Source organism: Cnephaeus nilssonii (genome assembly GCF_951640355.1).
Source record: "Cnephaeus nilssonii genome assembly, chromosome: 12".
Lineage (NCBI taxonomy): Eukaryota > Metazoa > Chordata > Mammalia > Chiroptera > Vespertilionidae > Cnephaeus > Cnephaeus nilssonii.
In genome coordinates, this window is record NC_137083.1 from 47,157,473 (window position 1) to 47,229,189 (window position 71,717).

General features: G+C 46.7%; 1 protein-coding gene across 1 annotated transcript; it reads left to right on the top strand.

The window, feature by feature from the left end:
* The first annotated feature begins 2,712 nt into the window (after positions 1-2,712).
* PDIA4 (protein disulfide isomerase family A member 4) lies at positions 2,713-22,660 on the top strand. The gene is made up of 10 exons (XM_079785768.1): positions 2,713-3,069; positions 8,212-8,383; positions 10,013-10,218; positions 12,101-12,239; positions 13,413-13,618; positions 13,737-13,895; positions 16,848-16,999; positions 20,142-20,298; positions 20,570-20,803; positions 21,444-22,660. The coding sequence occupies exons 1-10, from the start codon at positions 2,982-2,984 to the stop codon at positions 21,857-21,859; spliced, it is 1,929 nt and encodes a 642-aa protein (XP_079641894.1). The 5' UTR covers positions 2,713-2,981; the 3' UTR covers positions 21,860-22,660.
* The last annotated feature ends 49,057 nt before the right edge of the window (positions 22,661-71,717 follow it).

Genomic DNA, 71,717 nt, shown 5'->3' on the forward strand with positions numbered 1-71,717 from the left:
TGCCCTTTGAGGATGTGTCTGGCCATCTGTTTCTGAGCACAAGAGTACAAGAATCTGATGAGCATGAGAATGTACCTTACAATACCCCTGGCTGGTTAGCTCATTGGTTAAAGCATCATCCTGATACACCAAGGTTTTAGGTTCAATCCCCAGCATGGCACATACAAATATGAACCAGTGAATGCCTAAATAAGAGATATTTCTCTCTCTAGGCATGATGTTTTTATTGAAAAATTGAGAGTAATTCCTGAAGTCACAAATCTCTGCAGGACATTTGTTCTTTCTGTTTGCTGCTTGGCTGGCCTTTCATGGACAGCAATTTCCTTTATCAGCAGGATCTCCTGCCCTACCCATCTTTATTTTTTGTTAATCCTCACCTGATATTTTTTCCATTGATTTTTAGAGAGTGGAAGGGAGGGGAAGAGAGAGAAACATCGATGTGAGAGAGACACACATTGATTGGTTGCCTCCCACACGCACTCCAATCTGGACCAGGGATCAAGTCTGCAACCAAGGTCGGTGCCCTTGAAGGGAATCGAAACCAAGACCCTTCAGTCCGAGGTCTGATCCTCTACCCATTGCACAAAACCAGCTAGGGCATAGCCAATGAGTTTTAAAATCGTGGATATGTATTTTCACGTCTCTTTTGCAGTTGAAGATGCAGCAGTGGCTCAGTGAGTGATTCACACAGTGGTGAAAGAGTATAAAATTATCCTCTTTCACCATTCTCCTTCAGTTTTCATGCAGGGAGAAGAAAAACTACCTGTAATTTTACTATTTAAAATCATGTCATAACTTCCTTATTCTATTCAACTTACATGGGGAAAAACACCTTCTTTCCTGCTGGATATGAATGAGGAAGGATGTAGCCCTAAGAACTGCCAAAACATGGCAATGGAACTGAGTGCCAGGGAAACCTTGTTCTGTTAACATTATTTGAGCTATACGTGAACTTACACTATCCCTGGACTGTCCAGTTATGTGAGTCAGTAACATTCCCTTAATGTTGGAGTTGAGTTTTCTCTGGTCTGAAAAGTTGACAGCCTTTATTAGATAGTAACTGTCACCTGTTGTATCTTGGGACTCAGACCTGGATGAAGCACCGGGGACTTAGCAGGTAGTTTTAAAAGTATAGGTTTTACAGCATGCTAGCTTCAGCCCTCAGTAAGCTTCTAGAAAAACAGAGACTGGCCTTGGGCTGTCAGGACCTTGATACTTTTCAGGAACATGGGGCAGTTATTTTGTAACATGTCCCCCACTATGTGCCTTCATTATTTGGCTCAGGTTACTTATCTTTGGCGGGGGGCGGGGAGGGGTTAGCTGAAAAAGTGATGCTCTGTTCTCATTGTATCTTATTTAGGTAGCACATGATTTGTTTATTCCACAATTGATGATGTTCACGTTGATCACGTAATGAAGGTCATGTCTACCAGACCTCCCCACTATGACAGCTACTAGTCATGTTTTCTCCCCTCTTTGTCGTTACTGTTTTGTGCCTTGGCCAGTGTAGCTCAGTTGGTTGGAGCACTGTCCAGTGCACCCAGGGGTCCTAGGTTTGATTCCTGGTCAAGTCACATACTCAGGTTTCAGGTTTGATCCCTGGATAGTATGGGAAGCAACTGATCAATGTTTCTCTCTCTCTTCCTCCCCCCCTTCTCTCTAAAATCAATAAGCATGTCCTTGGATGAAGGTTTTAAAAAAAAGATGTTTAACTGTTTTACATTCTATATTCATAGCATTCTAATAAATCACTTAGTGTAAACTCGGTGTTAAAGTCTTTCTGCCCTACAAAAATTAGGGGAAACCATCAGGTCCACAGGAGCTCAATAAGAATATATTAAATTTAAAAACTCTAATTGTTGCCCTGGCCAGCGTTGCTCAGTGGTTAGAACATCGGCCCTGGCACAAGAGGGTCTTGGGTTCGATTTCCATAGGTCAATGTCTCTCTCTCTCTCTCTCTCTCTCACTCCCTCCCCCTCCCTTCCACTTTCTCTAAAAAAAAAAAAAAATCAATGGAAAAAATATTCTTGGGTGAGGATTAACAAAACAAACCAAAAAAACTCTAATTACTTAAGCCTGTGAAAGGCCGGCTTTCTTTTTTCCTCACTTAATAATCTGTATACACAGAAAAATACTCTTGCACTCTTGTGTTTTACTTTTTCTCCTGTTTTCTATAACTCTGCAGGCATACTAAAACTCGGGCATTAAAGAAACCTGCTCATCCCCTCTCCAAGCCCAGGAAAGAAATGCAAGCTTTTATTTGCTCAAGGAGAAGAAAAAACACAAGAAGACCTTGAGCATGAGACCGACTCGGGAGTCTCGTTTTCTTCTTCCCAGGAACAGACTGGTTCGGACCCCTCCGCCGAACAGATCCCTAGCCTCCGGGGACCGCAGCAGGTCGCGCAGACAGCCTCAACGCTCGCCGCTCTTCTAAGGACACGTGTTCCTCCAGCGTAGCACAACAGCCTTCCCGGAGCTCCGCCCCGCCTGCATATACGGCCCCGCCCACCTCACCGATGCCCAATCGTGCCACGATGCGTAGTACGGCCACGCCCCTCAGGCTCCTGCCGGCCGCCTTTGTTCTCCCCCGCTCCCTCTCTAAGCCTGTGCGCTCCCAGCAAACCGAGTGGCAGCTGCTGATTGGTGGTCTCGGCGCAGCCAATCAGAAGGGGGCACCTCACGTTAGGGCTCAGAGCTTTAAACGCAGGAGCCTCCCGGCGCGCGGAGGAGGCTGGGGAGGAGCGCGGGCGTGGAGGGCGGTGCCGGGAGCTGGGACGCGCAGCGAGGCGCCCGCGGCCCGCGCCCCTGGTCGGGCTGGGATTGGCCGGCTCTCGCCCCCAGCCAATCTCCCGCGAGGACTTCGTGGGAGGGGAGGGGGCAGTTTCTTTTCGACCCTCGCGTTTCGCCCGCCAGGCCAGAGCCCCAGGTCCGGGATCGCTCAGCTGCTCCCTGTGCTAGGAGCCCGCGCTCACGCCGCCGTGATGAGGCTCCGGAAAGGCTGCCTGCTGGTCCTACTCCTGGCGCTGGCGCAACTGCTGGCCGTGGCGAGCGCCGGGGGGCCGGACGCAGGTGAGCCGGGCCTGCGGGCTGAAGAGCGTCTCGCGCGACCCGGGGTGGGTGCGACCCGGAACCGGCGGGTTCCGCGCGGTGCCCCTCCAAGACTGACGCCGGCGCCGCCGTTCTGGAGTTTAAGGGAAGGTTGCGGGTGGCCAGCATCGCGTAGATCCCGGGATGGCAGCGCGGGGAAGGGGTCGGGGCTGCCGCCGAGGCTTGGACCGGAGGGGGTGCAAAGTGCCTTCTTGGCAATTGGTTTCTTCGTCCCGATTCTGCTCAGACTTTCCTCAGGTCCATGCTCCCGTGAAGGGGAGTTTGAGAATTGCTTAAAATGTCCAGGCGAACACGCCCAGGGAGTGTGAAGGAGAGGGGGCCAGTGTTTTCCAAACAGGATTCAGAGAAGGCCGGGGCGTGAAGGCCCAAGCGGGAGCCCCGAGGAGTCGTGGGCAGCAAGCATTTTACTTTTTTTAAATGTCTTTAAATTTGGAAACAAGTAACCTGAGGGTTCTGGTTGGTGGGAGAAATGGATAGCTTGGTTTGCATCTTTTTAAAACCGGAGATACTAGTCCCTCAGCGAACGTTTATTCAGCACCTACTATGTGCCAGTCACCGCGCTGGGTCAGGGAGTCAGGGATGAGGCCCGTGCCCATGAAACACCTTCTCCGCAGGAACGATAGACAGCTACTAGTCATCGGCCCTGCATTTTGCTTTGAAATCAGCGAGCTCAGAACACATGGCTGAGAGAACTTTGAAAATTAGAAAGTACAATGCCAGAAAAGGGAGCTACTCCTAGAGAACAGGGCATCCTGTTACTGGTCTCAGCTTTCTTCCTCTCGTCTTTCTCCCCACGACTAGTTTTTTTCTTTTCCTAGTGAGTTCGTTCCAATATAAATAACCCCCTTTTCTAAGATTAGTGTGTAGGGAAGTGTGAACTTTAGACTCTTTCAAACAGATTGAGTAACTTCTCTGGGGTCACCGAATCAAGAATCTTTACCCAAATAGAAAAAGGAAGTAAAAGCCAGCACCTAGTGAAAAACACCTACCGAAAGGAGCTCTATAGCAGCGTGGCCTTACAAGTGTGACTTGGGACCTTTATCCAAATCACCAGGTACTTATTTAAATACAGAGCCCCAAAAATACACCAAAGCAGAAGTTGGGGTGAGGGCTGGGATCTGCATTATAAACACATTCTTCATGGACTCCTAGAATAAACTTTGGGAGGTACGTTAAAGTTTGAGGACCAGTGGGGACGGAGGGTACTTTTTGGAATGTATGTAGCTAAAAAGCAAATCGTTTGGACACCAAGGGCTACTAATAACCAGTACGTTTATCATGTGGGTCACAGGTCACTGATGCAGTGGAGGCCTGGGAAGCAGTTGCCTTTGGGGTGAGCCAGGGAACTGGAGTTGTCATGGCCAAGGCAGCTTTCCCAGGGCATCCTCTGGGGTGGAGTGGAGCTTCTAGCCCTTATCTGGACTCTTGCCCATCCCTGTGGGGATCCCTGGCCCTTCACTATCACAGATATCTTGTCCTGGGGATTTATTTTGGGGCCACACTTTCCTCCTCCCCAGATATTCCAAGTCTGCAGGGTTTTCAGTTTTGTGTGCTTTTCTTACATTTTAGATTCAAACAGCACAGTGGTGTCTGGGTTCTAGATCCCCCCCCCACCCCCCCGCCAAAATACAGTCACTAATAGAGCTTGAGCTCTGATGACTTAAGCCTCAGTTTGCGGCTCATGTCTCAAATTAGACGTAACTTCTACTTTTCATGTCTTTCCAGCTATCAGAATGAAGATGTTTTGATGCCTGCTTTTATTTGGGATGGATTTAGATTTTAAGTGGAAAATCACTAGCATTAAATAACTCTTCAGCTGCCTCTCTCTTTTCATTCCTGAGAAGTAATCGTAAACCTTTGGGCATGTTGAGAAGAAAATCTAATATAACAATATAGTACAGTAGTGGACTGGTCAGGAGCCATCACTGAGTAGCTTTGTGATCCTTGGGCAGGTGACCTAGGCTTTCTGTGCCTCAGTTTCTTCGTCTGTGAGTGCATGGAATGTGTTTCCCTCAAGGAGTGAGGGAATGTTTAAGAGCTCAGCACAGTCCTCTCAACCATATCAGCTAGAATGTTACATCTGATAAGTTTCTCTTTTCCATATTTCATATAAACCACTCAGTATTGACCTAATGGCAGAGTTTATCCAACTGTTACAGGGACATCTGTAGTGGGGATTGGAAGCGACCAGCTGAGAAAGTTGATGAGGACATCCTGCAAGGAGCTGCTAGCATCCCGGCTGGGCAGGGATCCATTCTTTTTTTTTCTTCTTTTTTTTAAAATATATTTTATTGATTTTTTACAGAGAGGAAGAGAGAGGGATAGAGAGTTAGAAACATCGATCAGCTGCCTCTTGCACACCCCCTGCTGGGGATGTGCCCGCAACCAAGGTACATGCCCTTGACCGGAATCGAACCTGGGACCCTTGAGTCCGCAGGCCGACGCTCTATCCACTGAGCCAAACCGGTTTCGGCAAGGGATCCATTCTTATCACCACAAGTACTGGTGGGAGTGGACAGGTACTGCAGTGACCTGGCTAGAGGAGGGGCCCCGTTGTAGGAGTGGCCTTCCCACCTGGGCTCAGCACTATTGAGGCTGCATCGGCCCCAGGCCTGAGGATGGCATGCTTCCAGAGGTGCCGCAAGACTTTGGGTATCTTTTTATCCATTGGGCTTAAAAGTGAAGCCCAATGAAGAGTGGTCTCCCCACTAAAAAGTAGGTGCTTTCTTTGCGGGGAAATGTGGGTTTCTAGTTGGTGGGAATATAGAGCCAGCACCTTCTCAAATTGCAGGGGAATTTAATCACGAGAGCCCCATCACTAGTGCTCACAGACCACTTCAGGCCCAGCATAGATAAGGAGCATCTTTGCTTTTCCTTTTTGTAAAATTCACCTTATCCCTGTGTGTTGAGCAGATTACCAAGTCCCTCTTTCTCCCTTAGCTGTATTTCCTAGCTTGAAGAGCAGACTAGGTTCCCCAGTGCTTTCTTTCAACCTTCCTCCAGTCTTTCCATTTGCCTGCAAGTAAATTTGATGCTCTGCAAGTGCATCTGACTGGGCAGAGCAGCCAGGCAGTGAGAGTGTATATGCACGGCCCACAAGCCCTACCTCACTGCCCACAGCAGGTCATCCAGCCCAAGTGAGCTCCCAGATCCTGGCCAGGGTGTGTGGTGCCTCCTAGGCAGGCACCCCTGCTGAAGCAGAGCACCCCGCATCAAGCCCCCTCCTGCAGGTCATTTTGGGTCGGACTTGGCAAAAGATGTCTTCCCCTGTGTTCTGGTCCCCTTCACATCCAGGAAGCCTCGTTCTTCTTGGTGCCTGATGACAGTGCTGGGGGTCTGTCCACCCCACAGAGCTCCTGCCGGGGAGGAGGGAGGTGATAAGGTGGCCAGGGGAAGGGATGTTGCAGAACTCTGGTCCAAAGTGCAAGGTGTAGGCTAGGAGGAAAGCTGAAGGCATGGGAGGGAACTTGTCCCAAGAAACAGGGGAGTCTGCTTGGTTTGTATTTTCAAATTGGTGGGTTTTGGGGGATTTTAGAGCTGTTTCTCCCTCTCCTGACAAAGGAATGTGGAAGTCAGGAAAAAGCAGTGAGGTGTTTAAAGGGACATGTTTGAGGAAAGTGGCTTGTGGGGTGGGGGGTGGTTTTGGTTTGCTTTTTATTGAATTAGGGTGACATTGGTTAATAAAATTATATAGGTTCAGGTGTACGATTCTATAATGCATCATCTGTATATTGTATTGTGTATTCAACATCCCAACTGGTTTGCTTTTTGTAATTAGTTTGTGGATTGGTAAATTTTAACAATAATGGACAAAGCTGCCCGCTCCACCCAGACCAGTGCCCTGGTTCGCCTGAGCAGCTGCAGGGCCAGCACTGGAGAAGTTGGGGGGGTGGGGGGGGATTAGTTAGGGACGGGGCTCAGACTCTGTAAGTCCCAGGAGTTCCAGGATCCCACAGGCAAGTTTTCATGCTTTGATCTCATCCTCGGCCCCAAACTTGGAAACTGTCCATCTTGGTTTATCTCCTGGGAAGCATCTCCAAACACGAATAATTGGCCCCTTGAAATGTTATAGCTTCAGAGTTAATGAAGCCCTCGATCTTGATTCAAATGCACTTGCTGATGTGACCAAAGCTGGAGAACCTGGATAATAAGAACTGCAATTGGTCCCACAATGCCTTGTATCTGTAGTTTGGCAAAAAAATTAACTGGACCTTGATAATGAGATGTACTTGGATTCTGTGTTCTGGGAAGAGAGGTTTGCTTCTAGGCTGGAAGCACGTAGGTGAAAGTTAACGCCCTGGAGCACAAACTAGTGGGAAACCTAAAATGAGGTGTTCCTAAAAGGCAAAGCATGGGCTGTGCAGAGGAGCCATGGGCTAGAGAGACTGCGGGGGGGGGGGGGGGGGGGGGGCGTTGCTGAGGGATAGTGAGTTAGAGCTCAGTGCAGAGCAGGAGGGGGCTGATGTTGGGGTCTCTGTATTTAGGCGGGAGGCATGCAGAGCAGGGGGTGCTACCTCTGGGGATGGGGGCGGTCCAGCTGGGGTATTTAGACTTTAACTTCTAGGTCTGGTTTTCAGACATCTTATTTAACCACTAGAGGCCCGATGCACAAAATTCGTGCAAGAGTAGACCTTCCTTCCCCCGGCTGCCAGCACTGGCTTCCCTCCAGCACCTGGGACCCGGGCTTCCCTCTGTCCTGGGCCTGGGCCTCTCTCTGCGGGGCAATCATGGGGCGATGGCCAGGCCCCAACCAATCGCATCGCACCCGCCTGGGCTGGCCTGGCGCCAGTAGGTGTCATAGCGTGGTCCCAGATGGTCGTCCGGATGGTCATTCTGTTGTTCGGCTGTTTGGTCGATTTGCATGTTATGTTTTTATTATATAGGATGGCCTCCCTTTAAATTAAATCTTAAGTGGCCACCCAGTATGCAAACTTAGAGCAGAATTTCTGGGGTGGAAAGTCATGATGTCACCACCCCATCTGGTGGGGGTTCCCAGAGACTACTCCAGACTCATGACACATTTTGAAGGATTTGGGTTTCTAGGAAAATTTTTAAAGAGGAGAGTCACCAGTTTTCTAACCATTCTGGATATTTCCTGCTCAGATTCTAATAAAGAAGAGGCCATTGAAGAGGAAGATGAGGAGGAGGAGGAGGAAGAGGAGGAAGATGACTTGGAAGTTAAGGAAGAAAATGGTGTCTTAGTCCTAAAGGACGTAAACTTTGATAACTTTGTGGCTGACAAAGACACGGTGCTGCTGGAGTTCTACGCTCCATGGTAAGGACCCACATTCTGGTTTCTTCAGGGTGGGTGCGAGATTCCTCTGCTCCCATGCTTGACCCTGGCAGGGCAGGAGTGGCTGGGTGCAGGAATGCCAGCCCTTGGTTCAGGATACCGGGACCTCCGAATTCTGCCGATTTGCACCGCACATCCCATGAGCCAGCCCTTACAGAATGTGGTCCTCAGTGGTTTCAGACATGAACCTGTTCCCTGATAGTTACAGCCAGGGAAGGCGGGAGGGGTGGGTGTTTAACAAACTGATGATATGGAAACCCGTGTTGGTGACAGACATCTGACCCATCTCAAGGCCACCTACCTCACTCCTGCCCGTGGTCAGGCCGGCTCCCGTGTATAGGCCTGACACAGCCCCTGGGAAGGCAGAGAAGGTGCCCACTCCCTTTCCTGTCTTTCACCCTCACAGTGCAGTATGTTACCAATCTTGTATTCCTCCACCCATCGCTCTTCTGTTATCTCGTAATCTCTCCTTTCCTCTTTTACCCACCCTCCTCAGTTCACTTTGAAAACGTAATAGTCAAGATGTACGTATGTGTCCGGTGCTTGATGTTCGAGTATAGTACTAGGTATTTTGTATAAAAAATTTCAACAGTTCTATGAACAGGTTTGTGAGGTTTTATTCCTATTTTATAGATCAGCAGTTCTCAAACTAATTTTTAAATTTTTATTTATTGATTTGAGAGAGTAAGAAAAAACCCCACATTGATTTGTTGTTTCACTTATTTATGCATTCATCTGTTGATTCTTGCATGTGCCCTGATGGAGAATCAAACCCGAAGGCAACCTTGGTGTATCGGGATGATGCTCTAACCAGCTGACCTACCCGGCCAGGGCAGTGCTCAAACTTTAGTCTTGGGAATGAATCCCTTAACACTTAAAATTTGAGGACCCCAAATAGTTTTCATGTGGGTCATGTTTATCATATTTACCATATTAGGAATTAAAACAGAAATTTAAAAGTTACTCATTTTTACCCAGCCGATGTAGCTCAGTGGTTGAGCATAGACCCAAGAACCCAAGAGGGCACGGTTCGATTCCCGGTCAGGGCACATGCCCGGGTTGTAGGCTTGATCACCAGTGGGAGGCGTGCAGGGTATTTCTTTCTCATCGATGTTTTTATTTCTCTATTCCTCTCCCACTCTCTCTAAAAGTTAATGAAAGCATATTTTAAAATAAATAAAAAGTACTCATTTTTAAATAACAGTAACCCATTACATGATAACATCCAAATGCTGACACCATTGTCAGTCAGTGTAGCCTCTGGAAAATTTCCCTATATACTTCTGAGGAATGAGTGAAAAAGACAAAAAATGTTTATGTAAAGAGTTTCACTCATAGGCCCCTTTGCAAGGGGTCTCTGGACCAAATTTTGAGACCCTTATAAATGAAAATATAAGGTTTAGAGACATTGAAAGTCTGTGCCCAAAGCAGAGCTGGAAGCTGAAAATTGATCTGTTTGACTTCCAGCCAGCTTGGCCTCCCCATGATACTCTGTGTGTCTCCTCTTGACTGCAGATTTCCCGGCCCTGATGCCCCATTTTTGTGTGCATTGCTGGAGTTAAGCCTCCAGAGGTACAATCAACTTGCTCATTTTTCCCCAAACCTTCTTAGGTGTGGACATTGCAAGCAGTTTGCTCCAGAATATGAAAAAATTGCCAGTACCTTGAAGGAGAACGACCCTCCTATTCCTGTCGCTAAGATTGACGCAACCTCAGAGTCAGCGCTGGCCAGCAGGTTTGATGTGAGCGGATACCCCACTATCAAGATCCTCAAGAAGGGGCAGGCTGTTGACTACGAAGGTTCCAGGACTCAGGATGGTAAGTGGTACCTGAGCTGCAGGAGGAAGCCGGGGAGAAGATTTTGAGTAATAGAAAGGAAGACAAGCCCTAGCTGGTTTGACTCACTGGATAGTGTCAGCCTGTGAACTGCAGGGTCCCAGGTTCAATTCCAGTCAAGGGCACATGCCTGGTTTGCGAGCTCGATCCCAATAGGGGCCGTGCAGGAGGCAAACAATCAGTGATTCTCATAATTGCTGTTTCTATCTCTCCCTCTCCCTTCCTCTCTGAAATCAATTAAAAAAAAAAAAAAGTAAGGAAGACAAGTTGTGAGGACTGGGAGTGACCCCTCAGAGCACCAGCTTCTGGGAGTGATCCTTTCTGGTATATTTGAGCTAACCAAGATCAAAATAAGCTTGTCCTTGGGTGAAACAAGATCTGGGGTAGATGTGTTAAGAAATGACATAAAATTAACTGTAATTGAAAATATTTTGTTTTGTTAATCCTCACCCACGGATATTTTTCCCATTGATTTTTTGAGAGAGTGGAAGGGAGGGGTAGAGACAGAGAGAAACATTGATTGAGAGAGACACATCGATTGGTTGCCTCCTGCATGTGCCCTGACCAGTGCCGGAGATTGAACCTGCAACCAAGGTACATGCCCTTGACCAAAATTGAACTGGGACATTCTATCCACTGAGCCAAACCAGCTAGGGCAGAAATTTTTTTTTACAAGAGATAGAGATGACAACAGGCAACACAACAATAGCTGTCCTGTGTAAATGAATCAAAATTATGCCTTTTTTTTTTTATCAGAGCAGTAAAAAATATATTTTTTGGTGTGCTGCAGCATTTTAGTAATTAGTCTATGTGTGCCATGAGGTGACAGAGGTTGGAAATCACTGTCCTAGAGCAGTGGTTCTCAGTGTTCATCTTGTATCAGAATCACCGAAACGGGAGGGGCGGTCATTTAAGACAGACACGGAGCCCCATCTCCAGAGTTCCCTGACTCAGTAAGTTTCAGGTCAGGCTTAATAATTTGCATTTCTTACGAGCACCCAGGGGTTGCTGAGGCCTCAGGCCCAGACCGCACATTGGGAACCATGGTGGGGAGCCAGGCGGGTCTCTTAAATCAGGCCTGTGGATCCCTGCCGGCTCACATTAGGCACTGAATAAATTTTATTACATGATAAAATTGTGGTATCCTTTAGGAAGAACATATCTCTTTATTTATTTATTTATTTATTTTTTAAATATATTTTATTGATTTTTACAGGGAGGAAGGGAGAGGGATAGAGAGCTAGAAATGTCGATGAGAGAGAAACATCGACCAGCTGCCTCCTGCACACCCCCTACTAGGGATGTGCCCGCAACCGAGGTACATGCCCTTGACCGGAATCGAACCTGGGACCTTCCAGTCCGCAGGCCGACGCTCTATCCACTGAGCCAAACCGGTTTCGGCGGAAGAACATATCTCTTAATCGCTTTAATAAAAACCCATGCTCATTGTCCATTCCCGGGGCTAATAGCACTGGATAAGGTTTGGGTCTTAGCCATGCAATAGCCCTGTGTCCTAGACAAGTGCCTTCCCCTCGTCAGACCTGGATTCTACATCAGGATAGGAAGTCACTTGGACTGGGTCTCAAAGTTCCCTTCATAACAGGTGATGCCAATGCAGCCTGAGTGTTTGGGAGCCGCTGCTCTCCATTTTCCTCAACGTTTTGTGATGCTGTAATGTGTTAGTGCTAGGTGTGTACATGTTAAGGGGATGCCCCCAAAACTGTTGATCAGCCCTGGGAGGTGACGTCTCAGTGTTCACTTGCAGTTAGTACTGTAGTCTGGCAAGGATAGAGTCTCATTTGTCAGGCTGGCCTTGGGCTGTTGAGAAGTCTGCCTGTGCTCAGTCTTGTTGGGTTTCTTTTAGAAATTATTGCCAAGGTCAAAGAGATCTCCCAGCCCAATTGGACGCCTCCACCGGAAGTCACACTTGTGCTGACCAAAGATAACTTCGATGAAGTGGTGAACGATGCAGACATCATTCTGGTGGAGTTTTATGCCCCCTGGTAAGATAATGTTGGCCTCATGTTATTCAGAGATTCATTAGGCCCATCCTGTGTTGGGTACCCTGCCAGCACTGGGCGGGGTGGCAGAGATGGCCTGGGTGCAGCATCCCCACCTTGCACAGAGGGCGACGTGGAGCTGCTAAGTGTTCCTGAAAGGGGTGGCCTTTTACAGTCTTTTCCTGGGGGCTATGATGAGGCTGAACATCAGCCTAGGGTATGGGGATAGCCCACATGACCCACATGAAAGGGCTTCTGGGTCCCTCAAGGCTGGAAGACATGGCTGAGCACCTGGCCTATGCTTACGTTCGTCACCGCACACCTACCCTGGCCAGGGAGCATCTCTGAGGAAGCACGTGTGAAAGCACTTTGATCGCGTGTGGCTCTCTAGGCACTGAGAGCCGTGACATCTCTCACCTCTGGTAGGGGGATGGAGTGCTGTGTATGGAAGTTCACCAGCTGGGGGAGAGGAAAGCAGAGATGAAGGTGGGGTGGCATCTGGTGGCCTTGCTCTGCCTATCGCAGGTTGTCATCCCTGCCTCGCTGTCTCCCTCCTGAGGGTTGTATCTGTCTTGGTCTCTGCTCATGGCTGTTTGTTCCAGAGTGAATCTTGGAAGATGACCCTCAGCCTTGCTACACACTCAACATGTGTCCCCTTCTCATGCTAGAGCCTCAGGGTTCCCACAGCTTTCCTGCCTGGTGTCCCCTCCCCTCACCCACCTTTTTCGGCTCCTGTCCACTTCCTATTCGTCCCTCATGTCCCAGCTCCACTGTCACATCCTATAAGAAGCAGTCCCTGACTTGTGTTCCTACCTGACCCAAATCTCCCTTCTTATGACATTGTCTTGGCCTTTCCCACATCTTAACTCCATGTCATACATAGTTGCACTCTGGTCTGTGTCTGTGCCTGTGCGCGCGCATGCGTATTTGTGTGCATCTGTGTGTTTGTATGTGTGCATGCGTGTGCGTGTGCTCGTGTGTGTATGCCACGGGAGGAAGCCATGTCGAGCTGGCTCCTGAGGGGCCTGGCTCAGCGCCCTCGCCCATAGACATTCGGAGGTCGGCTGGATGTCACTGAGTTGCTCAGGAATGCAGGCCGGGTTTTGCACATAGTGTAACTGGGAGGCTGTGTCCATACTGGAACAGGCCCCTGACCGAACTGGCTTGCTCTGGCAGGTGTGGGCACTGCAAGAAGCTGGCCCCTGAGTACGAGAAGGCCGCCAAGGAGCTGAGCAAGCGCTCTCCCCCAATCCCTCTGGCAAAGGTCGATGCCACCGCGGAAACAGACCTGGCCAAGAGGTTCGGTGTCTCCGGCTATCCCACCCTGAAGATCTTCCGCAAAGGAAAGCCTTTTGAATACAATGGCCCAAGGGAGAAATACGGTAGGGGCCACTTCCTTCTCCAAGCTCATCGGGGTGGGGAAGCTCCCTGGTGAATGTGGGCGGTGGGCAGAGCGCCCTGGAGCCCCAGCCCCTCCTCAGGCAGGTGCTCTGCTCCCAGGGATCGTCGACTACATGATTGAGCAGTCCGGGCCACCCTCCAAGGAGATTTTGGCCCTGAAGCAGGTCCAAGAGTTCCTGAAGGATGGAGATGATGTCATCATCATTGGCGTCTTCAAGGCAGAGAGTGACCCGGCCTACCAGCTGTACCAGGATGCTGGTGAGTAGTGGCCCTCTGCACTGGACAGACCGCTACCGGGGAGCCTGCTGCCTTTGCGTAACAGCCTTGGGCGTCGATCTAGGGCAGTGATGGCGAACCTATGACACGCGTAGCCATTTCTGATGACATGCGACCACATGCCAAGGATGAAACATTTGCGACTAGAGTCTTGGAGTTAGTTTTTTCCTCAAAGTGACACACTACCCGAGTTATGCTCAGTTTTTTGGCGAAGTTTGACACACCAAGCTCAAAAGGTTGCCCATCACTGATCTAGGGGATGGCTTGATGGATTGCATAGCATCTATGGGAACAGGCTTAGCTTTCCCACAGGTCAACTTTGGAGGTTAGTTCTCTATTGCCTTTTTTTTTTTTTAATTTCTTTATTGATTAAGGTGTCACATATTTGTCCTCATCCCCCCATTCCCATCCCCCACCCCTCCCCACGGATGCCCCCACACCCCTGTTGTCCTTAACCATTGGTTAGGCTCGTATGCATGCACACAAGTCCCTTGGTTGATCTTCTCTGTTGCCTTTAATTGTGCATGGAGAGTGGGTTGGGGCACAGTGAAGTTCATCCAAGTTCATTGTCTATCTCCCTTGCGTTCCAGGACCCCCTTCCCAAAGCCAGCCTCTCTGTAAGGGGAGGCTTCACCAGAAAGTGAGGGAATCAGACCTGGATTTGAGTCCTGGCTCTGCCCGTTGTTAGCACTTGACTGACTGCAGGCAGTGACCTGATCAACCTGGTGTTCTCCTGTCCACCATGGTGACCTTTCCTACTTCGAAGGTTGTTGCGTTAACTGTGATAATGTAGACGGAATGCCAGCAAGTGCCTGGTAATACTAATAAGTACTAGTCTTGCTAATGTGAGAAGTGAAATTATTATGACCAGCTGTCAGTAGTAGTGTTTTGTGGGAGTGGGCACAGTTGTCTGCCCACGTCTGGCTCCCTTAGGTTGTGAATGAAAGTTGGTTTATTCAGGGACACTCAGGATCTTCTCCATCCCCATCACTTCCTTCTGAATACCCTCTACCCTCTCACTGCACTCACAACAAAAATGGCTCGTTTTTCTACTGATTATCATCTTTTAAATGCACTGCTTGCAATGTGCTGACTTCTGTAACAGCCATGCACATGTCAAATGCAGATTAATGTAGTACAACTTACAGTAGAGCTAAATTCCCCTCATGCTCCTTGGTCTTCGTTGATTAGGTAACCCTGTCATCCACTCCTAAGCAATCAGGAAGAAACTTGCACAGGGAACCCTAGACCCAAGTCACATTTGTGTGTGCACATGCTGGGAGAGAGGGGTGTGGTGTGGTGTGGTGTGGTGTCTGCGATCATTCAGCCTGGGGCAGTAGGCTGGCTGGTGGTGGGCTAGGTGCTGCCCACGCTGCCAGTCCAGGCACCACACTTCAGGTCAGATGTGCCTCACGGGCTCGGTCTGGTTAGGCTGCAGGCAGAGGTGAGAGTCACTGGGCCTTCTGTGCTGGCCCATTCCTGTTCACTGGGCTGCGTGGAAGGAGCTAGACAGCCCTAGGGGTTCAGGGCAGTCTGTGGATAATGGGAGAAGGGGGTCTGAGTATGGGGGGCGGCTAACCAAATTCTTGAGGCAATTTTGTCTCTTTGCCTACGGCCAGCTGCTAATATCTGGGGCACCTGGAGGCTTAGAACAGGGTGGGAGACTAGCCTGCGAGTGGCTTCTGGGTGGGCTGCCTCACTGATGCTCACAGCGATCTACGAGGTGGACTCCGGTTTCTACAGAGGATGGACTGAGGCTTGGGCAGGTGCATAATGAGCAGGTCTGGCGTCACACCTTTAGCAGGTTGCAGAATTGTGATTTGAATCTGGCTTTGTCTGATTCTGACAGCCATGGCATCTCCAGGCTGCCTCCCTGCCTCCCCCAAGTCATGTGATGTGCTAGGTGCCTTAGGGGTGGGGGAGGGGTCTAGGTGCCTCAGCCAGGACAGAGCAGAGGGACTGAGGTCTGGTCACCCCAGATTGAGGGCAGGGTTGACAAAGAGGCCTCGCCTGGATTTGTGGTTTTATTGGAACACAGCTGCACTCACTTGTTCACACATTGTCTAGCTGTTTTCACACGTGAGCCCAGAATTGAGTGGTTGTGGCAATGTGGCCCACAAGGCACAGGCGTTCACTGTCTGGTCCTTTCTGGGAAAAGTTGGCCAGCCCCTGTTCTTAAGTATTCAGACAGCAGGGTTTAATCTTGTGAGTTTGACAAGATTTAAATACAATATATATATATATATATATAGTTAGGGAACCACATTTAGGACCCCAGCCCACCAACAGGGCGCCCCCCCACACACACGTTGAGGAGAGATTAGGCCCCCGGAAGGTGCTGCGTGTGCAAGCTCACCATATGCACACAGCAGTGTGCGATGCTCACCGTCACCTCTCTGTGATCAGTTGGAGACGGCAGTCAACCAGAGCACCTGACAGATTAGCTCTAAGTTTTTCTGTTAACATTCAGTTTGTTAAATTTTTTAAAATAAATTCTGAGATACAAGTTTTAAGGTATTAGGCCTGTACCAAGTTTCAAAATCCAACCTTTAAGCTTGAGGTGCTGTCCACACAGAACTCAGGTGGTCATTACACTATTTTCAGGGCATTTGCTTTGGTTGATGATGTGGGTCATGAGTTAAAACTTGATTGTTTGTTTTTTAATATATTTTATTGATTTTTTACAGAGAGGAAGGGAGAGGGAGAGAGAGTTAGAAACATTGATGAGAGAGAAACATCAATTGGCTGCCTCCTGCACACCCCCTACTGAGGATGTGCTCGCAACCAAGGTACATGCCCTTGACTGGAATTGAACTTTGGACCCTTGAGTCCGCAGGCCGACGCTCTATCCACTGAGCCAAACTGGTTAGGGCAAAACTTGATTGTTCAAGCAATTTAATGAATTGTGTATTTATCATTTGGTTCATTTTTCAGCTAACAACCTGAGAGAAGATTACAAATTCCACCACACTTTCAACACAGAAATTGCAAAGTTCTTGAAAGTCTCCCCAGGGAAGTTGGTCATGATGCAGCCTGAGAAATTCCAGTCCAAATACGAGCCCAAGAGCAACATGATGGACATCCAGGTGGGTGAGGGCGCTCAGGCCTCGATGGCCCCTCTGAAGTGCCAGCCCCTGGGCATGCTGTTGGCATGAGGATCCTGGTGGTGCCACCGCGGGGTTTTGGAGGATGGAGATTTCCCTCCACCGAAGGCTCTGGGCCAGGAGCACAGCCAGCAGGAAGGTTCCTGGTCAGGAGTTACCCGAGGGACCCAGGCAGCTCTCTCACCCGGCAGGTGCAGAGCCCTGGCCCCTGGCAGAGCTCCACCTCTCACACCGCTCGGACCTCCTGGCACCAGCCTCCCATAGGCGCCCCCCACTGAGGGTCTGGCCTGTGTGTCTGCCTTGCTCCAGGCCAGGACATGCTGCCTGGGGGCAATGGCAGGCCTCTCTGTTCACTTTGTGAAACTGCAGCGTGGCTCGTGGATTTGGCCTTTCTTTCCACTACTATCCCCACCCCCGCCTTCCTAAGGATGTGACATTCACCTCTAGAAGGAGAGGGAGGTCCCAGCTCAGCGTGCTGAGTGCTTCAGTGAGCAGATCTTCAGGCTTAGAAGAGACCTTAGATCTTGAACCCGAAGCTTTTATTTTCCTAGAGAGAGACTGGATGCAGCTAAGTGAGCTGTCTCACCCAGGGTCCCACGGCCAGTTAGAAGCAACTGAGGGAGAATGCAGGTGTTCTTCCGGGGCCAGGCTGCGCCCTGGGGGCCGTGGCCCTCAGCACTTGGGCTGAGGGCTCCGCTGGGACCTGCAGGATGTGGTGTGGGACCGAGTCCCCTGGACGTGTACTGCAGGGGGCAGCCGTGCCCTTCTGGTCTTTTTATGAACTGAGAGCATGACCTTGGAGACAGCCCTGATTCTGACTCCCATTGCTCCTTCTGGAAGTCTCACGTCCAAAGAGGGGCCCTGATGACCGTGGAGCAGTGACCTCTGGGAGTTGGGCACAGCCTGTGTGGTGTCCGTGTTCCCAGGAAAGGAGTCTGTAGCTTTTTTTTTTTAATATATGTTATTGATTTTTTTTTACAGAGAGGAAGGGAGAGGGATAGAGAGTTAGAAACATCGATGAGATAGAAACATCGATCAGCTGCCTCCTGCACACCCCCACTGGGGATGTGCCTGCAACCAAGGTACATGCCCTTGACCGGAATTGAACCTGGGACCCTTCAGTCCACAGGCCAACGCTCTATCCACTGAGCCAAGTTTCGGCAAGTCTGTAGCTTTTGGCAGATTCCTGAAGAGGCCCTTGACCTCAGAGGGGTTAAGATCCTCGCAGTCCAGTCTGGTATATGTATCACTGCCACTTGACTTTTGTCTTTTGCCTGCGTTTTTAAATTTTAAATGGATTGGTATTATTCATATACCACTTTGTTCCAAAAGTTACGTAAGGCTACTTTGTAAAAATTCACACAATATAATGAAAAGCAATGTTTTTTAAAAGTGGATTTAGAAATCAGGACAAAGGAAAGACAAGGGCAGGACAGATAAGGTGAAGCGAAGTGTAAAGTCAGCACCAGGAGCTGCTGAGAGAGGACAGCTTGTCTGTCTGCTCTGAAAAGAGTTCACATTGAGGCTCAGCTCCGGGTGTGTGCTCAACTCCGGCGAGTTCGCCTGCTGTCACTGCCGCTTTACTCCCTCTCTCTCTCTCTCTCTCTTTTTTTTTTAATCAAGGTGGTGTTTTTAAAATATATTTTTATTGATTTCAGAGAGGAAAGAGAGGGAGAAAGAGAGAAACATCTATGATGAGAGAGAATCATTGATTGGCTGCCTCCTACACGCTCTCTACTGGGGGTCGAGTCTGTGCCCTTGACCAGAATTGAACCCGGGACCCTTCAGTCCACAAGCCAATGCTCTATCCACTGAGCCAAACCTTCTAGGGCTTTTAAAAAAATTTTTTTAAATTATTTTTAGAGAAGGGGATGGAGAGAGAAACATTGATCTGAGAGAGAAACATCGATTGGTTGCCTCCCATACATACCCCAACCGGGAACCAAACCCACAACCTAAGTATGTGCCCTGACGGGGAATCGAACCTGTGAGCTTCTCGTGCATGGGATGATGCGCCAACCAACAGAGCCCCACTGGCCAGGGCACTGCCACTTTACTTTGAGATTGCCTTCTGGGTGACCCCCTGCCGCCCTCCTCACTGCTTTTCTGTCACTTCCTCTCACCCTCCTGGTACCCTAGGACCAGAGCCTCGTTGCCTTGTCCCTTGCTCCTTCCTGCTCTTCCCTCACTTGGCAAGTTCTGCCCATCCTCAGGGCTGCACGGGGCCACCGCCCTGACTGACCTGTCCAGGTGGGACTCAGGCTGTGGGGGAAGCTATGGTGTTCGTCCACCACTTCCAGCTGTACAACCTTCGGCAAGCAGCTTAACCTCCCTGCCCCTCGGTGTCTTCATCTATAACGTGAAGTGGCTCTTCCCACCCTCGGGGTGCCTGTGAGTCTGGTGTCCAGAGCACCTGGCTCTGATCCTCACTTAGTGTGAGCCCCTGTGTCAGGACACGCTGCCCGTCCCTCAGGGCAGTCATTTCACCTCTGACAGACAGCCTGGGCTCAGTGTCCCTAAGCGACTACCGCTGTGCCCAGCCCATCACAGGTTCTGTGTAATGCCACTGCCTCACACTGCTCCATCTTCCTGGGAGTTACCTGGGTGCCAGTCTGAGCTGAGTCTCCACACTGCTGCATCTCAGGGCAGCCACAGCTGTGGCTCCATGCTCTTGCCCGAGACCACGCTGTCCTTTGGAGTGGGCAGTCACGGGGGTGATTTCTCCAGGCAGAACACAAAGCCCATCACGGCCACTCACCAGCTGGGTGTGCTTGGGCCTCTCTGCACCTCCATGCTGTGTCCTGTCGTTTGCAATGTCCTGATAGGGCAGTCGTGAGGATCAGATGGGGAAGACGGACCCTCCGCTCAGTTGGCTGTGTTAACAACTGTCCTCCGGAGGACAGGGCCAGGGCCTCTGCGGTGGCCCCACAGCTCCCTCAAGGTTCACTGGAGAAAGAGAATTACTGGGGTGTGCTTGGGTGAGGCCAGAGCATCTCACCTTCAATGATCCCCTCTCCCCGTGCTCCTTCCCATCTTTGCTCATTAACAGGGGCAGCAAGTGGTGGGAGTGTTAGGTAAGCCCCACTTTGTCAGGCCGACGCTCACCTGTCCTCACTTTTTGCAGGGCTCCCCGGAGGGCTCTGCCGTCAAGGACTTTGTGCTGAAGCACTCCTTGCCCCTGGTGGGTCACCGCAAGCCCTCCAACGACGCCAAGCGGTACACGCGCCGCCCTCTGGTGGTCGTCTACTACAGCGTGGACTTCAGCTTTGACTACAGAGCGGGTGAGGGACCCAGGCCCTTGTGGGTGGGTGGTCAGGAGTGTGTTTGCTTTATGGCTTCAGGTCATTGTCCTTCTGTGCTCCAGGCAGCGGCTTATGCCACCAGGCACAGGCCTCCTGGGCTGGTTGAGCTTTTGACCAAGGTCCCTTGTGCACAGAGGTGGCTTTTTCAGAAATGCTTTTCTCTCCAATTGAAGCCTAAGCCTTGTTAGAATCCAAGAGGCAGAATCTTAACCTTCATCTCTGAGGCTCATGGTCCTTCGTGCTGTTTCAGCCACTCAGTTTTGGCGGAGCAAGGTGCTGGAGGTGGCCAAGGACTTCCCGGAGTACACGTTCGTCGTGGCTGACGAGGACGACTTTGCCTCGGAGGTGAAGGACCTGGGGCTCAGCGAGAGCGGGGAGGACGTCAATGCTGCCATCCTGGACGAGGGTGGGCGGAAGTTTGCCATGGAGCCTGATGAGTTTGACTCTGACACCCTCCGAGAGTTCGTCAAAGCTTTCAAAAAAGGTGAGCTACGTGTGGCCGGGCTTCCCCTGCGTGAGCCTCAGTGGGCTGCGGACGCACCTGGCGTCCAGGCCGGGGCACTCTTCAATCCCGTCGCTTGTTCTGAGCCCAAACCTGCTTTGTTCCCTGGGTGCCTCAGGGAGGATGGAGACGGAGAGACCCCATTCTTTCTTTTTTTTTGAAATAGGAAAAAGGGCAGGAAATGTCAAGAAGTCTTACTTAATTAAAACAGGCTTTTGGTGTTTGTGGAAAGTTGTGTTTGTGGAACTTTCTTTGAGGCGTTACATGCATGTCTTTATTGGTCTGGGTGAGCCCATGGCCCAGTCCCCAGCGCCAGCCTGTCATGGGCAGACCTCCTAGCTCCCTGTCTGCCGCTCTGCTCAGTGCTTTTCCTCACATGGCTTCGCAGCCCCAGGCACCGGCTCTCCTTTTGTGATAGCCTCCCTGGACAGGACCCAGTGGCCCAGGAGGCCTGGGTGGGACCACCTGCCCCCTCTCTGGCCTCTGCAGGGACTGGAAAGTAGAAGATTTGAGGAGACCAGGAAACTGAAGGATGGGCTTTGGAGACAAGGCCCTACCCAGTCCAGGCAGAGCCGGGCCTTTTCATCGCTCACATCCCTCCCCTGCTTTCTTTCCTCGGCAGGAAAACTGAAGCCGGTTATCAAATCCCAGCCTGTGCCCAAGAACAACAAGGGGCCCGTCAAGGTCGTGGTGGGCAAGACCTTCGACTCCATCGTGATGGACCCCAAGAAGGACGTCCTCATCGAGTTCTATGCGCCCTGGTGCGGGCACTGCAAGCAGCTGGAGCCCGTGTACACCTCCCTGGGCAAGAAGTACAAGAGCCACAAGAACCTGGTCATCGCCAAGATGGACGCCACCGCCAATGACATCACCAATGACCGCTACAAGGTCGAGGGCTTCCCCACCATCTACTTCGCGCCCAGTGGGGACAAAAAGAACCCAATTAAGTTTGAGGATGGAAACAGAGACCTAGAACACTTGAGCAAGTTTATAGATGAACATGCCACAAAGCCAAGCAGGACCAGGGAAGACCTTTAAAGCTCTGAGGGCAGGAAGGCAGCAGGGACCCGACACTGTGGCTTCCAGGGGCCGGAGCCGAGCGAGCCGCCGGCCCCCGCTCAGCGCAAGGGCAGTGTCTTGAGTTTTTTGCTGTTTTTGTTTTGTTTTTTTTTAAATTTTTATACTCGGGTATTTCACCTCATGCTCTGAATACTGAATAGATATGAATGATTCAGTAGATTTGCCCAGATTTTTACAGAGGATACATCTATTTTTATCCTTATTTGGGGTTTGATATATTTTTTTTAACTTTCCACTTTCTTTAATATATTTCTTCAAAGCAGACAAGTTAAATCTCTTCAGTGTGAATGTTTTTTCTTTTTTTAATTTAAAATTTTAAAAACTTTTGCCAAATCATGTTGATTTTTGCCCTTAATTTTGTTGTCGTCTGAGGAATTACTAGTTGGAATGCTTTCATTTTTTGTTTCTTCCTGTTATGGTGCAAAGTGAGAGCCATCGCCAAGCAACCTGCCAAGGACCATGCTCCAGCCTGACCTCTGAGCTGCGCAGTCCAGACAAGCAGCGCCGAGCCTTGTTGCAGTCAAAAGGGGACTGGGTGTCGCCGAGCCTTCTCCCAGGACCGCAGGACGAGGCGCTTTTCCCAGGTCCCCAGGCCCCTTGAGCTAGGAACTGAGGTGCCTCCTAGAGAGAGAGGCCACCCACTCTTCAGAATGGCCGTGGCCAGAGGAGAGGTGACCTAGGGCACAGGCGGGTACTTTAGGGGGATAGTAAGGATTGGGTAGGCTGTTGTGATGGAATAAAAGAAATATTGAAAATTAACTGCATGACTATGTCAGGGGCACCAGCTCCACCCAGAGCCTTCGTGGAGTTGAAGGTGGAGAGACTCGACCTGGGTGGACTGGGGAGCGCTTTCCCACCTAACACCTGAACATCGGCGAGCGGGGGGGGGGGGGGGGGGGGGCGGTCATGGAGACCCAGGGGTGGGGCTTCGGTGGCCTCAGCTCTAGGCTGTGTGGAGATGAGCAGTGACACATTCCGTCAGGATGGGGGACGAGGATGGAGGACGAGGAACCTGCCGAGCACTTGTGCGGCTGGGCTGGGGGGTAGGACCGGGCTGGATGTTGGACAAGCCCTTCCAAAGATGGTGGGGTCTGCGTGTGATGTGAGCCCCGTTCAGAAGCTGTGCCCCAGGATGTTTCATCTCCCTGCCCTGCCACCTGCTCCTGGTGTTGACTGCAGCAGAGGTGGTGAGGTGGAAGTTGCTTGAGCTGGTGGCAGCTCTCGGCTGTGACTGGCGTGATCATTGCAGGGTTGGGGCGGGGGGCGGGGGGGGCAGCCAGCAGGTCTCCTGGAAGGGGCAGCCTAGGTGGGCCTTTCCAAGTGATCTGCTCTAAAGTTGAGTCTGGCTGAGATTGAGTCTGGCTGAGATGGACGGGACTGTGGGAACTGGTGTCTGGTAAGCTCTCAGAATCTCCAGTGTGACAGGATGTCTGTACCCTCCTCGGCGTCCTCTTTCCTCCTCTATCAGGAGAATGAGCACCCCCACCCTGGGACTTGGTGCCAGAAGCTCATAGGAGGAAATGTGGGTGTGGTGCTCATGGCCTTTTCTTTAACTGAGAGGCTTGTTTATCCAGCACCCGCAGGAGAACAGTAGCCCCTCTCCTCGGGGGCTCTGGGTCTGGTTGGGGAAACATCCGCAACGTGTGCACGAAGCCGTGAGGAGACTGACTCTAGGAGGGAAGCACAGCATGGCCTCGTGGAATTGAGGCCTCAGGAAAGCCCCTCTGTCTGAGGTGACGTTTGAGCTGAGACCCAGGGATGAGCAAGGCTTGAGCTCAGGAAAGCAGAGGAGTGAGGCTTGCTTCTCAGTGGCCCAGGGACCTGTGACATCGCACTCCCTGATGTCTGTCTGAAATGCAGAATCTCAAGGTTGGGCCGCAGACCTGCTAAACCGAATCTGCATTTTAAGTAGATCCCAAGAGAATTATTTCATGGGCACGTTGGCAGAAATCAAAATATATCCTCTTCTGAAATACAGTCTGGAGACCGGGTTCTCTGGGAAAGTCTTTGAGTAAGCGATCCCTATATTGACTGCAGAATGTAGGCCTTCTGTGAACGAGTCCACCTGACTGGTTAGGGACCAGGGAAGGGGATGGACAAGTAAGTTAGTTACAGTCGGGTTTGTGCAGTGGAGAAGGTCTGTGCAGGGTCCAGAGGGGACTGTCACAGCCTAGAGCCTAGAGCAGCCTTTAAGGGGGCTGATGCAGGAGCCAGAAGGAGGAGGACGTGGACTTTTTCACGTGGAGGCATAGCCGAGGCATCAACCTGCAAGGTGTTTAAAAAACCCCAAGGAGAGGGAAGAATGGGTGAGGGTGGGAATTGAGGCTGGAAGAGGTAGGGCCAGAGGCCAGGGGTCTTTTTGCTCTAAGGAGTCTGGCCTTATCCTAGAACTTGGTGGGGAAGTGATATCAGTGAGATTTTAATCATGAAAGTGACAGTTCACATTTATTGGCCATTTAGCAAAAGCCAGACCCTGTGTGAGCAGTTTGCTAGTTTATCCCATTTAAGTGATCTGTGAGGTGGTTTCTAAGTGTGTTCATGTTACAGTTGAAGGGGGCGGGGGGCAGGTAGCCCCAGGTCTCATGTCTATCAGGGAGTTCTCAGCAGCTCCAGAGACCACTGCGTTTCTGTTAGAAGGTGGGTGGGCTCTAGCAGGGTGAGCAGTGGGGTCTCCAGGACTCCAGCTGATTGGAAGTTGAGGGTGGATGAGTCCACCAAAGAAGGTGGCATCCAGATTTCTGATTTGTTATTTAATCTGGGTGGCATCCAGATTTCCGATTTGTTATTTAATTATGAAACGTTTCCATACACAAAACCAAGGACATAATATAACCAACACCCACCTGAGACAGTTACCAAATTTTGCTACATTTTCTTTATTTGTCCATCCCCCTTTTTCTTTAATCACACAGCCAAGACATATCATGTCATCCCTACATTTTCTTTTTAATTTTTTTAGAGAAAGGGAGAGGGATAGAGAGAAGCATCAATGAAAGAGAATCATCGATTGGCTGCCTCCTGCACACCCCTTACTGGGGATCTAGCCCACAATCAAGGTACATGCCCCTGACCGGAATCGAACCCAGGGCCACACTCTATCCACTGAGCCAAACTGGTTAGGGCGCCCCTACATTCTTAAGCGCATTTTCCTACAGAGCCACAGTGCCTTATCACAGCTAAGAATAAACAAGAATTCATCCAGTACCCAGTCTATAATAGGATTTCCCCCATTTCCTCAAAAACATCTTTTTACAATTGGTCCGTTTGAATCATCGGCAGACAGTGTCAGCACTTTGTCTCTTAAGTCTTGTTCTAGAGCATTCCTGTCCCCACAACTTGAACTCATTGCAGAAATAAAGGGGGTCAATTGGGTAGGTTCAGTTGTGTTTTGTATAACTTGGTGGAATGTTCAATTGTCACTGTCATTGGTGTGTCTGGAGATATATTGACACCTGGAGAGATCTAAGGATAGATCTGGTACCAGATCTTACAAAACTGATCATAGGTGCCATTGACCAGGTAGGGATCTGGCGTGTTTTGTTAAAGCCTCAGTCCAAGCTGACTCCACAGTGAGCAGGTTACTTAACTCCTCTGAGAGCTTGCTTTCTCATGTGTAAGGGAAAGACACAGCCCTCGTCACACAGGTACTTGTAAGGGTTCCGTGTGATGATGTGGGCACGGGCTTAGCTTTGTTCCTGGCATGTGGTCATCACAGGAGGAGGGTGGGTATTGCTCCAGGTCACACAGAGCAGCTGAGTCCCAAGGTTGGAGTTACAGCTAAAGAAGCACAGCCATCTCCTGAGAGGTTGCTTCTAGCCTAGTGAGTGCTGAGTCAGGGACGTGATTCCCAGGGTGGGACAGGAAATTGGTGTGCAGATCCTCAGACACCGACTCCAAGCTCTGCAGAGCCTGAAATGCTAATTTTGAGGCCTTTTCCCTTTACATTGGGCCTCAGCTCTGCCTCTCCTGCCTGTTCTGATGGGCCAGGATGGGGCTATTGACCAAGCGTTGTGCAGATATAAGGTAGACCCTAATGGAGGGTGTGGGTCTAGAGTCCTGAACCCCAGTTCTGGTCTAAATCAGATGCGGCAGGGTTGGAGTCTGGTATCTGTTTCAGACGCTCCCATATCTGACCACATGTCAGCCCTGGAATATAAGTAGGACACATATGATGACCCCCATCCTATCTAATAAAAGAGTAATATGTTTGGATGTGGAGAGAGCAGAGCGCCTGAAGAATGGCTCCTTTGTAATAAACACATCCAACAGCAAGTTGGGCTTACACCTCACGGGTGGCAGGATACCGTGACCTTCCTGTGATATTACGCCCTATATATATATTTTTTAAAAAGTAATATGCAAATTGACCATCACCCCAACACACAAGATGGCTGCCCCCATGTGGACACAAGATGGCTGCCACAAGATGGCCAGCAGGGGAGGGCAGTTGGGGGAGACCAGGCCTGCAGGGAAGGGCAGTTGGGAGGGACCAGGCCTGCAGGGGAGGGTAGTTGGGAGGGACCAGGCCTGCAGGGGAGGGCAGTTAGGGGTGACCAGGCCTGCAGGGGAGTGGTTAGGGGGTGATCAGGCTAGCAGGCAGAAGCGGTTAGGGACAATCAGGAAGGCAGGCAGGCGAGCAGTTGGGAGTCATCAGTCCTGGATTGTGAAAGGGATCCCAGATTGGAGAGGGTGCAGGCTGGGCTGAGGGACAACCCCACCCCCCCGTCCTGCATGAATTTCATGCACCGGGCCTCTAGTCATATAATAAAAGAAATGGAAGTTTGAGAGGCTAACAATTTGCCCAAAGCCACGTGGCCAGTAAATCAGGAAACCAGAAGTGGAAAGACCCAGTGTTTTCCGTAGCTCCAGCCTTTCCCAAAATGTGTTGGCAGAACACTTCTGAAGGAGGTTAATAAATGCTCCATTAAGGTCGAATTCTGTTAGTAATTTGGCTTGGGAAATACCGAACTCTAAAAAGTGCTTCTTTGGAAGAAGCTCTCAGAGCCTGTAAGGCTTCAGTGGGCCAGGGGCTCTGGGAAAAGATGGGGCTTGACCTGGCTTCCTGGCTTCTTTGACCCCAAACCGCACAGATCCAGGGGGCTCCTTGGCAATCCGCGCCCCCAGTGCCAAGCCTTGCTAGCGTGAGGGTATTTTCTGAGAACACCTCTGCCCTTAGCTCCTTCCCCTGGCCCTGAGGAAGCACGGATGCCTTTCCCACCCCGCCTATGATCCCTGACCAGCCCTGGGGTGGGAATGTGGGCCAGGAGCCCATGGACAAACCTGACCCTGCAGCCCATCGCAGTGCACGTCAATAGCAAGTTACAGGGGTATCTTACCCCGTCTTCTGATGCTGTCAGGTGGGACGAAGAGATGAAACCCTGAGAGGGTATGGCTACTATAATTTAAACTAGAGGTCCGATGCATGAAATTCGTGCAAGAGTAGGCCTTCCTTCCCCCGGCTGCCGGCACCAGCTTCCCTCTGGCACCCGGGACCCGGGCTTCCCTCACAGCCCCGGCTTCGTCTGGAAGGACGTCCAGAAGGATGTCTGGTCTAATTAGCATATTACACTTTTATTATTATAGATCAGAGGTATTTAAAGTACATCTGTGGGGCCCTAGCCACTCTGGCTCAGTGGATAGAACGTCAGCCTGTGGACTGAAGGGTCCCAGGTTCAATTCTCGTCAAGGGCATATGCCCGGGTTGCAGGCTCAATCCCCAGTAGGAGGCTTGCAGGAGGCAGCCCATCAATGATTCTCTTCATTGATGTTTCTATCTCTCCCTCTCCCTTCCTCTCTGAAGTCAATAAAAATATATTAAAAAATAAAATACATCTGTGGGACCGGTACTAAGGTAAAGAACCCTCCTTCTTAGAGTCTGCCTTGTTACCCACGTGACAAGGGGAGGGCTGGGAAAGCGAAAGCCATGGGGAGCCCCAGGGGGCCATGCACATGGTAACAAAACACCGTGTGGACGACCCAGTGGAGAACTGGAGATCTTGGGTCCACCCAGTGTGAGGGCCTCCCCTGATGCAGGTCCCCCTTACCACAACTCACCCTGCATGGAGCACAGTTCTCTAATTCAACATCTTCCCATGTTAGATTGTGGGATACTGTGGCAGAGAGAGGACAAAGGACCACTTGTTACAAAGACTGAGAAGGGGGCCTTTTAGAAAGAGGTGGCAATGGCTTGGAGGAGGAATTGTGTGAGAAAGGAGCCCTCCAGTCTTCCTGGATTTTCTCATGAAAAGAAAGTGGGCTCAGCTCTGATTGGATTGAAAACTGATGCCTCAGCCATGGGTGCGATGGGAATCAAATCCTCTCTCTTCCCACCTGCTACAAAGGTGTTCTCAGAAATCATAGCTGTTTGGGGGAATGGAGCCTTCGAGAGACCTTTGGGGTCCAGGTTGAAAACTCCAGTGTTAAAGGAACCCAGCAGGCAAGTTAATCACACAGCTGGATGTGGGCAATAGGGAGTGATGGTGACCGGGCATACTTTGAGATTCTGCATTCCACCTGAGGAGGGTACTTCTTGTCCATGGGAATCTGGTCCTGCTGTTGCTGTTCAGATTTTTAAAGAAAAGCCAGACATTGTGTGAAATCCCCCAATTAAAAAAAAATTATTGGTTGATTTCAGAGAGGAAGGGAGAGAAAGAGAAACACCAATTTGTTGTTTCACGTATTTATGCATTCATTGGCCAATTCTTGTGTGTGTCCTGACCGGGGACTGAACCCACAACCTTGGTGTATAACCACCTCAGCTACCTGGCCAGGGCTGAAATCCCCCAATTTTTAAATGCCAGATCTCGTTCAAATTGTTTTACCTATTATGTAGGTCACAGAAAAGACATCTGAGGGCAGATACAGTTAGAAATTATAGACCTAGCCCTGGCCAGTTTGGCTCAGTGGATAGAGTGTCAGTCCTGGGATTGAAGAGTTGTGGGTTTTCCGGTCAAGGGCATGTACCTCGTTTGCAGGCTCAATCTACACCCTGAGCAACCAAATCTGTGTGTGTGTGTGTCTGTCTCCCCCGCCCCTTCCATTCCCTTCTACTCTATATATAAAAAAAAAACCAACAATGGAAAAATATCCTCAGGTGAGGATTAACAAAAACAAAACTGTAGACTTAAGTGAAACCCACTTTTGCATCACAGATTTGACTACATAACCCTCGTGCCCAAAGAAGTCCTGGCTGCAGGAGGCCACTCAGACCCCCAGGGCTCTCGTCAGCTGGTGTTGAAGGCAGACCTCCCTTCCTCCCATGAGACTGTGGAAACCCCAGGGTATCTTTTATTTTGTTTGCGGGTTTCTGTTAGTTTTATTTTCACAATTCAAAAGCAGGAGGCTCTAGCCCTAGCCGGTTTGGCTCAGTGGATAGAGCATCGGCCTGTAGACCGAAGGATCCAGGGTTTGATTCCGGTCAAGGGTATGTACAGTGGTTTCAGGCTCTTCCCCTGCCCGTTCTCTGGTCAGGGCGTGTGCAGGAGGCAACCAATCGATGTGCTTCTCTCACATCGATGTTTCTCTCTGTCTTTCCCTCTGTCTTCCACTCTCTCTAAAAGATCAATGGAAAAATATCCTCGGGTGAGGCTCCACAAGAGTGATGATTGATTTCTGGCCAGTTCTCCAGGTGGATGTTGGTGAGTCATAAGAAAAGCACATGGGGAAAAAAAGAAAAAGAAAAGGACATGGCTTCTCTGTGCCCTACTTTTTGGTATTCACACAATTTTAAGTATTTCCACAGGGTTTTTTGTTGGTTTATTTTGATTCCCCTATTTCCCTAGAATCCGGGGCAGGACCACGAAGAGGCTGAGAGCAGCTGAGATACAGGAGGGTCCTTGTTCTTTAAGACCCAGGGAGTGAGCCAGTGCCCCAAGCACCTCACTCACCTATCCTGGGCCCAGCCCCAGCCCCAGGGACACCTACAGTTAGGACTTTGAGAAACCAGCTCGATTCTGGAGGAACAGTGGGGAAGTGTGTAAACTCCTGACTTTGCATATGAGGACAAATAATCTTGTCAGATTGTAGGTCCCCCATCTTGGAAAGGGGGGGCGGGGAAGATGTGGCAAAAATGGGGCCCGCCACAGGTGGGCTTTGAAAGAAGGGAGGGAAGTAAAGCTTGAAAGAATGCCACTTGGCCTGGGAGAATACATAGATGGGCAGTGGGAGGAAAATCCTCATAAAGCACTTTGGGAGTGTTTTGGAGAAAAATCAAGGAAAACTCCGTCCTTTTTGCTTTAAATTAATAGATTAGAACTTTAAGACACACATAGTAAAAAAAGTTTTCAATAAAGTACCTATATTGTCTGCTTAAGATAACTTTAGGAAACTGCATCAGCCACAGGGACCTCCCCCTGCAGGTGTGACACACACATGCACACACTGTGTTCAGTGCACACACATGGCCTTCTGAGAAGGAAGAGCTCACCCTGCCTTCGCTGCACACTTCATGTGGTTGACCAGGTCCACAGGTCAAGGGAGCATAAACCTTGGCAGAGCCCTAGCAGATTTGACTCAGTGGATAGAGCGTGGGCCTGTGGACTGAAGGGTCCTGGGTTTGATTCTGGTCAAGGGCACATGCCGGGGTTGCCGGCTCGATCCCTAGTAGGGGGGTGTGCAGGAGGCAGCCGATCAATGATTCTCTTTCATCATTGATGTCTCTTTCCCTCTCCCTTCATCTCTGATATTAAAACAAACAAACAAAAAACAACAAACAAACAAACCTTGGCAGAAGCTCCCTTGGCTGCTCGTAAGAGCTGTAGGACTCCCACCTCACCTCTGAGCCGTCAGGGCAAGGTGGCAGGTGGGCACACCTCCATCCTCCTGTGACAGCAAGCAGGGTGGATTGGATGGTGGGCACCGGGGACTGCACTGGGCCTGCTATCACAGTCTAACTGATCAAAACCCAGTGTGCCACCACTTCACTTACTAGCAGGGCAAACCCTGAACCACTCCCAGCCTCCTAGTCTCCCCCATAAAATCAGACAAAATACTGCCAATCCTCCCCCCACTCTTACAATTGGGGCAGCTCTTTTGGTTGCTGAGAAGTCGGCTGCCCCATCCACCAGCTGCCCCCAGAATAGATAGTCCTGCCCTTATTCTCTCTCTCTCTCTCTCTCTCTCTCTCTCTCTCTCTCTCTCTCTCTCACACACACACACACACACACACACACACACACACACACACACAGCTCTCCTTCCCTGTTCTTTGCCAGGACAATCTTCAGTTCTTTCTGAGCTTTGCTTCTCTGATGCTTTTACAAATATATGTTCCACTGGCCTTCATTTAGGCACCTTTGCTTCTGTCTCTTGTCCCTGTAAAATCTGTGGTCCTCATGCTGGTGGTTTCTGGTTTTCATCAGATAGGTTTTATTTATCTTTAAATTGTATTGATTTTTAGAGAGAGAGGAAGGGGGAGGGAGAGAAACAAGATGCCAGAGCAAAACAGCCATCGCTACCACTGGGGATCGAACCCACAATCGCACATATGCTCTGGGAATCCAACCAGAGACCTTTCGGAGAACCAAGAAATCGTTCGGAGTGCGGGACGACACCCACCCAACTGAACCACGCAGGTCAGGGCTCATCAGTTAGGTTTTAATGAGGAGGCCGGTGATCTTGGGCCACGGGCGGTACCTCTGCCCTTCCGTAGGGGACAGACTCCGAGGCGGGGAGCGGCTGCTTCCAGGTGGAGCGCTGCGGAGGTTTACAGATGTGGGGAAGCAGAGGCTCGATCTGCTCCAGCTTAGAGTTTTCTCCAGATTTCACAGAGCCGTCCCGAGCGGGTCGCACGTGGTAAATGGACAAAGGAGGTCAGCGCTGATTGGGCGGCTCTCCGGGTCCCTGAGCCTGCGGAGCCACTCCAGGCAAACTGCGCGAGAAAAAGGAGGCCCTAGTGGCGAGATGCTAATTTGTATGTCTTTTCCCAGGATGCCCAGCAGTGCTTCTGATTCTTGTTAAAGACAAATATTTAACACTATCTATTGATAAGTAGATGCTCTTGGGAGGTCCTTAGAGGAAACATATAATTGATACTGTGAATGTAATTATTTACTAAAACTGAAAATATCACTGTAACTTAAAAATGAAGAAATTCTAGGGATTTAAATAGCTCGAGCAGCAGCCCAGGCCTTGAGCTGGTCCGGAGGTAGTGAGTTATCACAATTGATTGTACACAGTCAGTTACAGATTGAAGTCCTCCTTCCATATGCCTCCCTTCTCACTACTGCATTTGACTAGCCATTTTGCAGAGTGGCCCCTCTCTCCATGTGAAATACGACGTTATTCCCTGCTTCCTTTTTTTAACCTTACTTAAAATGTTTTTACATCAACAAAACATAAAGGGAGTCCACTGTATGGGAGAACATATTTGGCAACGATACATCTGGTAAAGTGTTAATATTCAAAATATATAAGGAACTCATACAATTTAACAAAAGGAAGACAAACAATCCAATTAAAAAATGGACAAAGAACTTAAATAGACACTTCTCCAAAGTGGACATACAGAAAGCCAAGAGACATATGAAAACGTACTCAAACTCACTGATCATCAGAGAGATGCAAATTAAAATGACAATGAGGGAACCCTAATACACTGCTGGTGGGAATGCAGACTGGTACAACCATTATGGAAAACAGTATGAAATTTCCTCAAAAAATTAAATATGGAATTGCCATTTGACCCAGTGATCCCACTTCTAGAAATATATCCTAAGAAACCTAAAACACCAATCAGAAAGAGTGTATGCACTCCTATGTTCATAGCAGCACATTTTACAATAGCCAAGATCTGGAAACAGACCAAGTGCCCATCAGTAGATTAGTGGATTAAAAAACCGTGGTACACTTATACTATAGAATACTATGCAGCAGTAAAAAACAAGAATCGCTTACCCTTTGAGACAGCATGGAGGAACCTGGAGAGTATCACTTAGCCGCTAAGTGAAATAAGTCAGCTGGAGAAAGACAGGTATCACATGATCTCACTCACATGTGGAATCAAATTAACAAAATACCCCTCCCATCAACCCAGGCATTTGCCCTGACTGGGAATTGAACCCTCAACTTTTCCATGTTCCCAACTCCAACTGAGCCACTGGGCCAGGATGAAAGACTAATATTTGATGATACAACACAGACAAAATTAGGAGAAATTTCAAAGTTGGCAATCCTGTTAAAATTTGAAGATAGAGAAGTGGACATTCTCAAAGAGAAAACATTTTGCAGGAAGAAAAACCAAGTCCAAGAGTCTGAAACTGGAGGAGAAGGCGGAGAAGGTCAGAGTATATCTTGGGATGCCCAGATCAGGCCTCCAAGCCACTTCCTCCTCTTGGTTCTTCACTTAGCTTTTTGTCTAACCTTAAGAAAGCCATTCAGCTGCCTCCTCACTTGAAACTGAGGTCAGAACAATGATCCTCTTTCCTCGTTTGTGAGATGGAAGTGCAGTCCCCTAACAGCATCAGAACCTAAGAGTAGCACTGTGGGACAGATGCCACAAATATGTATATATCGAATAAAGGAAACGATTTGAGTTGTCTCTACATGTGCAGACAACCCAAGGCACCCTGAGATCATTGGATTTCCCTAGCACTTCCACGAGTATCATCCTATTTAGTCTGGCAGCAACCTGACCCAGAGGTACTGCGGTATTGGGACCACCACCCAGGGCTTAGAGAGACCAAGGGCTCCCTGTGGGTGTTCTCAATCTCGATCTCTCCCCCTTTCTGGTACACCTCACTGTTTCCTCGGTAAAGGGCTTACACTGAGACGGTGAACCACCTTAGTTACAGTGGATTGTTCAAGCCAATTAATGATGCTATAATCACACACTAGCAACAGGACTCTCTGAGGACTGGCCATAAGTGGTACTGTGAGAAAATAACAGTCCAGTTGCACAGCCAGTGTTCTGTATTTGACAAAGAAAACCCTTATGTTTGTGTTGTGTTTCATAAGATGCAAAGTATTTTTATATTATTTATTTAACTTAATATTTTTTACAACCCAATTAGGTTGGTATGGAAAACTCATTTTACAATGAAAAGACCGAGCTTCTGAGAGATCAAATGGGCAGCTCAAGGCCAGCCAGAGATCATTCCTTGCAGGGCCAGAATAATCTTCCTTCTTTAAGAGTTCTCTCTGCTACTCCATAATGAAAAACCCACCATGAAAGAGTGGCAACAAATAAAACCAATTGCTGTGGTGTCCCAGGCAGTAGAAACATTGCCAAAAAAAAGGAAGGAAGGAAGGAAAGAAGAAAGGGAGGAAAGAAGGGTTGGGGGGGAAGCATAGATAATAAAATGTGTGGGGAGTGGGATAGGTGGGGTTAGTTATTTTCTAAAACTTGTGTGACCAGATAAAATACAAGATGCTTCGTCAGATTTGAATTTCAAGTAAGTCATTTTTAGTATGAATATATCCTAAATATTGCATGGAATGTCCTGCAATCATTGCATACACCATAATTTGAAGCCAAAAGAATCTTGGTTTGCAAAAGCCTGCATTTGAGAAGAGAATGGAAATTTTTTTTAACCCCAAATCTTTACGTTTTACTAGAAAAGCAAAGATTGGTGGACCCATGGTGTCAGCTAATGCCATGAGCCTCCTTCCTATTCCTACTATTTCACGTCTGACACTGGATAGAAAGGTGCATGAGACATGGTTCATTTCTTAGGCCACTTAAAACCTCTTCTCAAAGAGCACTCCAGAGACAAGGGGACCTCCCTTTTCAGTATGGTCCATGCAGACTCAGCCCTCTACGCAGCAAAAGGCTAGTCAAGTGAAGCAGTGGGAGTGGAGAAGGAACAAAGAAATCTGTAACTGGCTGTGATCAATTAATTGTGGGCACCACTGCACTCGGACCAGCCAAAAAGAGCACTACAGTGTTGCTAATATAAAGCTCTAAAGATTCATCAATTTTATAGTTATGGTGATTATTTATAGCAGGTTATTTTTCAAAGCATGAACCTACCGATCATAAATAAACCATATATTTTTTAATGAAAGCATTACATATAGGAACTTTCTCAGGAAAAGAGCCTTTTCCTCTCTAGTGGAGGTAAAAAAGCACCAGGCAGCCCTCCTGAAGCATTGTGGGATATTTGCATGTGAAACAACCCCCGGTCACATCCACTAGAATCAAAACGGTGGGTCCCGGCGGTTCTCAGAGTGCGAGGAAGCCACACGGTCAGCGGTAAATCTCAGAGGGGCAGGGCGTTTTCTGGCGAAGGGTGTAGGCAGAGTCACCCCTGGAGGAAGATGGGGGTCCCCCATCTACACAGAAAGGGAGGCGAGTGAATTTCGTCCACAGAGGCTAAAATAAGAACATAATTAGTAGTAAGATTTAAAATGAGCCCATGGAAGAAAGGCGCACAGCAACCGCAGCCAGAGGTACCGCGACCGGGAACTTGCCTGGTTTTTCCCGGAAGAGCGGCCCCAACACCAGAGAGGCGCCTCTCTCAGCGCAGTACCTTGTATTTCCCTGTAGGTTAGCCAGGGCGGGGCGCGCTTTGGACCCAGAAAAGGGACCAGAGACCGGTGGGCACGCAGCGCAGCTTTCGGCCTTTTTCTTTTCAGGGTCAGTAGCAGGTACCAACTACTTGACACCCCCCACCCCCGCCCCAGAGCGGGTCATTTTGAACTTTTCCGTAGGACAAAATTATTTTCAGTAATATTCATGTAATAATCAGTAATATTCACTGCTTCCTTCATTCGTCCTTTAGTTTTAAAACAAACAATTAACAAGTTAAAAAGGAAGAAATTTCCATTTGAAAAAATATATATATGTTTTAGAAGTGGGGGGCGGGGAGAGAGACATACATGGATTGCTTAACTCAAGGATCTGGAGGGGATGGGGACCGAACCTCTAATCTAGGTACGTGCCTTTGCCCAGGAATTGAACCCCTACCCTTTGATGCGTGGGCTGATGCTCTAACCTCTGAGTCATCCAGGCTGGGCCTATGGTGTTTTTTTAATTGATTCTAGAGAGAGGAAGGGGGAGAGAGAGAAACATTGATTGTCTCCCACACTGCCCAGACAGGAATCCAGACCGCAACTTGGGTGTGTGCCCTGCCCCGGAATCAAACCCAGCACCCCTTTGTGTACAGGAGGGTGCTCCAACCAATTGAACCACACCCCCCAGGGACTATGGTGTTTTGTTTTGTTTTGCTTTGTTGTTTTCTTAATACACTTTATTTTTAGGACAGTTTTAGGTTCAAGGAAAAATTGTAAGAGCAGAATATGGAGATTTCCAAGGTGCCTACCCCCTGCTGCCACATGCACAGCCTTGCTCACTATCAGCATCCTGAACTGGAGAGGCACGTTTGTTATAATCCACAAATTACACATCACTTATCTCCCCAAGTCCCTAGTTTATGCTGGCATTTGCTATTGGTGTTCATTCTACGGGTTTGGACAAATGTATGATGACAGGTATCCACTATTAGAGTTTCATATACTAGTAGAGTGGTTTCACTGCCCTAAAAATCTTTGCTCCACCTGTTCATCCCTCCCTCCCACCTAACTCATAGCAATCACTAATCCTTTCTATCTCCATAATATTGCCTTTTCCAATATATGACTACTGTCATATACTGTAGTTGGAGTCATACAGAATGTAGACTTTCATGTTGGCCTTTTCCACTTAGTAATATGTCTTTAAGTTTCTTCCATGCCTTTCCATTTCTTTTTAGCACTGAGCGAGTAATATTCCATTGTCTCAATGTACCACAGTTTATCCATTCACCTACTGAGGGACATTTTCCAAGTTTTGGTGATTATGAATAAAGCTGCTGTAAGTAGCCATATGCAGGTTTCTGTGTGGACATGGTTTTTCGCTCCTTTGGGTAAATACCAAGGAGCATGATGATGTTGGATCATATGGTAAGAATACTAGTATGTTTAGTTTGGTAAAAAAAAACAACTGCCAAACTGTCTTCCAGAGTGGCTGTGCCATTTTGCATTCCCACCAGCACTGAATGAGGGTTCCTGTTGCTCCACATCCTCCTCAGCATTCGGTGTTGTCAGTGTTTTGGATTTAGACTCATGAAGGTGCTCTGAGCTGCTTCTGATTGGAGTGGGGTCAGGAGAGGAGCCTTACTAACACACATCTGGTCCCTCCAGCCCTGGGCCAGGGGAGACAACGCTGTCTTCTGCACTGTCACTGCATTCTGTCCTTCTTTCCTCCCACCCCTTCAATCCCGTCATTTACCGCCACCTTGCAGCTCGCAGAGGGGCCCGTGGCTTAGCCCATTCATCAGGAATAACCAGACTCGACCAAGGCCTGGAAAACTTTGTATATTAAAGTCCGTGAATTTTTTGAAATGTTTATTCACTCAGTTGTTCATTTATTCTAAAAACACTTTTTGAGTATCTGTGAAGTCGGGGTTTGGGTGCTGGGCGCAGGGATGCATGGATGAAAGAACTTGGGAAACGCTTGCTCTATAGTTGAGGGGGGCGGGCAGAAAAAAGGGTGGATGATGAGAATATGAGGCATTAGGTAGCAGGATAAAGTCAGCCCAGAGACTCTGCCCGGATGGGGTAGGGTGTTTTTGCTAAAGGCAGTGACTGGGATCTCAGAGATGGGGTGGGGATCAGAGAGGCGGGCCCTAGAAGCATGCATCTCTGCAAGGGATCAGTTCCCATTCTGGCCCCTGGAGAGCACGACATTTGATATCCGGATCAATGCAATTATTGGTCCTTAAGGGGCCCCACAGAGAAGCAGTGCAGGTCCCTGAGGTGTGCACACTGTTCTTGCTGTGCTGGTGTCTGGAACACTCATCCTACACACGCTCACAGACACGCACACACATACACATATGCGCACACACATATGCACATGCTGGGGGAGCAGAGGTCACAATCTAGGCAACTGAGAAAACACTATTCAGATATAAGAGGCAAAGGGGTTTGGGGAGCAGTGGGCAGTCAGCCTTAATGACCCCGGTATTTGCTCTAATTCTTCATTTCCTGTGACCAGGTCTATCAGTTGAAATCATGATGGAATTTGGTCTAGAGGTCATCTAAAGCGGTGTTTATAGGATTCGGACTCTTTCCACTGCAGAAAAATGAAAAAGAAACATATATTATGTATTATTTCCTCCATAATTAGGGGCTGTTGAGAGTGGTATCACTCTTGTTGTCTTCTATGCTTTGCTCCGATGGACGGCCAGCCTCATTCTTAAGGAAAGAAAGATGATTCTGGCTTTATTATCATTTTTATTGTCATTGCTATTTTAAACTAAAGCAAATATAATAGAACAGGGCTGAGGAAAGACTTGTGGGTTTTCCCCTCGTGGCCCCACACTTTAGCTCTCAACCCTAAACTCCTCTGAACAAAGTGGTGAGGCCTGAGATGCTGAGAGATGCTTACAGAGATGGACAGCTGACAAGTACTGGCAGCTCGACATTAGATGACCGTGACCACAAGGAGACCCTCGACCCTCAAAAGAGACAGCGTGACTGTCCCTGGTCCTCTGAACACTGCTCCTCCCTTCCGAGCAGTCACCCCGGACAGCCCTCCCCTTCCCCAGGTTGTCACCTCAGGGCTTCCCCGGTGACAGTGACACTGTCCTGGCCCCCTCTTAGAGGCCAGTACTGCAGGGGAGGTATGCTCCAACCCCAAAAGCCATAGGAAACTGGCATTTAGGCTAAGTGCAGGTGAAAGGATAAGATCTACCTGCAAAAGCCCATTTCTGGTAAAAACAAATAAACAAAATGGAAAGATCATGTAGTTGCTATTAAACTTAGACAAAGAATGATTCTGTTCTCAGTTGTTATAAGTGCATTCACGTTCCCCCCCCCCCCCAAAGTAAATATTTTGCTTTGTATTTTAATTGAATACAAAATCAAATGGTAAAAGCCAGTCAAGTTTAGCAGTGGGGGGTTAGTGACACTAACTTTAGTTAAGTTCTGATAACCCACTACCATCGGACCAGCCAAAAAACCTGTTTTCACTTTCAATATATAAATCTCTTAAGTAGCTACTCTAAATAACTTAGGATGAGTTGTTTTAAGAATTTTCAAAAAAAATGATGTAATGTTATATGGACCATACAATATAATGCTACAGAAAGCAATACATGTCCGATGATTTTCCTTGGATTTTAAACAGGTTAACACAAACTGATATTCAAGATGAATGTAGTTGCATGATGGGAAATAGAAGCAAATTACCAAATGGAAGCATCTCATCACCCACCAATGAGGTGAGACACTCAGGGAGGATCACAGAAAGAAAAAAAAAAGAACGTGCTTGGGTCAAATGTTTAGCAATAAAAATATAAGATCTTTCGTGTCAACAAAATGAGCGTTGGTTTTTCTTTTTTAATCGTCTTCCTATGATTTGTAAAATGCCTTCCTGATTCAAAGCAGCAGGTGGCAGTAATACACAGAAGATTCGCTCTCCATCCACTTTGTACATAGAGCTTTGGCTAGAGAGCTTCTCAGCCAAGAATACATCCAGTGTTCATGCATACTTGTTATTTCCTAGACTTTTTCCTCTAGTAATTCCTAGTAGTTATAATCAGTCAAATAGTTGTGTCAAATTTGATACAGCCGGGCCCTTCACCTTTGAGAAAGACTGCTGCTGCTTTGTAGAGGTGGTCACAAAGTGCTGAGAATAGTCTCTCCCCGATGGCTTTGTTACTGGAGGTAAAGCCCCCTCCGAGATTAGCTGTAAGCTAAGGTGACCAGATCGTCCCGCTTTTGGCGGGACAGTCCCGATTTTTAACAATTTGTCCCGTGTCCCATGGTGTTTTAAAAAAGTCCCTATTATTCTTTCAAAAAATAGGGACTTTTTAAAACGCCGTGGGATGCGGGACAAATTGTTAAAAATCGGTTTTGTCCCGCCAAAAGCGGGACAATCTGGTCACCTTACTATAAGCACCCTCACCAAGTTCCAGGTAAGAAATCCCACATCAACCAGAAGAAAAGGATTAGAAAATGATCAATAAATAAGTATGACCTTTGCCTGTCAAATAGTTATTGTCCCGTTTTAAAACCTTTGTATTTAAAAATAGTAAACATTAAAGTGAACTGAAGTTTTCAAGGACAGAAGGAAGTGTATATTCGATTCATTTATTTAAAGAAAATATTGTGTAAATAACCATTAGAGTGAGACTTGGATTTCACAAAACCCACGAGGTGAGTTTCAAATGGCCGAGATTGAGACTGACTATGACTTCAAATCGGAGCTTCACAGGTGCGGAGACCAAGGCCCGAACCCTGCACCCAGGATGAGCGCCGTGAGACGGGGAAGGAGGGCTTCCGAGGAGGTGGAGGGTCGCCGTCCTAACTGACCTGCTGGACAGTTGGGCCTGGTCTTCCTGGAAACACAGCGCTTCTTTAGGGAGACGGGCCACTGGGTCACAGGGGTCATAGGGGTGAAAACGTCTCACGTGCTAACCTGTGCCGTTCTTCAGAACACGCTGGAAACCATCCATCCCCTAATTCCTCCGGGTTCTGTCTCCCACAGTCTATCTCTGCAGGCTGCCCCCACTCCTGCCCACGACCTGTGCTTTCCAGATCCGAGAATGGTTATGGCTCCCTGGCGTTTCCTCTCCCACCCACCCTGAGGATGGCACACCGCCCAATGGCAGGCAGGGAAGGAGACAATTATATGGGAATAAGAGCAAAGGAAACTGAACATCACAGGTGTAACACATTGGGCACCTGCCTGTTTTTGTATATACACTAGATGGTGTTACAGAGCTGTGTGTGTGGTAATAAGAAACCTCATTCTCTTGCTGCAGCCACTCAGGTAGGGAGGATGAAAAAAAAAGGCAGAGCCAACAAGTTCCCATGTGGTGCAAATACCCCCACAGACACACCTATATCTGATTTCAAAGGGATTCCCCAAACCCAAGATGAACCCGGAAAGGGACTTGAAGCAGCTAGCGTGTCATGGGCCTTCTGCAGAGCTGCGCTGGGGGTTTCTTAGCATTGCTTTCCAACTCGAAAAAGGGAAAAATCAGCTTGAACCCTGCTCCCGGCGCTCCTTGCACGGTAGTCTCCTCTTGGAAGGGTGTTTGTTATTCACAGGCAGGGAGGACGAAGGGTGTGGGCGCAGGGACAGGGCCCGGGGCGCTCCCGAAGGGGGCCCGCCCGTGGCTGGGGTGGGCTGTGGGACGGGCAGGGCCAGGCGGGTGGGACCACCCAGCCCTCCCGCGCCAGCTCCGGAAGATCTCGGCCTCAGAAGCTTCTCTCTCAATAGGTCCCACCTGGCACCTCCCTCGCAGCTGCGGTGCCGGGGCCCAGGCAGGGCAGGGGCGTGAGGAGCCCAGAGCCACCAGCCACAGGGAACCGGCCGGCCTCTGAGCCCCGGGAGGTGCAGGTGAGGCAGCCACCCAGCCCCGGCCTGACACAGGAGCCCTTTCCGTGTCCTGGTTTGGACGGGCTGACCCCGGCGAGAGCTTTTCGGCGTTTTTTTTAAAATCGTGTTTCTCTCTCCTCTGGACTGGTCGCTTTGCTTCTGCCCAAACCTGTCCCGTGGACACACCCCTCGGTGGCAGGTCCCCAGGCGGCGGGGAGGCGCGGGGAGGGCGCTGGGCTGGCTTCGGTCCGTGTCTGTCACCAATCTTCCAGGCCCCGCGGTGTGCAAGCGTCTCGTCTCTTTGGGGCTGGCTCCCCTGCTCTGTACGATGGGAACGGGAACCATTTCGGGCCCCAGAGAGCGGAAGTGTGACTGTGTGAGGGCCCGGCTGGGGACCCTGTTAGCACCATTGCTGTGCCCGCCCTCCTGACTGCTGTGGCCTCCATTCTTACTCATCTTTCTCCTTCAAGCTTCAAAGCCGGCTCGAAGAGGGCCTTGTCCCGGGCTGTCAGTGAGTCCTGCGTGACGAGGGGTCTCCGTGGAGGTTTTCTTGCCTTTGTTTTCATTGCACCTGCACGGACTGCGCTCCTGCCACCACCCGTCCCTGCACCCTCTGTGTTCCTCGGGGCTTCCCCCGGCAGAGGCCTCAGGTCTGGACGGTGGAACCACCGTGACATCACTAGGCCCTGGTCCCAGGCCCTGGTGGGTGGAGGAAAACGGAGCTGGTGGGTGAGACACCAAGATTGTCCAGGGGCAGGTGAGCGGACGTGAGAAGAAGCTGGAGAAACGAGGAACAGGCCGTGCACGGGGAGGCAGGCACAGGTGAGGCAGCCGTACCTGGTGCCTGGGCTCGAAGGGAAGGTACACGTTCCTTTGCTGCCCCTAAAATCAGCACAGAGTCAAATAATATTGCTTCTGCCTTAGCGTCGCCCCTGCCCCTCCGGGCACCGAAAGGCTATGGGTTCGATTTCTGGTTAAGGGAATGTACCTGGGTTGCCGGTACTGTCACTGGCCCTGGTCCCCGCCCTGTGGGAGGCAACCAATCAATTTCTCATTGATGTTTCCATCTCTCTCTCTCTCCCTCTCCCGGCTTCTCTCTAAAATCAATAAAAACATCTTTAAAAAGAAAGAAAGAAAGCCTTTAAAAAAATAAAAATCAATGGAAAAAATATCCTCAGGTGAGGATTAACAACAACAACAAATAATAATAATAATAATAATAATAATACTTCTACCAAAACAATGTTCATCTATGCAATATAGCAAATATCATGTCTGAAATAAAGAGCATAAAGAGGAGGTGATAATCATTATCATTATAGTAGAGAAATAGCATTAATTGAGCTCTTGCTCATCGGGTCTGTGCTAAGTATAGTTGTTTTTTCTCCTAATCATTCTATAAGGTAGTACTATTCCTATACCCATTTTTTTTCTATTTTAAAAATTGAAAGACAATTCACATATAACATTATATAGTTTCAGGTGTACAACATGATTTGATATTTGATCACCACTGTAAGTTTAGTTAACATCTGTTACTTCACTTAGTTACAATTTTTTTCTTATGATGAGAACTTTCTTGATCTAGTCTCAGCAACTTTCAGAGACACAATACAGTATTATTAACTGTAGGCACCATGCTGTACCATCACATCCCCATGACTAACTTATTTTGTAACTGGAAGTTTCTGCCTTTTGGCCACCTTCATCCATTTTCTCTCCCATCCCCCAATCTGTTCTCTGCATCTATGAGCTCTGGTTTCATTTTGTTTTGTTTTAGATTCTACATATAAGTGATATCATGCAATATTTGCCATTCTCTGACTTATTTCACTTAGCATTCGTGTAATGCCATCAAAGATTTCTTGTTGCTTTTTATGACTAAATAGTATTTTATTCTAATATCTATACTAATAAAAGGGTAATACGCTAACTAGACCGGACATCCTTCCAGACGTCCTTCCGGACAAAGCCACGGTGGCAGGGGCTGAGGCAGAGGTGGTTAGGAGTGATCAGGCTGGCAGGGGAGAGCAGTTAGGGGTGATCAGGCAGGCAGGCAGGTGAGCAGTTGGGAGCCAGTGGTCCCGGATTGCGAGACGGATGTCTGACTGCCAGTTTAGGCCCTGCGGGATCAGTCCTAAACTGGCAGTCGGACATCCCCCAAGGAGTCCCAGATTGGAGAGGGTGCCAGGCGAGCAGAGGGACCCCCCGTGCACGAATTTCGTGCACCGGGCCTCTAGTCTATGTATATAAAAGCCTAAGTGACTGTTCGACTGTTCGACTGTTCGACTGTTCAATATGACATGTACTGACCACCAGGTGGCAGATGCTCAATGCACAGGCATGGAAACATGGAACAGACTAATGAATTTCAGAGGAAAGAGGGGAGAGGGGAGGGCGGGAAGAGATTAACCAAAGATCTTAAATGCATACTAGAGGCCCAGTGCATGGATTCGTGCACCGGTGGGGTCCCTTGGCCTGGCCTGTGGGGATCAGGCCAAAACCGGCAGTCTGACATCCCCCAAGGGGTCCTGGATTGTGAGAAGGTGCAGGCCAGGCTGAGGGACCCCACTGGTGCATGAATCTGCACACCAGGCCTCTAGTATATATATAATTTCTTTATCCATTCATCCATCAATGGACACTTAAGTTGTTTCCATGTCTTAGCTATTATAAATAGTGTTGCAATAAACATGGAGGTACAGATATCTATTTTTCAGTTGGTGTTTTTGTTTTCTTCGAATAAAATATCTAGAAATTGAATTGCTGGATTATATAGTAGTTCTATTTTTAAGTGTTTTCCATTGTGGCTGCACCAATTTACATTCTCACCAAGAGTTACATTTTATCCACATTCTTGCCAATACTTATCATTTCTTGTGTTTTGGGTAATAGCCATTGTAATAGGTGTGGATTGATATCTCATTGTGGTTTTGATTTGCATTTTCCTGATGATGAGTGATGTTGAGCATCTCTTCATGTACCTGTTGACCATCTGACCATTGGAAAATTTTCTGTTTAGATCCTCTACACATTTTTTAATAAAAAAAATTTTTTTTGGCCCTAACTGGTTTGGCTCAGTGGATGGAGCATCGGCCTGCAGACTGAAGGGTCCCAGGTTTGATTCCGGTCAAGGGCATGTACCTTGGTTGTAGGCACATCTCCAGTAGGGGGTGTGCAGGAGGCAGCTGATCGATGTTTTTCTCTCATCCATGTTTCTAACTCTATTATTCTCCCTTCCTCTCTGTAAAAAATCAATAAAATATATTAAAAAATGTTTTTTGGCTATTGAGTTGTATGAGTTCTTTATATATTTTTGGCTGTTGACCCTTTATTGGACATATGATTTGAAAGTGTTTTCTCCTAATCATTAGGTTGCCTTTTCATTTTGTGATTGTTTCCTTTGCTTTTTAGTTTGATGTAGTCCCATGTGTTTATTATTGCCTTTGCTTTGGTGTCAAATTTTAAAAATCATTGCCAAGAGCAATTTCAAGGAGCTTACTGCCCATGTTTTATTATACTTATTCTAATAATGAGAAAACTGAACCTTTTAATGCTAACTTGTGCATGATCACACTGCTAGCAAGTGGCAGAAATGGAATTGGATAAAGTGTGTCTCAGCTCAGGCTGCAATAACAAACTACCATAGACTGAGTGGCTTAGACAACAAACATTTATTTCTCACAGTGGCTGAAAGTCCAAGATCAGGGTGTTGGCAAATTTGATTCCTGGTGAGGGCTCTCTTCATGGTTTGTAGAAAGTCTCTTTTTGTTGCATCCTCACATGGCAGGGCAGGGGGCGGGAAGAGAAAGGAGAGAGAGAGGGGGGGGGGAGAGAGAGAGAGAGAAGAGGGAACCTCTCTTGTGTCTCTTCTTATAAGGGCATTAATCCCATTCATGAGGGCTCCACTCTCATGACCTAAACACCTCCCAAAGGCCCCACCCCCAAAGCCATCATATTGGGGATTTGGGTTTCAATATATGAATTTGGGGGTACATAAACATTCAGTCCATAGCAAGGTGCAACAGCCTTTTGGTTTTAACATATCAGCCTTCCTAGGCACTCAGGACTTTTCTCTGTATGTGACGTTTAGATTTAGACACCTGCAGTTACATCATTGGATACTGACAGCATCTATGGGGTAGAATGCAGTTTTCATTTAGTCAAGAATATCCATTGAGAATCTATGCACAGGAAGCTACAGGCATGTGACCTAACCCCTGCTGGGTCATCCTGCTTATTACCTCCCAGAGAAGGCAAATGGAAATGACAAGTTATTTCAAGGAAGGCCACACAGAGATTATGCCAGATCTCCAGCTCTCTCTTCCCTGTGGTGCAGTGACTCTGTGCCTCAGGGACCTCTGTCCCCTGCCATAGGGGTCCCTCTACTAACCTCCTAGTCAGGAGCACATCCTGCTGAGCCTGAGGCCAGCACTGGACAGTGGCATGGATTTCCCATCAGCGGTCGTCAGTCAAAAATTGCAGATGTTCTTTTTTTAAGAAATATATTCTTTCACCATTAACACACACATATATATGTAATTAAAATTTTATGTAAGTTTTTTTTTTCTGTAGTCATTTTCACAAACTGAATGACCTATCCTGGAAATTGGATTGTGCTTATAATTTTCTTTAACATGCAAAATAAAATAAAATAAAATAAATAAAATAAAATAAAATGCAATAGAGCCCTAGCTGGCTTGGCTCAGTGGATAGAGCATTGGCCTGCGGACTGAAAAGTCCTAGGTTAGGTTCGATTCCCAGTCAAAGACACATGCCTGGGTTGCAGGCTTGATCCCCAGTGTGGGGTGTGCAGGAGGCAGCCAGTCAATGATCTTCTGTCATCATTGATGTTTCTATCTCCCTTCCTCTTTGAAATCAATAAAAATATATTTAAAAAAATAAAATGCAATAGAAACTCTTTATTTAAACTGTGACTAGTCTCTCTCTTTCCTTGGAAATTCCACAGACTGAATGTATATTTCTACACTTCCACCAAAATTTTAGGGGGGATGGGCAATGGGCTTGGTTTTAGAAAACCAGAGCTGAGTCCTGGTTGGGTCACTTCTCCCCACTGTGGGTCTTTGGGTGAGCTGCCCAACCTGTCCGGTCTGATGTTCCTCTTTTGTAAACTGGGCTACAGGGACCTTACATCATCCTTCGGTGTTACTTTGTACTTTAGAGACACAGTGGCAGGTCAATCTCATTATTTACTCAGCGACAGAGGTCATTTCTCTAGTGTATTCCTTGCCACGGTGCTTGTCAATAGCAGGGCCAATAAGTATTTGTTGGCAGTCTCCTTGTTCAAATGACAGTGTTTATGCCTCTATGTAAAGGATGGAAAAAGGAGAACCCAAGGGCCAGCTCGCAGATCTGTGGAATCCTTTCTGAATTCAGGCTCTTAGGGATTAAAAGATGTGCACTTGAATAAAAAACGTCTTGCGTGCAATTATGTATGTTGCTAAATAATGCACAACTATATATAAATTAAGTTACCGTTTTTAAATAATAGGGTCCCATAACTAGTCGTCTGGGAACTCATCAAAGTTCCCAGTGGTCAAGTTTAAGACCAGTCCTCAGTCCTGCTGAGTTTCATGGATATTTGCAGCAGTTTGAAGATCAGAAATTGAGCATCTTCTGGTGCTTGTATGACTTCTGAAGCCAACCTAGAGCCTGTCTATAGCTGATACCATGGATCCTTGGATATGGAAACTGTTCATTCATGAAAAATTAAAAAAAAAAAAAGCAATGCCTTGCTATTATTTGGATAGAGGTGACATTTCATTACAATGAACAAGAAGCTACTGATGGACCAAAGAACTTATGTACTTATATGCATAGCCCATGGACACGGGCAATAGGGTAGTGAAGACCTGGAGGGGGTTAGGTAGGGGCTGGGAGGATGGGGAAAAGGGGGAGAAAATGGGAGATATTTGTAATACTATCAACAATAAAAAATATATTTTAAAAAAAGAAACTACTGATGTGCCCTGGCCCGTGGTTAGAACATTCGCCCATGCCCTGGCCCTTGAACAGGAAGTGAACCTGTGGTGTTCTAACCACTGAGCACACTGGCCAGGACCTGATAGATATAATCATCTGAAATGGATTATTAAAATGCCTATCATGTTTATAATGTTGAATATGATTCTGGTATTCTAACATTTCTGGAATACCAGGTGCCTAGAATTTGGGGACTTTGTATTTTAATGCTTTTAAATTCTGGATTTAGTTTAAGTATTAAGTTCATGACTGACACAAAGCACCCGTTTTCAACAAGCTCCGTCCGATTAGGCTGTGATAGGGGCTCTCCAGCTAGGAATGTTCAGTGCTAACAAATGATGCCCTTTTCAAGTATCAAAATTTAGTAAACAAAGCCTTCACTACAAGTTTTGTGTTTTGTTTGTTTGTTTTGAGCACATTTACAATAGAGGGCACATATTTCTCAAAAAAGCAGTCAAGTTTATTTGCTAATGAAGAAGCCAGTGTGCTGGAACCTGTTGATTGAATCTAACTGCTCAAAGCAATTGAACTAAAGAGATGACAGCTGCTGGCTGACATCTGGAGACAGAAAAGATGGATGAATGTGGAGTTAGCAAGTGTTGCCACAGAGCAGAAAACTGATTTACACTTCCTTTACTACCTGGCTTTAAATTGGATATTGATCTGGGTCTGTGAACCTATGCACTTTGTATATGTGAAGCAAAGAAACAAGCTGATGAGGAAAAATAAACATTATCTGCTCATTTTCCGGCAACTAAAAATTATTAAATTTATAGCAACAAAGTTTCTATATCTTCTGAAAGTTTCTTCAAATGTCCTTGTCTGAAATTTCACTCCCTAGAGTTATGTAAACACTTAATAATTTGGTGTATATCTTCCAGATTTTTTCTGACCATCTGCAAACACATGTATATCCTATATAATAAAGAGCTGATATGCAAATAGTCGTCACACCCTCACACTGGAACTACTCAACACTGGGGAGAGAGGAATGGGGACCAGCCAGGCACAAATGGCTCATGAGAGAGGAATGGGGACCAGTCAGGCTGCAGCCTGGGAGAGGGACAAGCCGCCTGCCCACGGTCCCCTGTGGCTGCGGCCGGCCTGGGCGAAGCTGACCCAGGTCCTGGGTGCCTGCGGCCGGCCAGAGGGAGGGAAGCCTGGGTCCGGCAGTGGGTGCGAGCGGGGCCAGTGCAGGCAGCAGGGCGGCAGCAGGTGGTGCATGGGAGCAAAGAAACCAGCGGCTCACCCGATGACAGTGACTGGCGCCCGCCTTGGTCTGGAGCCCCCGCTCACCTGCTCCACCATCCCACCACAGCTGATGCCCACCATGTTCTGCGCTCGCCACCTGCTGCTGACACCCGCCATGTTCCATGTCATAGCAACCAGTTGTTCGGTTGTTCAGTACTATTTGCATATTAGGGTTTTATGTAGTAGTATATAGACTAGAGGCCCGATGCACGCGATGCACGAAATTCGTGCAAGAGTAGGCCTTCCTTTCTGGCACCCCCCAGGACCCGGGCTTCCCTCAGGGGCTTCCCCCTTGGGCCGCAGACGCCCTCTTTTATTTATTTTTGGTTAATCCTCATCCAAGGATATTTTCCCCCCCATTGATTTTTAGGGAGAGTAGAAGAGAGAGGGAAAGACAGAGAGAAACGATGTCAGAGAATCACATCGATTGGTTGCACAAGCCCTAACCAGGGCCTGGACTAGTTAGCAGCCTGCAACTGAGGTACATGCCCTTGACCGGAATCAAACCCAGGACCCTTTGGTCCACAGGCTGGCGCTCTATCCACTGAGCCAAACTGACTAGGGCTATTTATTTATTGATTGATTAAGGTATTATATATGTGTCCTTATTCCCCCATTGCCCCCACCCCCACCCCGCTCATGCCCTCACCTCCTGGTGTCTGTGTCCATTGGTTATGCTTATATGCATGCATACAAGTCCTTTGGTTGATCTCTTCCCCTACCCCCACCCTCCCCTACCTTCCCTCTGAGGTTTGAGCATCTGATCAATACTTCTCAGTCTCTGGATCTGTTTTTGTTCATCAGTTTTATGCTGTTCATTATAATCCACAAATGAGTGAGATCATGGGATATGACTGACTTATTTCGCTTAGCATAATGCTCTCCAGCTCCATCCATGCTGCTGCAAATGGTAGGAGATTCTTCCTTTTTACCCAGGCTTCCTTTGTAGCCCTGGCTTTGTCCGGAAGGTTGTCCGGAAGGATGCCCAGTCTAATTAGCATATTATGCTTTTATTATTGTAGATATTCATTGTTGTTTAACTATGAATTAACAATCTCCATGATAAGATTTCTAAAACCCAAATACATTCTTTAATAAGTTTAAAGCTAATTATTCTTTTTGTATAAGTTTTTCCCCAGGCACAAGTAAATGCCTAACAGCTGCTGGGAAATTATTTTTACTAGAAAAAATTATAACTGAGTAGGCTATTTTGAATGTTTTTTCTTTTCAGATAATAAACTAAAAGTTACTTTCAAATGCATTTTGACTAATGTATGTAAGCAGTGTGAGCAACTGCTCTTGATTAGGGCAAAATACGAAGTCAGTCAAATGTGGTTGTGTGGAGGGAGACAATGTTAATCAGCTTAACAATAACCCACAACCGTCGGACCAACTGTGAGTACTGGAAGGTCTCTGGGCATTTATAGTTCCAATTTAGATTCCCTTTACGGCTAGAAGAGTTTTTAATGTTTTATCTCAGAACCATGAAAAATATGTGTACTTCTTTCCTATTAAATAGAATGTATCTATAACAAAATCGCTGTTTTTAAAGCAGTCTTTGTAAGAATTATGTGAACAACTAACCTTTTTTTTGCATATCATTTTACAAATGCATTGTGGGTAGTGCATAGCTAAATAGGAAAGTAAAAGGGGCGGGTTTCTGGCAGCCGCGACTGGGTGAGGACTGCTGGCTGGTCAACTGGGAGCCACGCCCTGGCGAACCGGGCGGGACCGGCCGAAGGACCCAGCGAACCACGTTACGTGCTTGACTCCCGCCCCGAAGCCGCCGGTCCCGCGGTCCTTGTCAGGTTCAGGAGCACGTGGCCGAGTGAGGCCGCCGGGCCGGGAGAGGAAAGGGGCCGTCCTTCTCCCGCTCCCGGCGCTGGCAGGTACCATTTTGGGGCTTCATTTCATCACTGCGAGCCCCTCCCTCAGAAATCCCCGTGCGCCCGCTTCTCTCCCGCGTGGGGAGTGAGGGGGAGTCTGCGGGAGGCAAACAGGTGGCTCCAGCGAGACTTCCTCTGCCCCTCTGGGAATTGGGGATACCGCCCGGGACCCCGCTAATGCTGAGAAGGAAGTATTCAGCAGTTTAAATCACCCATGGGGTATTGTTTTTTTTCAACCCACGGCAGGGAAAACCCATTTCTTTAAAGAACTGGGAAAATGAAACCATTAGTGACCTTTGAAACTTTTTAAGTCTAAGGACAAACTGAGAGATTATCTTCAATATTTTAACATAGAAAATATTGCCAACAAAACGTGAAGTTATTTCCCTTACGGGGGTTTTGGTTGAGGACCTGAGGATGTGAGACTGAACCTTGGTTTTATATATCAGACAGGAATTATGCCCCCCAAACTAAAATATGAAATATATGTAATAAATAAACCTTTCGGAATAGTGCAATGAGCTAAATTTTTTTCCAAGGACAGTTTTGCTTTTTATATTATTTTATTTTTAAAATTATTTTATTTTTTCCATCACCATTTATCCCCTCTATGCCTTCTTCCACCTCCACCCATCCCCCACCTCCCTGCCTGGCCCCCTCCCCCCGACCTTTTTTTTATTAAAAAAAAAATTATTTTTGGGAAAGTTTGATAGATTTCCTGCACTTACTCAAACAGAAGCTCTTATTTAATATTTTTTAGGGTTTTTCTAGTAACTTACTGTTCTTTCTTCCTGTAAAGACAAAACCAGGAAAAAGGCCCAAACTGACTTCCTAATTACCTATTGTGTTTAGTGAGAAAAACTTTGGAAATTGGGAATATGGAGGCTGAATTGAGAATTTCAGAAAAATAGAGAAAACCTCAAATTTAATAAAAGATATTTAATAATTATCCTAGAGAAAATGGTGGCACAAAAAGCTTAGAGATTTCTAAAGTCTAAGCTAGTTGACTCAGGGATTTTAAAAAACACACATTTAAGAAAGGCAATATATTAAGAAAGATGTTAGGAATGATGTCAAATGCTGTATTTTAAAGGTAGATAATCGCTCTAGTGACAACCTTATAAATTTGGGGATTTTGTCTTTTGACTAAGATGGGAATTTATATAGTAGTAATCATTGTAGTTTGTATAATAATTTACATTGCTGGTATCTCTAGTAGTTGGTAGGACACATCAGCTTTTTTTTTTTCTTTTCCCTTTGTAATGCTTATTGGACTTGGAGGGAATCAGGATCTACCACCCCAAAATATGCCACTTTGGCATAAAATTATTTTGAGCTGAAGCAATTGAGAATCAACAGATGAACAAAAAAACGCTTTTTGGAGTTTCCCTCCTCTGACCAAAAGCAGTAGCTTCTGGGAAATAAGGCAGCTATAAATTCCCTCTCTGGGTGGGTCTACTCATAAATGCCCTCTCTGGGGAAGTTTTATGGCTCTGAAGAAAGCAGGAAAGTCCACTCAAACCTGTAGAGACAAACATTATCACAAGCTTTCTTATCTCTGTTCTGAAAAATCCATCTGTCTTTCCTCAAGAAACCCATTTGTTCCTCCGACCTTGGCTTTATCTCTCCCTTCCCTTTCCCTCCTAAATTAGGTATATCAGTTCCATATCCCTTTGAATATTCCAGCATGTATAAGCTTTATATACATAATAAGCTTTGCTTTTTTCCCCTCACCACTCTGTCTTTTGTTATCTTAATTCACAGGCCCCCAGGCACTGACCAGGAGAGGGTAGAGGAACCTATTTTTTTCCTCCCTACTAACCTAAAGAGATTAACATGAAATATCAGAACAAGTACTCAACGTAGAGGTTAAGGGGGGTGGTGGGAGGGGGAGGGGAGTTCAGTTCTAGGTCTTTATAGAAATAGTCTTAGTCCTAGGTCTGCAGTACCCAAGTTAAGTAGCTCTCTTCAACGTTTTATTGAGATTTACCACCTGTGCTAAGAGCTTTACTAGTATTATCTCATTTCACCCTCAAAACAATCACATCAGGTAGTTATATCAGAGAAAGTAAACCACTTCCCCAGGACCACATCCTGTAAAAAGTGGAGCAGGTACCTAAATACTAACATCAGAGAGCACTGACTTAACTGGGTTGCTCTTTTTCACCTCTGTGAGCCTCAGAATCTTCTGTGAAATGAGAGAGTTGGGCTGGATCCGCTTTCTCCCGGAGGATTCGGAAAAGCTAAGCCTGGTGGGCTGAATGAGAAAAGGATTCTGTGGACAATTTCATTTGGGAAATTCTGAGTTATGTAAAGTGAAAAAGGGTTTTTTTTTAATTTAATATTTATCCTTGACTTAAAAAAAATATATACCTGTGTTTTTATTTATTTCAGAGAGGAAGGGAGAGGGAGAGAGATAGAAGCATCAATGATGAGAGAGAATCATTGATCAGCTGCATCTTGCACGTTCCTACTGAGGATGGAGCCTGCATCCCGGGCATGTGCCCTGACCCGGGAATCGAATCATGACCTCCTGGTTCATAGGTCCCTACTCAACCACTGAGCCACACTGGCCAGGAATAAAAGGCTTTTATTTTCTTTTATTTTCCCTTTCCTATTATTATTTATTCAGATGCATTTATTGAATGCCTTCTAAGCTAGGCCTCCAAAGGGGTAGAGCCTGCAGTCCAAGACACAGTCTCTGCCCAGTGGAGTTCATTCTGTGTAGAAAACAGACATTGAGCAAGGCATGGCCCGCACCTAGGGTGTCAGGGTGTCGATGAGGGGAATCAGGGACACCCAGCAGGGGGTGCGTGCCCTCAAAGAGACTTGGGGGTTTGGGGGTAGTTGCTGCTCAGGTTAAGGGATGAGTGGCAAAAGCAAGAGCCTGGAACATTAAAGAAACTTAGACGCCTTTGGGAGATTTTGGACTGTATCTCAAGGGGAGTGATCTTGACAGTTTGCAGAGATCTTTCTGGTTACTCTGTAGAGAACAGGTGGATGGAGGCAGAGCTGTTAGGAGGCCTGTAGTGTTTTCCAGGAGAGATGCTGGTGATGCTGAGTGATGGCAGTGAAAATGGAGAAAACATTTGGAGATGCAATTTTAGGAGATAAGGGAAAGAGAGGAGTCAGAATGAATTCCCAGGTTCCCGGCTTACACCGTGGGATGGATGGGTCCTGGTACCAGCGCCTGGAATATGGAACAAGTGCTATTGATATGGAGAATATTTATGAGTCAGTGACGACGGGGATGTGTTGAGACCGATGAGCTCCATTTGGAGCTGACACTGCAAACCCCTAAAATAAATTGTGTGCAGCATTCATTAAGATGATTTGACCTATAATCTATTTCTTCTTGGCAAAACATGTCTCGGGGCCAGGGTTCCATGGAGCACTGATAACCAGAAAGTAAATTGCATTGCCTGATCTTTAAATAAACGTTTCAACTCAAGTAGAAGAAAGATACAGAAAGTGCACAGTTATGCGTTTTTTACAGTTAGCACACCCCGCATCCACTGCCTAGAACAGTGATGGGCAACCTTTTGAGCTTGGTGTGTCAAACTTCGCAAAAAAACCGAGCATAACTCGGGTAGTGTGTCACTTTGAGGAAAAAACATTATTTCGTGATATTTATAGTTTAAATAGCATAAATGTTTCATCCTCGGCATGCGGCCGCCTCAGCGGCCGCGTGTCATCAGAAATGGCTCTTACACGCGTGTCAGAAGTTCGCCATCACTGGCCTAGAACAACAGAACACATTATCACAGAAGTTTCCCCTATGGTCTGATTTTTAAGTGTGTAAATCAAACACTGAGTGGTCACAGAGAGGATGGAGGGGTGGGCGGGGTGGGGGGGAGAGGGCTGGGCTGAGCAGTCACTTCCATCTCATCTCTGGGATGGCTTCCTCCCCAGAGCTCAGTGGGAGAGAGTGCCTTAGACCTCAGCTCTCCCATCGCTCTGAGGGCACCAGAAACCACTCTTTTCTTTTTTTAAAATACATTTTATTGATTTTTTACAGAGAGGAAGGGAGAGGGACAGAGAGCTAGAAACATCGATGAGAGAGAAACACCAATCAGCTGCCTCCTGCACACCCCCCACTGGGGATGTGCCCGCAACCAAGGCACATGCCCTTGACCAGAATCGAACCTGGGACCCCCCCAGTCCGCAGGCCGACGCTCCATCCACGGAGCCAAACTGGTTTCGGCAAACCACTCTTTTCTTACAGAGGGTGTTCGTGACCAATACATCCGGGGAAGGACCTTCATCCAGACTTGGCCTCACCTGCCAAGTGCCTCCGTGTGAAGATCTCAGGAAGAAAGGGAAGGGTTCCTACCCATTTGCCTAACGACCCTCAGCATCTCTTGACTTCCTAGGCTAACAGTGGCGCAGCATAGGGGTCAGCAAATGCGTAGTTACCGGGTTAATGAGAATGTGAATATCAACCTCTGCTTCCTGCCCAGGCAGTGGGCTGCAGGGCTAACTCCTCCCAACAAGCAGCCTTCACTGGCAGTTTGGTGTCATGCCCTGGACGAATAAATGAATGAATGAATGAATGAATGAATGAATGGATTTATTTCCTGGGCTGAAACATTCTTCTCTGTCTCTTTCCACTGCTGGCTCGCCTGTCTGCTGGCCCTAAGTTTAATGGCTTGCCCTTGGAGAAGCTATTCTCCACCCCCAGATGAGACCAGGCCCTCTCTCTTCCTCTTCCTAACACTTAGCACTGCTCCTCGCAGCCACCAGAGGGCCCCAGGCCTGTGAGGAGCCTGAAGGAGGCAGCCTGAACACGTGGCCAACCGCTGCACTTCCTGGGTGCAAGTCTCTTCCATCTACTAACTAGCTTTGTGACTGGAGGCAAGTTATCGAGCTTCTCAGTGCCTTCATTCCTTTACCAACTGAAAGATAATCACCGCAGTATCCACATGTGAGTCGCGCTGTGAAGATGAGAAGAGAGAAGAACATCATGTCAAGTGCTTAGAGCAGTGAGATCCTCAAAAACCACAGGCTGAATGAATGAACAATGAATGCATCTGGCTGTTCTGACTGAGGGGTGTTAGAAGGTTCTGTGAGGTCCCAATGTCTGAGGAGATAGGGGGAAAGCAAGCATGGGGGGAGGGTTTGGGGGTGAGAGTGGTGGCAATGAAGGTGGTGCTGTGACTTCTAGTATACATTTCATTTCAGGATAGGGCCTGATCTGCCTTTACCCTGTAAAAAATGCTTCTTAGCATTTGCCCAAGTTAGAATGAGTCTAGCCTTGGTAATAAGAAGCCCTTGTTTTAATATAAATGCCACCAATTCTGTCTCTTCTTTCTGCTCGCTTCTGTCGTGGGGACATGAGTGCGGTCAACTCAGTTAACTATGTTTGGCTTCGCAGTGGCTTCTCTGTCTGGTTACCTAGTGACGGGACGAGTGGAAATGGTGGGGCCCGCCTCAGAGTGTTCACATATGATTCCTACAGATGTGCACAGTCAGGCAAATTATCATGGACCCCAGCCCTGGAAAGTTCTTCCCCAATTCCCTGATTAAATTTAAATGTTTATGGATTTGTTCTCATTCTACACGAAAATATTTTTACTGCTTGGGGAGGTGGAAGCAGAAAGGAATTTTGGAACGAATGCATTTGGTCATTTATTTTTCTGGCCTCATTCAGATGTGGTTTTGAGGACAGCAGGGATCTGTCAGATCTGGGATCTGTCAGTTCTCAAGATCACTTCCAGCCCTGTAATTCTATGATCTAATATAATTTATAACATTAAATATTCCAGTAGTGACTTGCAAAGATTGCTTTGATGGGATTACAGACGGTTCTGTAAGTATATACTTTTAGAAGAACATAATGCAATTTGCTTTCTAGCCCAAAGCCCTAAAAATAATTAGGTAGGAGTTCAGACGAGTGTTAAAAGGCAGTTGCTTCTGGTGAATCTGAACGGTTTTGAAAAATCAATTTCATTTATCATCAGAGGAGGGCTTGCATTTTAGATTTCTTATGGTTTATTTAATAGTAAAGCACAATGATCGTGCCAGCATTAAAAAAGCAAGCAACAAGAAAAATCAGTACAACAGTCCAAACTCAAATTAAGAATAATAGAGTGAGGGAAGGTATTCCAGAGTTTGGGAATGAGTAATGTAACTGAGACCTGGAGTGTTTGCCGTTGGGGATTCTTACTTGGTCAGATTTTTGACTGTAACATATGTGTTCCATCTGACCACATCTGTAACCCCTCGTGCTTCGGAATTGCTCAGCCCATCTGGTTTCCTTTCGTGGGGTCTGAGGGAGACTTTTCCCCTGAAGTGCGTTCGGGGTTCAGCTTGGTGTATGCAGAGAGGGTAGAGCCTGTTCAGAGGGGAGGAGCGGGGAGCTCAGGACATCAGACAGGGGTGAGGGTGGGGAGGGGCCACGCTTCGGATGGAGGGCTGTCGTGTAGGCAAGAAGGAGCCATCTGGGGGTTTTAGTTTCAATAGTTTATTCTAATGATAAGAATATATTAAATATCACTCATAATCTCATCTTTCAGGGCCATTGTGGCCCCCCCCCCTTTTTTTTTGGTTGGGGAGATATATTATCAAAGTGCTGTTTTCAGGAATATTACCATGACAGTGGCAATTTAGGATTTAGGATATACCAAGGGAAGAATACCTAAGGCATTATTTAGACTATTTAAGAAACTAACTTGTGGGTCACTGGGCAAAATGGTGGTGGTAGCAGTGACCAAAAGGAGGAAGGAATAGATTTGAAGCCATCAGAAATGAAGAATCAGAAAGTCTAGATACCGTATTTTCTGGTGTATAAGACGACTGGGCGTATAGAAGATTTTCCTGGGTTAAAAAGTTGTCTTATACACCAGAAAATACGGTAAATGTCAGTGTGGGGAGTGAGACTTGAGATGGAAGAGTTCAAGGTGACATAGAGCCCAGCCAGCATGGCTCAATTGTTGAGTGTCAACCTATGAACCAGGTTCAATTTCAGGTCAGGGCATATGCCTGGGTTGTGGGCTCTATTGCCAGTGTGCGGCATGCAGGAGGCAGCCAATCAATGATTCTCTCTCATCATTGATGTTTCTCTTTCTCTCTCTCCCTCTTCCTTCCTCTCTGAAATCAATTAAAAATTTTTTAAAAAGGTGACGTAGAGAGTTCCACTGGATGAACATCATCAAGTCATTTATTCATTCAACAGAAGCGTATCCAGTACTAACTACTCTCACTGTGTTGAGGTTCACAGACAACAAAGTAAAATAAATAACTATAAGACATAGCATGCTAGATGGTAGTAAGTGTTATGGGGGGAAATTAAGCAAGGAAGCAGCTAGGGAGCGTGGCAGGTTCAGTTTGAAACAGAGTGGCCAGGGAAGATCTCACAGAGGGGATTTTTAAATAAACAGCTTAAGGGATTGAGGAAGTGAGCCTTCTGGTTACCTCTTCCCCTTCACCCCCCTCAAGGAGAAGGAAGTGACAGGGACAGTACCAGGAGAAGAGGGAAGCCATCAGGGGCTTTCAGCAGAAGGAGGACTCTGACTCTGGCTGTCATGTTGAGGATAGACTGAAGAGGGATGGCAGTGGAACAGGAGAAAATGGTGCATCCACAGAAAGAGGAGGGGTGTTTACCTGCTAGGGTAGCCATAACAAATTACCAGCAACTGTGCGTGGCTTATGAGAACAGAAAAGTATTCTCCAAGTCTGGAGATTAGAAGTCTGAAACCAAGCTGTTGACAGGGTTGGTTCCTTCTAGAGGCTCTGAAGGAGAATCTGTTTCTTGTCTCTCTCCCAGCCTCTGGTGGCTGCCAGCAACTGTTGGCATCTCTTGGCTGGTAGACTCATCTTTGCAATCTCTGCTTCTGTCCTCACATTGCCTCTCTTCTCTTATAAGGATGCTTATCACTGGATGTAGGGTTCATCCTAATCCAGGAAGGTCTCATCTTGAGATTCTTTTTTTAAATCCTCACCCGAGGACATGCTAAGAGAGAGAGAAAGAGAGAGAGAGAGAGAGAGACAGACAGACATGGGTCAATTGCCTTCCATACATGCCCTGACCAGGTATGGAAACTGCAACCAGGTATTTGCCGTGACGGGAAATTGAACTGACAACATTTTGGTGTACCTGATGATCTCCAACCAACTGAACTATAAGTACATCTCTAAACACCCTTTGTCCAAATAAGTCACATTCACAGGTTCTGAATGGAGATGTCTTTCATAGTACATGTGGACTATGAAGGGGCCACTATTCAGTCATTACAGGAGGTCAAGTACATTGCCAACTGTTCTGACCCAGGAAGACTTGGTGATTCTCCAACAGTTTCACAGGCAAGTGCTGTCTCATTCTCCCAGAAATCTATGAGTCACCTTGGCTTCTGTCAGCAATGCAATCCTGAAAATAACCTGACAATAAAAAGCCATGGTCATAAACTTGAACCATAGTTTAACCATGGCATTTTCCCAGGAAGGCTCAGCTACCTAGGCGGGTGCTCATCTGGTGATCTGCGCTGATGAAGGATTGATCCTGGAGGGTCATGTTACTGTTTAGTCCCGATCACATTCAGTTCTTGGCCCTGTCGACTTTATTCTAATGAGGGAATGGATGAAGAACCAATTTCATTACCTCTGGCCAGTGTTGAAATCCAGAAGAGAGTCCAATATTTAAAGTCAGTGGTTCTTATGCTTATTTTGTGGCATCAGAGACTCCCTTGAGATTATGTTAGAATATTATGGATCTCCTTTCCCATTTACTATAGTACTGATTCTCATTATAAACAGTACTGGGGCCTTCTGATGGAGTCCAGTCCATGAGGAGGTGACCCACTTTTTAAGTCATGGCCACATTGTTTTCATGAGAATTGCATGCTACCTCAACTCTTCACCCCGGAAAACTGCCCGGCCCACTTCACGTCATGTGGAATGACAAACAAGATTTGAGCCTGGAGGTCTTCAAGGGCACCAGGTTGCCAGAGAGCGTAGAGCAGGGAAGGCCTGGTCAGGACATGGCAGATGCAATTTAGAGGGGAGGCCATGAAGCCCCCTTGCTGGGTCTGGGGAAGGAAAAGAAGGTCGAAGCCAACACACATCCAGGAAGAGCATTGGTGATGGGCTGCGTGCAGAGAGCAAAGGAAAGAGGATTTCGGAAGAACTCTGGGTATGCAAGCCTACAACAGGCAAGAGGGGGATGACAAGCGAAAGTGAAGAGGGAACTGTTTTGATGACTTGTTCAGTTTGTAGCTTCGAATCTTCTTAAAGTCCATACTCAGTCTGGAAACTTTTAACTCTAGTCACTGAACTTGCAGACGTGATAGTGACATATAAACAGCATTCGGGACTTTCGTAGCACATGTGGACTTCAGTTGCTGCTGGTTTTGGAGGTATAGCTTACCTTCTTTTCTACAATGTCTATTTTCATTTGTCTCAGGACCTGTATAATTGGATAATGAACATGTCCTAAACTTAAATACAAACTGCTTTAAAATATCACTTACAGATAGTCCCTATTGAACTCCCAACCTAACCCCTAAAAGTACACAATTCTTAGAGCACTATGTGATGATCTTATCTTGTGAAAAATTTCAGATTGTGTAATGTGGGATGTGTCTAAGAGGAAAAGGAAGGCCTACGGGCATATGGAGGCTTGGGGTTAGAAAGGAAGTGACATTTATTTTTTTAAAAAACTTCCTGTGTGCTTACGCACATGTACACACGTGTAAATGCCATCACCAGTAGTTACCTCTGAGCAGGACGGTGGGGACAGGCGGAGGGGAGGGGGCTTTCAACTTTTCCCCTAAGTATCTAGTATTGTTTGAATCTTTTATTTGTTTTCTTTCTTGTTTGAATATTTTAGATGGAGAATATATTCACAAATTACTTGTGGATTTAAAAGAATTAAAGGAAGGCAAAATACCAAGTTCAACACAGCTGGTGTAAACAGACACTTAGACCTTCTAGAAAATGAGAAAGGTTAGTTCTGAAGAACATGGTAGATAGACTTAGTTGTTTTTGTTTTTTTTAAAGATTCTTTAAAAATTGATTTTTAGAGAGAGAGAAAGAAAAAGAAACATCACCCAGGCGCACATGTCCTAACCAGGAATGGAACCAGCAACCCTTTGGTGCACGGGACAACACCCAACCAATTGAGCCACACTGACCAGGGCAGTTTTCGGTTATCTTAAATGAAATGTGTCCTCCATGGGTCTTCCACTTGAGGAGTAAGATAAGTGCTGCTTCCACAGTTGCTTCCTGAACTTGTAACTCGGGCCATCAGCACGAGGCCTATTTATTGATGTTCTCAGAGTGCACAGGAACTTGTCCTGAGTAGAAACATGAAATGCCAAATGACACAGCCAATCACCACCTTACTCTTCCTAAGCTTGTTTCATAATGGAATTAACAGACAAAATATAACCAGAGTTTTCTAGTTAAAAAAAAAAAAAAAAAAAAAAAAAAAAATATATATATATATATATATATATATATATATATATATATGTAATTCATTTCAGAGAGGAAGGGAGAGGGAGAGATAGAAACATCAATGATGAAAGAGAATCATCTATTGGCTGCCTCTTGCACACCCCATACTGGATCAAGCCCACAACCTGGGCCCCGACCTTGAGTCAAACCCTGACTTCCTGGTTCATAGGTCAGCACTCAACCACTGAGCCACTGCAGCTGGGCAGAGTTTTCTAGTCAAGGAGTCATCAGGTTCATGTTCTCTCTAAGACTCTGGGTAGATCCTTCCTAGCCGCTTCCAGTTTTTGGTGTTGCTGGAACCCTTGGCTCGTGGCTGCATGTTCCCAATCTCTACTTCCTCCTCTGCCTCTGCCTCGGTCCTCACACGGAGTCTCCTGGTGTGTCTGTCTTCCCTCTTCCATAAGGACACAGTCATATTGGATTAAGGGCCCACCCTACACCAATATGACCTCATCATAAGTAATTACCTCTGCAAAGACCTCTTTCCAAATAATGTTGCATTCTGAGGTATTGGGGGTTAGAACTTCAACATAAGTTTTTGGGAGACACAATTCAACCCATAACAACATGCCAAAGCTGAACCTTGAGTTATCTATCGTCTTCCCTCCCCACCAAATTAAACTTATAATGATTCACTTTCTGTTTCTCCTCCCCCTAAAAACATCTTATGATCTTGGTAAGTAATAGTTTTAGGTGCCCCCAAAATTTTTTTGGGAGGAGGACCTGGGCCTAGAACCTGTCGGGACCAATATGGATTGTTACAGGAGAGACATCCCAAGGAAGTTACCAGTGGGGGTGCCCTCCTCAGCAGGTAACTGTAGTACCAGCCTGCTGGCTACCGTTAAAACATTTAAGGCTCTTCGTCTGTGGATTTTGCCAGCCCAGAAAATTGTGGTAGTCTGAGCTACTGTATCAGCCAATGTTATTTGAAATCCTACAGGCTTAAAACCTCATATGTTGAGTGATTGTGTATGAGTATATGAATGTGTGTAAGAGTATAATTGTGCTTGTGTGCATCTGTATATGGGAGCATGTGTGTTTGTGTCAGTGTGTTTGTATGTGTATGTGTACGTGTGTGTGTACACTGAGTAGTGTATGTGAGGTCAAGGTTTAGGTGTGATGATACCATCAGTTGACTGTCTCAGAATTTTTGCAGACGTCCATTGCAACAAGGAAGCCCTATAAATTTGAGCCTATAAATTTGAAGATTACAGTGAATATATGGCAGTGATTTAAGTCATTTTTCTCTTCTCACGGGTTCTTTTTCCACAGACCTCTGATATACCCACTGGACTCAGGCTGTTGGCTATAAAATGTGAGTGCAGAAAGAAAAATAGAGAAAGCTAGAGAAATGCTGGAAGCAATAAGATTTCTTAAATAGAGGGGAGGGAGATAGAAGAGATGGGAAGGACAGACAGACAGACATGTATCAACCTGAGTCAGAAAGCAAATGGGTCAGTGTTCCCCAGGCGCCTGGCATCAAAAGTTGAATTGTGGCCTTGGCCAGTGTGCTAAGTGGTTAGAGCATTGGCCCGTGCACCATAGGGTCGTGAGTTCAATTCCTGATCAAGAGCACATATCTGGCCGAAACCGGTTTGGCTCAGTGGATAGAGCATTGGTCTGCGGACTGAAGGGTCCCGGGTTCGATTCCGGTCAAGGGCATGTACATTGGTTGCGGGCACATCCCCAGTAGGGGATGTGCAGGAGGCAGCTGGTCGATGTTTCTAGCTCTCTATCCCTCTCTTTTCCTCTCTGTAAAAAATCAATAAAATATATTTTTTTAAAAAAGAAAAAAGACTGAAACCTATGCCACCCCAATAGATTGATTTAAAAATAAAAAAGATTAAAGTTATTAAAAAAAAAAAAGAGCACATATCTGGGTTGTGGGTTCGCTCTCCACCCCCAGTCGGGGTGTGTGTGTGAGGCAACCAACAGATGTGTCTCTCTCACATCCATGTTTCTCTCTCTCTCTCTCTCTGTCCCCACCCCCCCTTCCACTCTCTCTGAAAAGCAATGGAAAAAAATATCCACAGATGAGAATTAACAAACAAACAAAAAAATTAAAAAATTGTTTTTTAAAAAGTAGAGTGGTGTGGGTGAATTATCAAGATTATCTTTTTAACCAAGTTCTGGGGTAAGAGGAGAGAGAGCATACAAGCTGTTGTGGGAAAGGTGAAGAACCACTAGGAAAGGCTTACTTATGTACTGCAGAGTTAGTATTCATTTCAAAATTTGCTCCAACGATGTGTCATCTTAAATTGAGCGCTCCGATAGCTTTGAACATATCTGTACCTTATATAAGGGTGCATTTTCTATTAGACTGTGCGCACCCATGGTGACTCTGCTCACCTGGTGATGGCAGTGACAATTCCAGAGGTCTTTGAGTCGCCTCCTCAGTGAGAGGAAAGGTGTTTGTTGGGTCAGATTCACCAGATTAGTGAGGAGATAGGTGTATTTTATTTATTATTTATTTTTGTTAATCATCACCAGAAGATACTTTTGCCACTGATTTTTAGAAAGAGTGGAAGGGAAGAAGGGAGGGGGAGAGAGAGAGAAACATCAGTGAGAGAGACACATCAATTATTTGCTTCCCACAAACACCCCTAGTGGGGCCGATGGAACCTGCAGTATGTGCCCTTGACTGGGAACTGAACGCACACTGGCCAGGGCAAGATAGGTGTGTTTTTAGCAATCAGACTACTCATATTAAGGCTTGGGGATTAGATTCTGTAGTCTTAGGAAATGAATCAACTATCTATGTACTATCTCTTTACCTAATAAATTGGTAAGATGAAAGTAAATTCTGGAAGTGGAGTTAAAGCAAAACCTATTTTAAAAAACTGCTTTGGAGACACAGCTAAATATGCACAGAGGTTTGAGGGTAAAGTAGAACCTAATCAAATCCTAAAATTCCAGAAACGACAATATCTCCCGTGGGACGAGGATGTGAAACAGGGAGACGTGGTTACTGTCGGGGCTTTTTCTGGATAAACTTAGATTGGCTCCCTTCGCAGTGTTGGCATTTTCTGTGTCAGCTTTAATAAGTGCATAAGCCTTTTGTGGACAAAGGGGGATTTTAAAAGTATGCCAATATTATTTTTGTTAATATCTTAATTCAACAAGGAAGATTTATTAAGTGCTTGCTAAATGCTGTACACTATTCAGCACTCATTTTCTGAATATGCAGTTTTTAGATGCTTGCTTTTTAAATTATTTTTTCTTACATTCAGAGATAGTGCTTTTTTGTTTTTCTGGTGGGTTTTTTGTTTTGTTTTGTTTTTCCAGAAAGCCTGTTTGTTGTTGTTTTTTTAAATAGAAGAATTCATTTAGTAGAAATTCACTTTAAAAAAACGTAAAGAAATTCTATTCTGTGTTAGGCGAGAGGCGTCTACACTGAGCAGGAGATATTAATGTGTCTCTAAGTAGAAAAATGCTGCTTGAGGTCCAGTACCTGTGCTTAACTCACCAAAGAGTAGCATGTTTTGAAGTATATTCTTTCTTAAAGAGAGAAACCATCTCCTAAGAAATGTGCACCAGGGCAGCAACTGCATATGAACCATCTTTGCATTTCCGATAACACCAAGCTCAGAGCACAGAATATAAAATATGCTCGAAACATATTCTTTGAAGGAAAGCTTGATTGGGTATCTAAGCGGAAAGTGCCATTTCTTTACCTATGACTGTCAATGGTGGTTTTTTGTTAATGACATTTCCCCTGCTCTCGGTGATAATTAATGCTCAGTTCAGACTGCAGGGTTTGGATGGAGAAGTCTGAACAATAGCTAGACAAGACAAAGCCTGTTACATCTCATGCAGGCTTCTGCGTCGACTGATGTGGTTTAGAATTATATGTTAGGAGCACTGCATACCCGAAGAATATTGATTGCATTTCACATAATGCAATTTACAGTTAAGATGGTTAGGCTGGCCCAGGGAAATATTTGTTTTATTCAATAATGTTAGAAAACATACATTTTAATAAATACTGCACGAGAACAATCCTTTTGGGTGAACTTCAAGGAAATAAATACACTACCATATGGCTATACATCGGTGGGTGTTCACATATCTAAAATCTGGAGATATGTGTGGAGGAATTCTTTGCTTTACAAATAGATTCTTCTGAATCGTTCTTGTTATAATATTAGAGACCTTTGTTTGGCATTTTGTATGTAACCTTTACTATCTAATAAGGATAATAGTTATAGGACAAAATACACAACATGATTCCATTTGTTTAAAATAAATATGTATATCCATATACATTTATAGGTACACACACATACATAAAACTCTGGAGGACTAACTTCACAGTGGTATGATGAGGAGCAGGGCAGAGTGAGATTATAAGGTATTTTTACATTTTGTTATATATTTCAGTAATATTTGATTTTTATAATAAGCATATATTGCTTTTGTAATCAGAGAGAGATTAATATACAGAGCTGAAGTTGATAACATAGATAATAAAAATAGTATTGCAAAGAGCTTGAAAGTAATCTAGCTGTCTGTGCAGCATGTTAAAAGAAAATTAAAGTATTAAAAGGCTGTATTTAGGTTAACAGACTCAACCACTGATCAAAATAGGCCAGGAACTGACAGGACTTGGGGTGTCTGGCAGTATTCGTCCCCCAAACAGGGTTTCTCAAACCATTGATGGTGAAAGGGAAGCTTCATTTTGCTTTTTATTTCCCCAATGCCTTGCAGACCGATACTTTAATAAAATCAATAAAAACGAATTACTGGGAAAATGAAATTAACAAACAACAAAGACTTCAGGGCCCAATATTTTTATTATTAGATCGAACAAACAGACATAAAACTCCTCTGTCAAATTACTTTTAAACGGTGGTTCTCAGCTGGGGTGGGGAGCTGTGACTTGGCCCCCCAGGGGACACTTGGCAATGTCTGGAAACATTCTTGGCTGTTACACTGAGGAGGGTGATGTTGACTGGCATCTCAGGGTAGAGACCAGGGATGCTGCTCAATGTCGCTAAGGTGCCCAGACAGCCTCCCACATGAAGGAATTGTTGGACTCAAGGTGTTATTGGTGCTGATGTTGAAAAACCCTACCTTCAATATATTTTTTAAGTATTTTTTATTTTTATTTTATTTCGGAGAGGAAGAGAGAGAACCATTGATGAGAGAGAACCATTGATCATCTACCTTCTGCACGCCCCACACTGGGGGAGCAAGCCCACAACCTGGGCATGTCCTCTGACTGGGAATCAAACCGTGACCTCCTGGTTCATAGGTTGATGCTCAACCACACCGGCCGGGCCCTGCCTTTTAAGTGGTCAGTCACAGTTTTTGTATTTACCTCTAGGCAGATTGGTAACATTTTTAGACCCTGATCCACAGACCGCAGTCTGAGAAGACTGCTCTAACGAAAATGGGGTAGAGACAGAATCAAATGAAACATGAAATTATTCTCTGCAGATGGTGAGACCGGGTCTTGAAGCTCACCTTGTGTGAGCCTGGGGAAGTGAGCTAGTATCTCTGGGCTCCCATCTTCCCATCTGTGAAATGGGAAGACTGCCCTGTTCACAAAGCTCCTGTGTGGATTAAATGTAAATAATTGGTTTCAATAGGGCCTAACCCACAGTAGCACCCAATACTACACTGGTAGGTTAGTTCTCCCCTGAACTCTGTGGAAGGACTCCGTCCCAGGTCACTGAGGACCCAGAGCGTTGTCTCAGGCTTTTAATTTCTGTGGTAGGGCTTAAGGGGACGCACCTCGAATGTTCTCTTCCTCCTTAGAGAAGGGCAGGGCTCACCAGACACTTTCAGCTGCCAGACCTGGGAATGAGTAGAGGGCGGGCCTGCCTCTCCTGAGAAGGTTAAATGAAACTGCTTTGTAAAACGGAAAGTACCATGCTAATGTGACCGTCACTCGCTGGCTCAGCCACTCTCTACTGGGGCCTTACTAGATGTCTTTACTATCAAGGGATGGGGAAGGAAACTAGGTGGAAAAAGGGAAAGAGGCCCCAGAAAACTTGCCACCTGGTAGCAGCGAGCGTTTTGTGAGACCCAAAGCTGTTCGCAGAGCAAAGCCAGGTTCCCATTCATTCAAGGACAAAAAATAAATAAACAAACAAATAAATAAATAACACACACACACACACACACACACAAACAACAACAACAACAACAACAACAACAACAACAACAACAACGATTAGGGAGGAAGAGAATAGACAACCTTTGGAGAAGTTTCTAGCACAACTTCTGAGGCAGCCACAGTGCAGCCAGCTCGGCTTTGGCAGGCACTATTGGGATCTCACCCAACGAACTCCCGCTGCACCTTAAAAAGTAACTGTCCAGCTGGCTCTTGTCCTCCTGTCCTAACCTGGCGCGCAGGGCCACACATCTGGCCCTTGGCACTGCTGACCGGGCTCTGAAAACCCGAACAGACCCGCAGTGTTCCTGTTCTGGGAATGGCGAGGGGTGAAGCGTGGCTGTGGGCCCAGTGTCCTGGGGCTGGTGGCTCAGGAATTGCAGCTCTTAGAGGAGACGTGGGAGAGGCAGGGGCAGAGCTATCAGGAGGCGGGATCGGGGGTGGGGGGCAAAGGGGGGCTTCCTCTGGTCAGGGCAAAACCCGAGGTCTGTCCAGACAGAGGCCCAATAGGATCTCTGCTTCCGAAACTCTCTTTCTGGAGAAATTTCCCTCTCTTTCTCAGTTGCTGTGTGTGAGTCATGCTCTGGGTTTCGAGAGAGCTGTGGGGACCTGTCCGGGGCTGCTCTCACTTTGTGTTCTGAGTAAGGACAGGTGCTTTACAGCGACAGCTGCACTCCTGGCTGGGGAGGGAGGCCGAGGGGAGCAACCTCACTGAACAGCCCAGAGGCTGGAGGTTCCCACGCCGGAGACAGGGCTGGATGGGGGAAGGTATGAATGAATAACATATTTGTTAACTACCCGTAGCTGCCTGGGAGGAAAAATCTGTTCTGTTCCCAACCCACATGACTTCAGCTGCCTCTTCACACCCGCATCACCCTCAGCATCTTTGCTGCTGTCACTGAAGGGACAGGAGAAAGATGGCTCCCTGGTCACCTTCTGTACCTGAGGCACCAACAGACCCTGGGCACACCAGGAGAGTTAAGACACCATTTCTCTTCCACAGCCTGGACGGGGCCATGAACTGGCAACTAATAATGACCTCCCATGAGTCAAGTGCTATAAAAACACGTTTGATGAGGATTTGGGAACAGAGAGGGAGAAGCCAGTGAGTGCTCAGAAACAAAGAAACGATCCTTTATGCCCCCTTATGAGCTCCTGGCACAGGCTTACAACATTCGAGGCCAACAGTGGTTGATAACCCTGACTTCTTAGAAATATTTTCTCATTTTATGACATTTTTTTTCTTCTTTTTTTTAAATTCATCGTTAAATGGGAAACATCTTTATTTCACTTTTTAAAAAATTGACTTTTAGAGAGAGAGGAAAGGAGAGGGATAGAGTGATAGAAACATCAATGAGAGAGAAACATCATCTATCAGCAGCCCATGTACCCCACTAGGGGTAGAGCCTGAAACCCAAGCATGTGCTTTGACCAGGAATCGAACCTGTGACCTCTTGGTGCATGGGTTGACACTCAGTCACTGAGCCACACCAGTTGGCCAAACATATATTCTTAAACCGTGCAATTTCACTTACCAAGTCTTATGATACATTATAAAAATATCTTTTCACCCTGCACATGCTTTGGGTTATTATCTAACTTAGATCTTATTAGATGTCCAAAAGCAATTCATTGATACGTTCCTGCAGATTCTTAAGTCTGTATAGTCTGGTACCAGGCATAATTGGAAGATGATGCCACAGTTCATCCTAACACATATCCACACATTTGACATTTCTTCCTATTTTCAAAGAAATGATATATGAGTACACTCATATACTCACCTTTTCCCCCCACATTGGTCTCACATAGGTGTTTTTTTCCCACTAAATCAGGCAAAGAGTGCACTTTCTAAGGCTGAGTTCTTGGCACATGAGCTGCATGACTCAACTTTGCCATGACGAGGTATTCTGGGGGCTTTTTAAAAGTTTGGAAACATTATTAAGATCAGTAAAATTAGGACTGTCAAGTCATGCAGACTGAAGTTTTTATTGAGGTATTATATGTGTACATATCTTACCATTACCCCCCCCACCCCACACCCACACATGCCCTCCCCCCCAGAGTTTTGCGTCCATTGTTTATGCTTATATGCATGCATACAAGTCCTTTGTTTGATTTCTTATCTACCCCCCCTCTCCCTAACTTTCCCCCTGTAATTTGACAGTCTGTTTGTTGCTTTAATGTAACTATCTTTTTGTTCATCAGTTTATAATGTTCTTTATTATCCATAAATGAGTGAGATCATGTGGTATTTTTCTTTCATTGACTGGCTTATTTCACTTAGTATAATATTCTCCAATTCCATCCAGGTTGCTGCAAATGATGAGAATTCCTTCTTTTTTATGGCAGCATAGTATTCCATTGTGTAGATGTACCACAGTTTTCTGATCCAGTCATCTGCTGACGGGCACCTAGGCTGTTTCCAAATCTTAGCTATTGTAAATTGTGCTGCTATGAACATGGGGGTGCATATATCCTTTCTGATTGGTGTTTCTAGTTTCTTTGGATATATTCCCAGGAGTGGGATTACTGGGTCAAATGGGAGTTCCATTTTCAGTTTTTTGAGGAAACTCCATACTGTTCTCCACAGTGGCTGCACCAGGCAGACTGAAGTTTTTAGAAAAAAAATCATTTTAGCTTCTGATGGTTTGATGAAACTTCCTATTCACTTGCTTCATAATTCATAAGCATCGAAGTCAAGGAAATTGTGGTGACATAATTTTGTAGTCATGATTTCTGAGTCTCAGAAATGCATTCAACTGAATCAAATGTAGTATTTTATAAAAGTATATTTTTATTGATTTCAGAGAGAAAGGGAGAGGGAGAAACATCAATGATGAAAGAGAATCATTGATCGGCTGCCTCCTGCGTGCTCCACAGTGGGGATCAAGCATGTGCCCTGACTGGGAATCAAGCCAGGACCTCCTGGTTCATAGGGCTGTGTTCAAACACTGAGCCACACTGGCCAGGCCAAATGTATTATTTTTTTAATTTAAAATGGGTAAAATATAGATTTATGGTTTTAGAATCAGAATCAGTTTAATGATTAGAAAGAGCCTTTGAGAAAACTTGTTCCAAACACATCCTTTTACAGATGAATAGTATTTGCATGCAGCTAGTTTGTGACTGGCAGGTTCCTTAACCACCCAGGGTCAGCTTCCTGGTCGTGAAACAAGAGGGTGGGCTGTATGAACTCTTGGTCCCCTTCACCACCATACTGCAGGATCCTAATAAATGGTTGTTGAATGAATGACACTAACACCTGAGAATACACAGCTAGTCAGGGACAGATACAAGTCTTTTGACTTCCAGCCATTACTCTTCATATTGAATAGGCTTAGAATAAAGACCTTGAATTTTAAAAAAGTACATAGAGATTAATGAAGAAGACACCCTAAGAGGAAAAAAAAATAAAACAACTCTGTACTAAAACCAAGTCAGACAATTATTAATTTTGAGAGAGAGAGATTGACTCATAGGTTTCATTGGTTTCTGCATTCATAATGGATTGTTGTATGTGCCCTAACTGGGCATTGAACCCACCCCTTGGCATATCAGGACGATGCTCTAACCAACTGAGCTACCCAACCAGGGCCCAATAACTGATTTTTTTAAAAAAAATATGTTTTTATTTATTTCAGAGAGAAGAAGGGAGAGGGAGAGAGATATAGAAACATCAATGATGAGGGAGAATCATTGATCAGCTGCCTCCTGCGTGCCTCCTACTGGGGATCAAGCCTGCAACCCCGGCATGTGCCCTGGCCGGGAATTGAACCGTGACCTCCTGGTTCATAGTTGATGCTCAACCCGTGAGCCACACTGGCCAAGCAATAACTAATCTTTTTACTGTCCCCATAGTTTTCCCTTTCACCTACCCCTTTCTAATCAGAGGTAATCTGTTTTACATACTGGACTTTTGTTTAAGATTTTATTTGAAGACTAGTTATGCTGTTGTTTTTTTTAAAAAAAGGTTTTACGTTAATGGGCAGTGTCTTGACCCTGTCCCTTATTAGCTGTTGTTATCCTGGACAAGTCACATCTCTCTGAAGCTCGATTTCTCATTCATAAAATGGGGTTCATGAAGGCTCCTCCCATAAGTACTATCATGTACGTACAGCATCCAGCACACAGTAGGTTCTCAGCCAGCTTCCCTCTGCAACTCGTGTTCATTTCCCAAAATCAGCCCAAGCTCTGCTGATTTTGTCTCCAGAGTTCTAGAATCTCTTTTCTTTCCGTCCCTACTACAACTCCTTGCTGTTTTAGGCTCGATCTGATTGCAGTGAGTCTGAAAACAGTGATTAGGCCACACACCTGTGCCAAATGCTCACCTTTATGCAACAAAACACCGAGCTGTCACTGAACACTTTGGACTGGAGCACAGGCAGACTCTCCAGGAGTAAGCGGCAGGCTCTGCAAGGTGTTTCCTGGTGTGTTCTCTGGGGTCCTTCCCCCCTCCCTCTGACAAACTGCTGTGGGGCCTGGTGGTCTTGGAGTCTGAGGAACGTTCATGGCAGTGGAGATGGGCTATATCCATTTAGAGCCCCACTTCCAAGTTTCTTTGGTACCAAGTTCTCTATAACTTGCTGGCACTAACCTCCCAAGATGCAATGTCACAAAACAACCACATTCCCAGGCTTCACCCCGCAACTTTCTGGACCGTGCCTCCTTAAATATTTATTTTTCAGCATCTTCTAAATAAGACCCTCTAAATACCTGGCCTCACTACCTCTCTCACCTGGACTACTTCCTTGCTGTCCTTAGTGGCCGCACCACCTCCCAGAAGAGCAGAATTTGGTG

What these genes read in the sequence shown, in the direction of transcription:
- PDIA4 (XM_079785768.1), top strand. Translation starts at nt 2,982, where the DNA reads ATGAGGCTCCGGAAAGGCTGCCTGCTGGTCCTACTCCTGGCGCTGGCG. An exon ending in CGCCGGGGGGCCGGACGCAG is followed by an intron (nt 3,070 to 8,211) that starts GTGAGCCGGGCC and finishes TTTCCTGCTCAG; the next exon opens with ATTCTAATAAAGAAGAGGCC. An exon ending in AGGTTCCAGGACTCAGGATG is followed by an intron (nt 10,219 to 12,100) that starts GTAAGTGGTACC and finishes GGTTTCTTTTAG; the next exon opens with AAATTATTGCCAAGGTCAAA.